Source organism: Aristolochia californica, unplaced genomic scaffold (genome assembly GCF_029961685.1).
Source record: "Aristolochia californica isolate CCGP_79_NKW_82.1479 unplaced genomic scaffold, dmAriCali1.0.hap1 SCAF_9, whole genome shotgun sequence".
NCBI lineage: Eukaryota > Viridiplantae > Streptophyta > Magnoliopsida > Piperales > Aristolochiaceae > Aristolochia > Aristolochia californica.
In genome coordinates, this window is record NW_027182290.1 from 26606234 (window position 1) to 26678322 (window position 72089).

The 72089-nt window shown below is 40.1% G+C and overlaps 2 pseudogenes; both read right to left on the minus strand.

Moving 5' to 3' along the window:
* Window positions 1–5259: 5259 nt before the first annotated feature.
* On the minus strand, window positions 5260–6738 carry LOC137940698 (beta-galactosidase 15-like; annotated as a pseudogene).
* Window positions 6739–9029: 2291 nt separating this feature from the next.
* LOC137940699 (beta-galactosidase 15-like) lies at window positions 9030–10508 on the minus strand (annotated as a pseudogene).
* Between the last annotated feature and the right edge of the window lie 61581 nt (window positions 10509–72089).

Sequence of the window (72089 nt, forward strand, 5' to 3'; positions counted from 1 at the left end):
CTCTTCTATGAGACCTCCTTCCATAATAATTGTGGTTCTATAAGACTTCTTCTTGTGTGAGACTTCTTATTGTGTAAGACTTATAATGCCACCTCACGTGATCATGGTGGGTCCCACTAACTTGTGTGATCATGGTCGATCCATATCTTATGGGCTTGGGCCCATCTTTCAACACTCTTTGATATGTGGGACTACCTTGGTCTTATGGGCTTGGACCCATCTACCAACACACTTGGATATGTGGGCCTTACTTGGTCGTATGGGCATGGGCCCATCTTTCAACAAATAATTTTTGTTATCACTGTTCCCTTAATGGTATGCACTGCCCAAGAAGCCTTGGAAAATTTCACTCTTTTAAAACTCTAATAGCTAAAATTTACATAGAGATTTTGGCTCTCTTTAAGTCACATGTAGCTCAATACATGCTTTTACAAACAATAATCTCCCCAAGAGATTGATGCTAGATTCTAGCTCTAGCTGGCCCATTCTATCTTGTTACAATGTGGGACCCACCATGGTTGCACTAGCTAGTGGGACCTACCATGAGGATGTCAACCAAGAGGAGTCATCACGTGAGATGGAATGAGCTGGAATACACTGGAAGATTTGAGGATCAAGTGGGACCCACAAATATAACACGAGCTAGTATCTTTCCCAACATGAATTGGAAAGATTTCAAGATCTTTCTTGATTTATATGATTGATTTATCTTTCATAGATTTATGTATTATAAGGGAAAGTAGGAATTCTAATTGATTAAGGAGTTTCTCTAATTATGTATTGGAAATAGTATAAATAGGGGGTCTTGGTTGAAGCATTCAATCAAGCTCTCCTCTTCTCTTATTCTCATGTAAATCTCTCCCTCTTGAAGTCTTTTTATTTTTTTTTCTTCTTTCCTTCTCTCTATCCGAGAACTCTTTTTTTTTTCTTTCTCTCTCCCCTTGCTGAAGATATTATTAATGGGGTCCTAAATTCAACATGGTATCAACAAGATTCACGAATAAAGAAGAATGGTATTGAGCCTTTTTTATGAGTGATTATTCATTAAATATGATTACTTAGCCTTTATGCTAAGCCTCTCCATTAACTGAGTTGGTTAAAGACCTCTACATGGTTTTAATTTTTGATTAATTGCCTATTATGGCTGAAGAAAGCATGAGTCACAAGAGTGACATACTTAGAATTACCACTATACCCTTACGGGGGGTATCAAATTTTATGAGCTGGTCCACATTCGTTCGTTGGTTTCTTATCACAAAAGACCTCCTTGGTCACCTCACCAACCGTGGACAACATATTTTTGAAGAGGATATTTTTTTATACTAAGTAGTTAAAGAATGATACATTGGTTATCAATTGGCTTATCAATAGTATGGAAGAACATGTCTCCAAAAATGTTACTCATCTTGATATGGCTAAAAAAATTTAGGAGACATGTGCTAAGCTGTATTCTAGCTCTGACAACTTACATAGGCCATATGATATTCTCTAAAGGATTCTTACTTCCAAACAAGGAGATAATATCCATGAATATTTGGCATGCTTTAGAGGTCTTCTTCAAGAATGGAAGATAGCCCAACCTACCTCCACGAATATCTCTGTCCAAGACAAACATAAAGAAGCCTTAGTCACTACCATATGCCTTGTGACATTAAACCGTATCTTGAAGTTGCTAAAATTCAACTTCTTAGCTCTTTTGCGGTTCCCACTTTTGATGATGTATATGTCATACTTCTCCATATTCCAGATGCTTCTTCCTCTAATACTGAAGTATCATAGGGGAACATCATCTGACCAAGGCAGAGGCCAAGGCATAAATTATAGAGGAGGACGAGGAAGAGGTGGAAGGAATGGGTTTGATAGAACAGATGGGAAAGAATGCACTTATTTTAAGGGATATGGCCACACTAGAGACACATGCTTCCATTTGAAAGAATGCTCTTGTTGTGGAAGATATGGCCACTCTAGAGAAAGATGTTATAAAGCCAATGCAGACCAGACGAAAATAAGGCTAACCTAGCCTTAGTGAGTGATATGAAAGAGGATCAGTCTACCACATCCACAATAAAGAAAAAACTTACTGATGAAGAATATGAGTTGTTATAGAAAATGAAAATCATGATGGGGTCCTCCCCAAGTACTTCCTCAACTACCACTGCTACCACCGCTTCAGGTTTGAGATCTACCTCCTCTTCCTCCTGGATAATTGACTCAGGAGTCTCCGAGTATCTTACAGGTAACAAAAATTTATTACACTTAGTTTCTTTGTGTCTTTCAGATAAATTTGTTACCATAGTTGACGGTTCACAAACTAAAGTTCGAGGAAAATGATCCACTTCTATTACAACCTCACTTCCGCTCACTGATATCCTTTTTGTTCATACCTTTCCTTTAAATATTTTATTGGTTAGTCAGATCACCAAATATTTTAATTTCTCTATCACCTTCTAACCCACTTCATGTGTGTTTTAGGATCTTACAGTGAAGCAGGTGATTGGTGGAGGCTGTGAACAAGGGGGGCTCTACTACTTGAATGTGCCAAAAATAAATGCTATTTCTACTAGTGAAACTGAAACTAGGTTATGGCACAACCGGTTGGGACATCCGTCTGCACAATCTCTTCATAATATTTTTCCTACTCTTAGAGCAAGGTCAGAGTTTCATTGTGAAGTTTTTTAAAAGAGTAAACATCGGAGGTCTTCATACTCACCGCGTCTAGAAGTTAAAAGTGTCACTCCTTTTTCATTAATTCATACTAATGTATGGGGACCCTTGAGTGTCTCGAACATTTCTCAAGTCAAATATTTTATCACATTTATTGATAACTTCACTCGTACCACTTGGTTATTTTTGTTTAAAGAGAGTTCTGAAATACCATTGATTTTTAAATCTTTTCATGCTATGTTACTCAGTTTGGTAAAAAAAATTAAAATACTCCGGTCTAATAATGCCAAAGAATACACCTCCAAAGACCTTGACTCCTTTTGTCAAGAAAATGACAATATTCATCAAACATCATGTGCCTACACCCCTCAACAAAATGGTGTAGCTGAACGAAAAAACCATCATATTCTTGAGGTAGCTTGCGGTTTACTATATGCCATGAAAATTCCATACTTTTATTAGCCGCATACAATCCTTACCACATGTTTTCTTATAAATCAATCACCCACTTTCGTTCTTGGTAATAAATCCTCTTACTCTCTATGATTACCCAATGATGATCCTTTTTCACTGCCCTTGAAAGTCTTCGGGTGTCAATGTTTTGTCCATATTTCCTCCCCAAAACACAGTAAATTTGATCCCAAATCTATCAAGTGTATCTTTTTAGGATACTCTTGCACACAAAAAGGTTATGTTTGCTATAATCTCACTCTTCAGTGTTGACTTGTGTCTAGGAATGTCACATTTTTTGAAGACTCTCTATATTTTTCTGACAATCCTCCAGGTTTATCTTCTATACCAGGTTCTCCTTGACCAGTTATGCCCCATGCTACAGAAACTACTCATCCCCCAGAAACACTGGCTGACACCACACCTGTTGAGTTTACGGATCCCACCGAGGTAAGTCCATCTTTTCCAATTATTTTTGGCCCACGATATGAGACTTGTCCTACTGCCATTAGAAAAGAGCCTAGATCATGCACCGTGCCCTTTACTTCTCATCCCATAACAAATTTTGTGTCTCATCATCATCTATCCCCTGTATGTTGTCAATTTCTCTCTTCTATTTCCTCCATATATGTACCATTGTCCTATTAGGAGGTTCTCAAACATCCAGGGTGGAAGGCGGCAATGGATGAAGAAATGTAGGCACTTTATGAAAATAAGATATGGGCTCTAGTCCCATTTCCTTCAGATAAGAAACCCGTTGGTTTCAAATGGGTGTTTACTGTGAAACACAATCCGGATGGGTCCGTGGCTTGGCTGAAGGGCCGCCTTGTTACTAAAGGCTATACACAATGTTATGACATTGATTATGAGGAAAACTTCTCTCCAGTGGAAAAAAATGAACTTGGTACGTGTGTAATTATCTTTGGCAACTAACTCTTCTTGGCAGGTAAATTAACTTGATGTCAAAAATGCTTTTCTAGAAGGGGATATCAAAGAGGAAATTTATATGCAACAACCACCTACGTATGTGGTTGAGGGGTGTTTGTTACAGTCCCGAATCTGACACAAGGATTCTTTGGGAGGATCTGGGGTCTGCCATGGGTTACGATCTTCCAGGCATTACTGTAGGAATAGTAGGAAGACATGGGGGAGACAAAGATTGAAAGATCAAGCCTAAGGGAAGCTTGAAAACCCTAGAGCTCGTTTAGGAGAACTCTAAGCCTCTTTACGCTAGATTTAACCTAATTTTTAATACTTCAATCCTCTTTTTCTTTTTACTCTTACCCCTTAAATAGGGTTCACCCTTTTAGGGTTTAATAAAATATTACAAAAATATCCCTATGAATAAAATATTCCAAAAATATCCCTATGAATAAATAATTCCAAAAATACCCCTGTGACCTAAAACTGAAATAAAATAAAGTAAATTCAAGAAAAAAACTAAAATAATAATGTTATTGCATGCATAACATTACACCCCCCTGGAAGAACGAGCTTGGTCTCAAGATCAGAAGAAGGGTCTAAATGCCAAAGTCTCCACTTGTGCCCAAGTAGCATCCGCGATCGCTATGATTGCCCTCTGGATGGCAAAAAAACTTGAGCATCCACCTAGAGAAAGATTTTTTTTTAATTGTAGGAAAGCGTGCCAAATGTCGCTACATCTCGCCCAACAGCAACGCTGCTCTCCCTCAGTCCTAGACTAGTGTGAAAGAGCCCCTCACGGTGGCCTCCGCCCCCATTGGCAAAGTTGCACTTCCTACCCATTGCCAGCATTGTAGCAACAACATCATGACCAGCCCCCTAGGAAGGAGTAGACTCAGCAGCACTGACCCCCTTCAGTTGCTGCACCAGGCAACAGTAACAGACCCGGTAGACTTAGCTGCTGGCTTACTAATCTTAGATGCAGGACTTCATCATCACCAGAATCACTCTCAGATTCAGAGCTGCTAACTGGTTTTGTGTTCTTCAAGTTTCCAGCAGATCCATTTTTGAAAGAACAACAACTTTAGCAACAACCTCCTCTTCTTCTGATTCAGACGAACTATCCTCTAATCTACTTGTCTCTTGCTTCGTTTTAGGCACAACTTCAAAAACAGGTTTTCCTTTCTGGCTACCCTTCTGCACCTGAATTGCAGCCTCTACTTCTCATTTATGCTTTTTGGCAGTAACCTGTTTCTCAAGTGCTGCCTCTGCTTCCCTCTTACTCTTCTTTGCAGATATTGTTGGAGAAACTTCCATGGGAGTTGCAACAACATTTTCAAACGAACCCTTTAGACATTTCTCCTTACTTGCCCGTGCAGAAATTCTTCCAAGCTCACCTCCCGACATGCCATTCCCAGCACTAACATTTGGGGCCTTGAAAACAAAGTCGTATTTGCCATACGCAAGTCCATACTGAGAACCAACAATTTTTCCATTGAAGAATGCATGCAAGACATGTCCACTGGAGGTCACCCTCAGTGTCACTTCGTTGTTGAAGATTGGATTGCTCTTATCAATCCGCACAGGAGTCATGTACCACAAATAGTCACTGACATCTTCGGTGACTGTGATTTGGTCAATGAGACGAGAGGTCTTGAAAGAATCATGGCCAGCCCAGCCTTTAAGAACCTTAGCTAGACGTTCAGGTCTCCACACCCACCTCAATTGCTCAGGCTGATCCGTTGCCATGTTAGGCTGCTTGACCTTTACTGAAGTTGGAGTGCTTACCTTTGCTGTGTTGTATACTTCTACGGAGCAATCGGGCAAAATGCTAACAGACCATGCAGGTACCAAGTATTGGTTTCCATGGAAAGTGATGGTGGCATCAGTTGTGGTGTTCACCTTGCACAAGAAAGCCACAAAAGAACCTTCTTCAATGGACACAATGGCAGCAACTCCATTGCCCATGTCAGTGGTTACATTATCACCGTGAGTGAGAACTCTCTCCCTGGACGGAATGACTGCATGAAGTTGCTTCAAGTGACCCCATATAGGCTGATTCAAGTGACCGTATTCATCAAGGGGTGCACCATAGTCATAGGATGTGGAGATATATGGACCTCCTGCTGTTCGCCCAAAGTTTGTGCCACCATGGTACATGTAATAGTTTTGGAAGACCCCACCAGTCTAGAAGAACCTTACCACAACGAAGGCCACATCTGCCGCCCTCCTGTGTGGGTCATGCTCTCCCCAAGCCTTGAACCAGCCAGTCAACTTCTCAGTCCACATCTTCAGAGTGAAGTTGTCACAATTCCATCCATTGCAAGTGTTGATCATTGGAACACCAGCATCTGCTTGCTGGCACATAATCCATGGGATGCCTATATCGAAGGAGTTAGCCCTGGATGCACACCACTGAAGATACTTCTTCCCAGTTTCTCCGTAGTATGTCTGAACATTTCTGTATTCATTCTCAATCTGAGCGAGAATGATGGGACCTCCTTGTGAAACGAACAACTGTTCCTACTTCACCATGTTCACTATCAAAGTGGTGAAGTTTTGCATGTTGTTCTTGAACATCTCATTGTCTGTTCTAAGCACCATACCAGGCATTTGATGCATCCAAGAATTAAGCCCAACATTGTCAAGGAGATCAAGAACAAACTCACTACTGCTGGTCCCATCAATAGAAAAACAATTCATTCACAGAATTATCTCAACCCTGCTCTGGATACCCAACAAAAGTTTATCACCAACAGGCACTGGTTGAATAATTTTGACTAACAGTGGACGAGCATCATACAATTCATCCAAAAAAATTAACACAATATTTTTAAAGGGTCTGTTACTGTTGGAACAATGACCAAAAATTGCCACTTTGATGTGGTGTATATCCACAACTAAATAATTCGTCCCAGCAAAATGGATATAATTCCTCCACAAACAAAATGCCAGCACCCCGTTGTCAAATTGACTACCCAAAAGAATTCTATCTCCCTTCAACAAAGAATATGAAATAGGTCTTGCATCCCTACTTGCAACAGAAATTGAAAAAAGGCGCATGGCTGCTGGTCTCAGCCATATAGAAAGAAAACAACCTCCAACAAAAATTTCATGGTCGAACAGCATACACGGGATCCAAAAATTTAAACCCCACAACGTCAATTGGACAACTCACATTCGCACAAGTACTGTGCTCATCCACAGAAAAGCAAAGCCCCTCAAAATTTTTTTTTCGAGACACTTACCCCCCTAAATTTGGAACTTGGGTATGCTTTGGTCTGCCGAGAAGTCGATTGCTAGTGGGAGGTTGTGGCTGGAAGTCACATCCCACCGGACATGTTTCCGAAGACGCCTCTTCCTCTGTTTCCGGTGATAAGTAGCAGCGCTTTGTGGCTTCGCTGCTTGTATATTTTCTGAGATAGTGGAGGGATGAATGAACTGATTCGGTGAGACAGAGTCAGAGTGGGATTTTTTCGTCTGCTGTTTTGGAAGACATTCTGCTGGCTGGGAGGAGCGATTTTTTGAGGTCGAACCCAAATCAACACTTACCGATGGGATTTTGGCAGCATTCCCCTCTGTCGTCGATTTCCCCAAATTTTCCTCAGGGACTTCGACCGGTAAACATAACAAAATTTTTAATTTTTCTGATGAGACAACTTCTGCTGCTTTCCCTTGTGTGCGTACACCTTGCTCGGAGATTTCAGGTCGTATGACCTTTTCTGCGGGAGCACGTGGTCCCTTGCCTAACGTTCAATGGAATATTCATACCATGCTCGAATTTCTCCCAGTTCTTTGCATAATTTTTCCATTGTATCGCGTACCTCGTCCAGAATAATAATTTCTTTTTGGGATAAAGAATAACCCATTGTGTTCCCGCTCTGATACCAGTTGTTACGGTCTTGGATCTGACACAAGGATTCTTTGGGAGGATCTGGGGTCTGCCATGGGTTACGATCTTCCAGGCATTACTGTAGGAATAGTAGGAAGACATGGGGGAGACAAAGATTGAAAGATCAAGCCTAAGGGAAGCTTGAAAACCCTAGAGCTCGTTTAGGAGAACTCTAAGCCTCTTTACGCTAGATTTAACCTAATTTTTAATACTTCAATCCTCTTTTTCTTTTTACTCTTACCCCTTAAATAGGGTTCACCCTTTTAGGGTTTAATAAAATATTACAAAAATATCCCTATGAATAAAATATTCCAAAAATATCCCTATGAATAAATAATTCCAAAAATACCCCTGTGACCTAAAACTGAAATAAAATAAAGTAAATTCAAGAAAAAAACTAAAATAATAATGTTATTGCATGCATAACATTACACCCCCCTGGAAGAACGAGCTTGGTCTCAAGATCAGAAGAAGGGTCTAAATGCCAAAGTCTCCACTTGTGCCCAAGTAGCATCCGCGATCGCTATGATTGCCCTCTGGATGGCAAAAAAACTTGAGCATCCACCTAGAGAAAGATTTTTTTTTAATTGTAGGAAAGCGTGCCAAATGTCGCTACATCTCGCCCAACAGCAACGCTGCTCTCCCTCAGTCCTAGACTAGTGTGAAAGAGCCCCTCACGGTGGCCTCCGCCCCCATTGGCAAAGTTGCACTTCCTACCCATTGCCAGCATTGTAGCAACAACATCATGACCAGCCCCCTAGGAAGGAGTAGACTCAGCAGCACTGACCCCCTTCAGTTGCTGCACCAGGCAACAGTAACAGACCCGGTAGACTTAGCTGCTGGCTTACTAATCTTAGATGCAGGACTTCATCATCACCAGAATCACTCTCAGATTCAGAGCTGCTAACTGGTTTTGTGTTCTTCAAGTTTCCAGCAGATCCATTTTTGAAAGAACAACAACTTTAGCAACAACCTCCTCTTCTTCTGATTCAGACGAACTATCCTCTAATCTACTTGTCTCTTGCTTCGTTTTAGGCACAACTTCAAAAACAGGTTTTCCTTTCTGGCTACCCTTCTGCACCTGAATTGCAGCCTCTACTTCTCATTTATGCTTTTTGGCAGTAACCTGTTTCTCAAGTGCTGCCTCTGCTTCCCTCTTACTCTTCTTTGCAGATATTGTTGGAGAAACTTCCATGGGAGTTGCAACAACATTTTCAAACGAACCCTTTAGACATTTCTCCTTACTTGCCCGTGCAGAAATTCTTCCAAGCTCACCTCCCGACATGCCATTCCCAGCACTAACATTTGGGGCCTTGAAAACAAAGTCGTATTTGCCATACGCAAGTCCATACTGAGAACCAACAATTTTTCCATTGAAGAATGCATGCAAGACATGTCCACTGGAGGTCACCCTCAGTGTCACTTCGTTGTTGAAGATTGGATTGCTCTTATCAATCCGCACAGGAGTCATGTACCACAAATAGTCACTGACATCTTCGGTGACTGTGATTTGGTCAATGAGACGAGAGGTCTTGAAAGAATCATGGCCAGCCCAGCCTTTAAGAACCTTAGCTAGACGTTCAGGTCTCCACACCCACCTCAATTGCTCAGGCTGATCCGTTGCCATGTTAGGCTGCTTGACCTTTACTGAAGTTGGAGTGCTTACCTTTGCTGTGTTGTATACTTCTACGGAGCAATCGGGCAAAATGCTAACAGACCATGCAGGTACCAAGTATTGGTTTCCATGGAAAGTGATGGTGGCATCAGTTGTGGTGTTCACCTTGCACAAGAAAGCCACAAAAGAACCTTCTTCAATGGACACAATGGCAGCAACTCCATTGCCCATGTCAGTGGTTACATTATCACCGTGAGTGAGAACTCTCTCCCTGGACGGAATGACTGCATGAAGTTGCTTCAAGTGACCCCATATAGGCTGATTCAAGTGACCGTATTCATCAAGGGGTGCACCATAGTCATAGGATGTGGAGATATATGGACCTCCTGCTGTTCGCCCAAAGTTTGTGCCACCATGGTACATGTAATAGTTTTGGAAGACCCCACCAGTCTAGAAGAACCTTACCACAACGAAGGCCACATCTGCCGCCCTCCTGTGTGGGTCATGCTCTCCCCAAGCCTTGAACCAGCCAGTCAACTTCTCAGTCCACATCTTCAGAGTGAAGTTGTCACAATTCCATCCATTGCAAGTGTTGATCATTGGAACACCAGCATCTGCTTGCTGGCACATAATCCATGGGATGCCTATATCGAAGGAGTTAGCCCTGGATGCACACCACTGAAGATACTTCTTCCCAGTTTCTCCGTAGTATGTCTGAACATTTCTGTATTCATTCTCAATCTGAGCGAGAATGATGGGACCTCCTTGTGAAACGAACAACTGTTCCTACTTCACCATGTTCACTATCAAAGTGGTGAAGTTTTGCATGTTGTTCTTGAACATCTCATTGTCTGTTCTAAGCACCATACCAGGCATTTGATGCATCCAAGAATTAAGCCCAACATTGTCAAGGAGATCAAGAACAAACTCACTACTGCTGGTCCCATCAATAGAAAAACAATTCATTCACAGAATTATCTCAACCCTGCTCTGGATACCCAACAAAAGTTTATCACCAACAGGCACTGGTTGAATAATTTTGACTAACAGTGGACGAGCATCATACAATTCATCCAAAAAAATTAACACAATATTTTTAAAGGGTCTGTTACTGTTGGAACAATGACCAAAAATTGCCACTTTGATGTGGTGTATATCCACAACTAAATAATTCGTCCCAGCAAAATGGATATAATTCCTCCACAAACAAAATGCCAGCACCCCGTTGTCAAATTGACTACCCAAAAGAATTCTATCTCCCTTCAACAAAGAATATGAAATAGGTCTTGCATCCCTACTTGCAACAGAAATTGAAAAAAGGCGCATGGCTGCTGGTCTCAGCCATATAGAAAGAAAACAACCTCCAACAAAAATTTCATGGTCGAACAGCATACACGGGATCCAAAAATTTAAACCCCACAACGTCAATTGGACAACTCACATTCGCACAAGTACTGTGCTCATCCACAGAAAAGCAAAGCCCCTCAAAATTTTTTTTTCGAGACACTTACCCCCCTAAATTTGGAACTTGGGTATGCTTTGGTCTGCCGAGAAGTCGATTGCTAGTGGGAGGTTGTGGCTGGAAGTCACATCCCACCGGACATGTTTCCGAAGACGCCTCTTCCTCTGTTTCCGGTGATAAGTAGCAGCGCTTTGTGGCTTCGCTGCTTGTATATTTTCTGAGATAGTGGAGGGATGAATGAACTGATTCGGTGAGACAGAGTCAGAGTGGGATTTTTTCGTCTGCTGTTTTGGAAGACATTCTGCTGGCTGGGAGGAGCGATTTTTTGAGGTCGAACCCAAATCAACACTTACCGATGGGATTTTGGCAGCATTCCCCTCTGTCGTCGATTTCCCCAAATTTTCCTCAGGGACTTCGACCGGTAAACATAACAAAATTTTTAATTTTTCTGATGAGACAACTTCTGCTGCTTTCCCTTGTGTGCGTACACCTTGCTCGGAGATTTCAGGTCGTATGACCTTTTCTGCGGGAGCACGTGGTCCCTTGCCTAACGTTCAATGGAATATTCATACCATGCTCGAATTTCTCCCAGTTCTTTGCATAATTTTTCCATTGTATCGCGTACCTCGTCCAGAATAATAATTTCTTTTTGGGATAAAGAATAACCCATTGTGTTCCCGCTCTGATACCAGTTGTTACGGTCTTGGATCTGACACAAGGATTCTTTGGGAGGATCTGGGGTCTGCCACGGGTTACGGGTCTTCCAGGCATTACTGTAGGGATAGTAGGAAGACATGGGGGAGACGAAGATCGAAAGATCAAGCCTAAGGGAAGCTTGAAAACCCTAGAGCTCGTTGAGGAGAACTCTAAGCCTCTTTATGCTAGATTTAACCTAATTTTTAATACTTCAATCCTCTTTTTCTCATTACTCTTACCCCTTGAATAGGGTTCACCCTTTTAGGTTTTAATAAAATATTACAAAAATATCCCTATGAATAAAATATTCCAAAAATATCCTATGAATAAATAATTCCAAAAATACCCCTGTGACCTAAAACTGAAATAAAATAAAGTAAATTCAAGAAAAACAACTAAAATAATAATTTTATTGCGTGCATAATAGTGTTACTATCCCAAATCTCACACGGTGATTCATAGGGAAGAAGAAGAGAAGGGAAGAATCAAGCCGAAGTGAAGCTTGAAAACCCTAGGTTCATTAAGGAGAACACACACCCTCGAGCTCATTTAGGAGAAATAAAAACCCTTGTTTACTAAATCAAGACTTACCCTTTCTCATTTCTTTCACCAATTAAGTAGGGTTCACGCTAACAAGGTTCAAGATAAAATATTACAATAATGCCCTTGTGGCATATTAACTCTTCAAGTGAAATAAAAATAAAGTAAAAATAAATTGAAAGAAAAACAATAACTTAATACTAAATGATTCAGCCACTGCGCCTTTGCATGACTCGGCATGTTATTGAGTTCATAACATTGCACCCCTCCTGGAGAAAGAGCTTGTCCTAAGCTCGAAGGTAGGGATGCATGCCGAAATGTCGCCACATCTCCCCAAGTAGCATCTGTGGCATCCGCATCAACTCCCTAGACGATCCAAGCCGTGTAATCATTGCTAGGTAACACTCCGGACGGAGAGATTGTGGTATCCGAAAACCTCCATTGGTTTCCCCCGTTTGCAGAATGTTCCACCATTTTTTTTGTACTATGGTAGTAGCACCAATAGTATTCAACATATATTCTCCACCTTGGAGTCTATTTGCTGCTTCTGTCCTGTCGTTGTCAACCTCCTTTTCACGCGCTTTCCAACTTTTATATGCATGGTCATATGTTTGTAGTGCATGCTTTCAGATCGTGCACGAATTATGCTCATCCAGCCATGGCTTGAGGCAATTTGGGTGAAATAAATGCTTGCAAGTCAACTCCCTCATCTTGTCATCTATAACCAAGTGCTCTCTGCAAACTACACATTTTGTCTCTCTCTCTAGCTTCACTAAGATGTCATGTGTGACTATGATGATTGAAAGCCTGGCAACCACCTTTTTTGAGGCTGCATGTGGCTTCTTAGGGCCAACACCATTTTCCTGTAGTGAAGTTTCAATGACAGAATCAAGGTCCTGCAATCTATTGATATCTTGCATAGGATTTACCAACTCGGCCAGCATTGTAGAAGCAGCATCAGGACCAAAATTGTGTGTTCTATTACTCTCCCCAAGGGATTGAGAAGACTCAGCAGCACTAACTCTCTCAATTTTCAGCACTGGTTTGTAGACAACAGTCAAAAGGACAATATCGTACAACTCCAAAATATTCAATTGTTCCTCAAATCCAGAAATTGCATCACTATGAAAATTAGAAGTAATTCGAGCACTCAACCTCACCACTCTCTCTATGACAACAACACTAGAAGAAATTTGTTCAATCCTCTCTACCAATTTGTCATACCCATGAGCAGAATTAATGGTACCAGTAACTCTCCAAATTATAGCTCTATCGTCCATCTCAATTTTCAGGATTCCTATCATATAGCCTGGTGGCTTCTCTAACCCATATTCTCTCAGGAATTTCCTAACCAGTGAGCTATTATCCCATGAATACCTTGATGCATATAGATTAGAGAAGATGGCATGATAAATCAACTTTACAATCTTCCATTGCATAACCAACTCAAAATTGGCAATTGGCTGGTTATGAATAATGCAAAACAGGAAATTAGCTGCTATGGCCTTCTTGATAACAGCCTGGAACTTACCGTGTCTCCTCTCCACATCTATTGAAAGATAGGGTCCAAACCCACACGAACAAGAAAAGCCCACATATCTAAGAGTATTATAAGATGAGCCACACGACCAAAGAATGCCACAATATTGGCCCAAACCCATAAGAAGTAGGACCCACCATGATTACCACGAGTTGGCATGCTTATCACATAAGTTGGAAGATCAAGAAGGACTCACAAAAGCATCTTTATCTTATAGTCACGTCCTAGAAGAGTTCTAGTTTGAGGTATATTTGTCTTTTATCTATATTGAGTTATTTAATTATGATAGGACTTATCTTTAAGTGTTAGAGTTTGGGTGTAATTGGCACAAAGGTAGTTTTATTGTAATTGGATTCTACTACCTTCCTCTATTATAAATAGAGGTTCATGTACTTTGATTATAAATGTTTATGAAGTCAATGAAGTATTTTTTTCTTTTTCATAAATTCAACATGGTACAGAGCGGGTTTTGTGAGTTGACTAGGTCAACCCATAGAGATAATAAGATCCTTTTCTCTAAACCCTAAACACTAAGTCTAGGTTCGTAGTTTTTTTTTTGTGCCTGCACCCATAGTTTGCTTTACTTTTTTTACCACTATAATTAGATTTTAATATTTCAAATTATATATTTACGGAAATATATTTGAGTCTAATTTCAAATTATTTTTTCCAATTGAAGTTATCTACAGAGATATCAATATTTGAATGAGCAAAAGTTAGTTTGCAAAAAGGTTCGAGCAACAACAACAAGCTTCTGATTCCAAGGTATTTTATGCTATCAAGAACTAGAATTTATATGAATAAATATATATCCAAAGAAATATCTTTAATTCTATTCTTTTACCTAGTCAACCAATTTTTTATCTAAGTTATTTACAAAGAGAAATCTATATTTGAATCAGCAAAGGTTAGATTGCAAAAGAGGTTCGAGCAACAGCAAAAAACTTCAACTTCTGAGGTATTTTATACTATAAAAAAAGAGGATTTATATGGAGAATTATATATCAAAAGAAATATATGTAAGTCTATTTTATTACCTATTCAACCAATTCTCGGTATGATTTTTTTATAAGGAGACATTGGTCTTGGAAGAGTCAATGGTCATTTTGGAAAAAAGGGAGAAACAATACTTAGTTCGGCAATATGATAGAGACATAAATATATCAAATTATTTATCTTCTAAAAATTATATTTTATGAAGAGAATTTATACTTGGAGGAAATCTATTTAATTATAGTTTCAGATGAAGAAAATTTTATGTCAATTTGATCTATATTTAAAGATATATTCGCATTGGAAGAATCAAAGGTCATGTTGGTATGCAGTTGTATTGAAAAATTCAAATTTAAGCCCATTGTTTTGCATTACTTTTTGAGTTGATATATCAGGAAAATATCTCACTTCTCCCTGGTTTGAGGGCTTATCTATGTATCTCTATTTTTTGGGCTTATGACTACATCTATGATATTTGGTTCAAGCTGGGATCACTGCTTTTACCTCCCAGCTTGAGGGGGAGAAGTAGAAGAAGTACAACGAAGAAGTATTTTATTCCATATGTTGTGGATAAGTTTTATGTGACCAAAATATTCAAGAAAGGGGGAGCACAAAAGATGAAGCTTATGAATCTAAGAAAAAATATTTATATCGGATTATGATTATTTCATGGGTCCTTCAACAAGGATTATTATTTTGGTTCATGTTATATGTGTTGGAAGATGGTCGTGTTACATTACAGTTGTTGCTATTATGTCCCTTTGGACGAGACATTATTATTGAAGAAAAGGTGGTCTCAGTATCTTTCCTCATACCATTATTTATTTGTCCCCATCAAAAATATAAAAAATGTCAATGGTTGGGATTCCATGATGGAGGAACTAAATACCTCGTAAAAAATATCAAGTGTCAATGGTTGGGATTCCATCATAGAGGAACTTAATATCCTGTCAAAAATATCAAGTGTCAATGGTTGGAATTCCATTACGGAGGAACTTAATACCCTGTAAAAAATATCAAATGTCAATGGTTGGGACACCATGACGGAGGAACTTATTATTACATGTATGTTATACCCCTTTGAATTGTTCAGCCGGGTCTCATGGAAGAGAGCACCAACATGAGGGGGAGTGTTGGAAGGTTGGAGGACTGCCATTTTATACAAAAAGATTCTATACATCATTTGCAACAAATTGGGAGTTATTGATGTTCTCTAACCCCCAGCTTGAGGGGGAGTGTTGAAAGATAGGGCCCAAGCCCACACGACCAAGGAATGCCAACATATCTAAGAGTATTATAAGATGGGCCACACGACTAAAGAGGGCCACAAGATGGGCCCAAGCCAATAAGAAGTAGGACCCACCATGATTAGCATGAGCTGACATCCTAATCACATAAGTTGGAATATCAAGGACTCACAAAGGCATATTTAGAAGAGTTCTAGTTTGATTTATATTTGTCTTTTATCTATATTGAGTTATTTAATTATGCTAGGACTTATCTTTAAGTGTTAGGGTTTGGGTGTAATTTAGACAAAGATAGTTTTATTGTAATTGGACTCTTCTACCTTCCTCTATTATAAATAGATGTTCATGTACTCTGATTATAATAAGTTTATGAAGTCAATGAAGTATTTTTTTCTTTTCCATAAATTCAATAACATCCATAAGTGAAGTCAATGCAGTGTCACCAACATGCCATTGTTCAACTAGAGAACCCAAGTTGGTATTATTAGTAATTGAATTGTCAGTGGAGGGGGATGAAGGCATTCTAGCAGCTGCTGCCAAGTTCATCCCAAGATGAGTCTCGGTACTACTCAAACTCCTCTATGCCAATTTTTCTATTCTAGGTATAATTCCCTTGTTATTGTTGTCAACAACAAAAATCATTGTATCACAGAATGGAGGACTGAAATGTGTTGTCTCTTCCAGCTCCTTCCAGTCCCTACTTCCTTGAGGCACATATCCAGCCACTATAGTAAATTGATCCGGCTGTAAACCCAGTGCCTATTCCCCCAAGTTGCAGTGACGCTCAAGGAGAGCATTCCATGCTTGTAGGACTTTCCAGTTCATGCTATAAAATACTTGGTTGACCTCTCCTGCCCAACCCAACTTAGCCATCTCCCTAAACAGGTTCATCCAATGGCCTGGGTGTATTTTGTGTAAATTTTGAAAAATTATCACATTCCCTTTTTCAACATAACTTCTTATTATAGAATTCCAGGACTCGACCTCTTTTGTAGGCATTTCATTAAGTATAAAATTAGCCCACTGCAAGAGATTGGTTAACTGAACATTGGGCAGATTGACCTTCAATACTACTGGAACAGAGTGACCCTTAATACTGCTAGAATAGTGTGTAGTGCTGAAAAAAAAAATTGACTGTAGGCTCTAATGTTCCACTGGCAGTACCCAAATTATTTATTTTGACAACAGACAACATTTCAATTGCACCTCCCATATCAATTGGCACCATTTCAAACCTGCACCCAACACTTGTCTGAATCCTTCTGAGCATTTCAACATATATCTGGCAGGCTACATCACCCCCAACACTAGGTGGATCTCTGCATAACCCATGTGCTGCAAAACCAGCAGGCTCCTCCTTGGATTCACTCATGTCTTGTCAAAATATTCAAAAGCAGTATACAAGTGATCTTCTTTTTCCACTCTATTCAGGTGCATCATTGATGTTATGAATTCAATATAATCAACTGTACCATTACCATCCACATCAGCTACTTCTATCAGTTGCCTAACTTCAGATTTTGAAAGCTTAGTCACCAATTTTGGCAGACCACTTTTCAATTCTTCAAAAGAGATTGTTCCATTGTTATCTGTATCCATAGATTTGAACATCTCTTTCAAGATCATGATTTCTTCCTCAGAAAGATTCTCAGCAATTACCTTTAAGGCAACTTTTTGAAGCTTATTCATTGCCCTAAATTGCTTCATTCCATTTGAAACTGCACTATCAATTGGTTTGTCAGGTGCATCACCACCCTCACGAACCCATGGATGATTTAGAACTTCAATTGTAGAGTATCATTCTCTAGGATCTGCTCTCATCATCTTTTTTACTAGTTCTTTTGCTCCACTGGAAATTGATGGCCATGGATCAGACATAAATCAATATGCCCACGTAAAACTACATCAAATATAACCTATTCAGTCTCCGCCCAGAAATTGATTATGTTTTCATCAATAACAATATAATAATACATCACCCATAGCAATTTCTCTACATTCCCAGAATACCCAAACTCCTAAGCTTAGAATTAAAAATAGGAATTGTCAAAACAAAATCCTCATCTCGAATTTCAGACACTAAAGCCTAAACTTCATCAAAATTCAAGTAATCTTTCTGCTTCTCTGTCCAAATGAACACCCCCAACACCATTGTTGAGGGTTTTCGTAAAACATAGAGGGACTTGAAAAAGGACAAGAGAAAATTTGGAGAAATTCGTCTCAGAAACTTACCCCAAAAATCATTCAAGTTGGTTTCTCTCTGGGATGCCTAGACTGAGAGTGAGAGTCCTAAAGTCTCTTCTTCCGCCAAAGCCAACCTGACCTTTTTTCGACAGTGAACAGCAGCACATCGTGGCCTCACATTTTTATGATGGCGAACAACTGCAAGTCGTAGCTGAAATTTATGTTGAGTTTAGGACCCTATGAATAATAAATCAAGCAAGGGGAGAGAGAAGAGAAAAGAGAAGAGGGAAAAAGAGCTCTCAGGTAGAGAGAGGAGAAGAAGAAAAAACTAAAGAGAAGAGAAGAGAAGAGAAGAGAAAATAAGAGAAGAGAAGAGAGGATCTGCACGTGAATGAGAAAAAGAGGAGAGAACTTCTTACTTTTGGATTCATTTTTCTTGAATACAAGCTCCTCTATTTATAGTGGAGGAGTGATATAATTTATGTACACTTTCCAACTAATTCAACTCAATTTAGAACTTACTCAATTTCTAACTTACCCAAATTCTAACTTATCCAAAAACTAACTTTCCCAATTCCTTCTTCACGAGTTGGCTAGGTTGAGGATGCCAGCTCATGCTATATTCCTGTGGGTCCTATTAGATCTTCTAGCTCATGGGACAAAGATACCAGCTCGTGGTATTTTTATGGGTCCCACTAAATCTTCAATTCTACCAACTTATTCCATCTCGTCATACAACTCATGCCAGCTTGGGTGTTGACTCATTTTGGCTTCTCACCTCCTCATGGTGGGTCCCACCAGCTCATGCAACCATGGTAGATACCACATTGTAACTCTCCCCCTCAAGTTGAGGGTGAGAAAACATCATAAATGCCTAGCTTGCTGTAGATGGTGGGCAAAATTTTCTGAGTGACAAGTTTGATGAGAATGTCTGCAACTTGGCTCTGTGTAGATATATACTTGAGAGATAATATGCTAGATTGGAAATTTTCTTGTATGAAGTGGCAGTCTACTTCAATATGCTTTCTCCTCTCATGAAAGACTGGATTGGATGTGATATGTATGGTTGTAAGAGCTTCGTTGTAGAATCCCAGTTCAGTAAGAAGAGATTTGATCCATAGAAGTTCACTGACCGTGTGTGCCATGGCTCTGTATTCTGCTTCTGCATTGGACCGTGCAACTAAATTTTGTTTCTTGCTTCTTCATGTAACCAAGTTCCCTCCAACCATTGTACAATATCTTGAAGTAGATTTTCTATCATTCGGGGATCCGGCCCAGTCCGCATATGAGAAGCCTTTGATGTGGAAGTGGCCATGATTTTTATAGAGGAGCCCTCTTCCTAGTGCTCCATTCAGATATCGCAATATCCTTTCTAGAGCTTGCTAATGACTGAGTTGTGTGGTGTGCATATATTTACTTACCACATTGATTGCACAAGAAATATCTGGCTTCGTTCCGCAAAGGTAAATAAGTTTTCCCACCAATCTTTGATATTTCTAACATCTACATCTTCTCCAGTACTAGCACATAATTTTGTATTTGCATCCATAGGAGTTTCTACTGGTCTGCATCCCATCATTCTGGTCTCCTCCAATAGGTCAAGGGCATACTTCCTTTGAGATAATATAATTCCATGCCTGGATTATAGTACTTCAATGCCCAGAAAATATTTGAGTAGTCCGAGATCCTTTGTATTGAATTCAGCACATATCCTTTCTTTTATTGTCTGGATGCCCTCGGGATCACTAGCGGTTATAATGACATCATCAACATATACTACCAAAATCACCTTGCCCTTCGGTGTGTCTTTAATAAATATTGAGTGATCTCCAGAGCATCTGTGAAATCTGGCGCGTATGAGTGCTTGGCTAAAATTTTCAAACGATGAACGAGGAGACTGTTTCAGACCATAAAAAGATTTTTTGAGTTGACATATGGACTCCCCCTCAACCACATACCCAGGTGGTTGCTGCATATAAATTTCCTCTATGATATCCCCATTCAGAAAGGCATTCTTGACATCAAGTTGATATACCTTCCAGGAAGAGTTAGTTGCCAAAGATAATAACACACGTACTGAGTTCATTTTTTCCATTGGAGAGAAGGTTTCCTCATAATCAATGCCATAACATTGTGTATAACCTTTATCAACGAGGCGATCATTCAGCCAAGCCACGGACCCATCTAGATTGTGTTTCACAGTATACACCCATTTGCAACCGATGAATTTCTTCTCTTATGGAAGTGGGACTAGAGCCCATGTCTAATTTTCATAAAGTGTCTGCATTTCTTCATCCATTTCCGCCTTCCACCCTAGATGTTTGAGAGCCTCCTAATAAGACTGTGGTACAGACATGAAGGAAATAGCTGAGAGAAATTGACATAATACTGGGGAGAGACAGTGATGAGACACAAAATTTGTAATGGGATGAGAAGTAGAGGGCATGGTGCACGATTGGGGTTCTTTTCAGAGGGCAATAGGACGAGTATCATATTGTGGGCCAAAAATAACTAGAGAAGATGGACTTACCTCAGGGGGATCTGTAAACTCAGTAGGTGAGGTGTCAGCCAATGTTTCTAGGGTTGAGTTATTTCTGTAGCATGGTACTACCAGCCGAGATAAACCTGGTACTGAAGATAGACCTGGAGGAGCATTGTCAGAATAATATGGAGATTTTTAAAAAAAATGTGACATCCCGGGACACAAGTAAATGCTGAAGAGTGGGATTATAGCAAACATAACCGTTTAGGGTGCGAGAGTATTCGAGAAAGATACACTTGATAGCTTTTGGATCAAGTTTACTATGTGTTGGGGAGGAAACATGAACAAAACATTGACACCCAAATACTTTCAATGGCAGTGAAAAAGGATCATCATGAGGTAATAATAGAGAGTAAGGGAATTTGTTACCAAGAACGAAAGATGGTAATCGGTTTATAAGAAAGCATGCGGCCAATAAAAGTATGAAACTTTCATGGCATATAGTAAACCGCGAGCTACCTCAAGAATATGATGATTTTTCCGTTCAGCTACACCATTTTTTTGAGGGGTGTAGGCAGATGATGTTTGATGAATAATGCCATTTTCTTGACAAAAAGAGTCTAGGTCTTTGGAGATGTATTCCTTGGCATTATCCGACCTAAGTATTTGAATTTTTTTACCAAACTGAGTGAGTACCATAGCATGAAACAATTTAAAAATAAATGGTATTTCAGAATGTTCTTTAAATACAAATAACCAAGTGGTACGAGTAAAATTATTAATAAATGTTATAAAATACTTGACTTGAGAAATATTTGGGACACTCAAGGGTCCCCATACATCAGTATGAATTAAGGAAAATAGAGTGGCACTTTTAACCTCTAAACGAGGTGAGTATGTGGACCTTTGATGTTTACTCATTTGACAGACTTCACATTGAAACTTTGACCTTGCTTTAAGGGTAGGAAAGATATGATGAAGAGATTGTGCAGACGGATGTCCCAACCGATTGTGCCATAAACTAGTGTCAGTTTCACTTGTGGAAATGGTATTTATTTTTGGCACATCTAGGTAGTAGAGTCCCCCTTGTTAACGGCCTCCACCAATCACTTGCTTGGTTATGAGGTCCTCAAAAACACATGAAGTGGGTGAGAAGGTGATAGAGAAATTAAAATGTTTAGTGAGCTGACTAACCGATACAAGATTTAAAGGGAAGGTAGGAATAAAAATAATATCAGTGAGTGGAAGTGGTGGTGTAATCGAAGTGAAACTTTTCCCTAGAACTTTAGTTTGTGAACCGTCAGCTATGGTAACAAATTTTTGTGACAAACAAGGAGACAATGAGTGTAGTAAATTTTTGTTACCTATGAGATGCTCGGAGGCCCCTGAGTCAATTATCTAGGATGAAGAGGAGGTAGATAGATAGCATACCAGAAGAGGTGGTAGTAGCAGCAGTGGAGGATGAGCTTGGAATAGAACCCAATAGTGTTTTCATTTTTTGAAATAGCTCATTCTCATCACTATTAAGGGTTTTCTGTTCTATTGATGTGGTAGTCAGTTCCTCCTTTGTAGCACTTAATAAGGCTTGATTAGCCTTCTTATTGCATATCTTTGCAATGTGGCCATATCTTTCGCAGAAGTTGCATTTCTTGTCTGAGAAGCACGGATCAATAGTGTGGCCAGGTTTCCCACACTTAATGCATTCTTTGTTTGAATAGCACATTTCCATAGTGTGGCCAGATTTCCCACACAGTGCATTCTTTCCAATCTGCTCTCCCATACCCATTCCTTCCACCTCTTCCTAGTCCTCCAAAATAGCACCACGACCTCGGCCATGGTCAAATGATGGTCCCCTATGCTCGGAGTACATAGCGGATGGTATTGTAGGAGTAGATGAAGAAGTGTCTAGAAGGAAAAGTAATGTGGCACATACATCATTAATTGTGGGGATTGCGGAAGAGCTAAGAAGTTGACTCTTAGCAACTTCAAGATACGGTTTGGTGTTGGCAAGACATATGGCTGTGACTAAGGCTTCTTTTTGTTTGTTTTGGACAGAGATATCCGTGGATGTAGGCTGGGAAATTTTCCATTCTTGAAGAAGCCCTCTAAATTGAGCCAAATATTCATGGATATTATCTCCTTGCTTAGTGGTAAACATTCTTTGGAGAATATCATATGCCTGTGTAAATTATTGAAACTAGAATACAACATAGTACATGTCTCCGAAATTTGTTTAGCCGTATCAAGATAAATAACATTATTGGAGACATGTTCTTCCATACTGCTTATTAGCCAACTAATCACCAAAGTATCATTCTTCAACCACTTTTAAAAAATATCATCTTCATCAATAGGTGGTCCACGGGTGGTGAGATAACCATGGAGGTTTTTTGTTATAAGAAATTGGCGAACCGATGTGGACCAACTCATAAAATTCGATACCCCTCGTAAGGGTACAATGGTAATCTTGAGTATATCACTCTTGTGACCTATGTATTCTTCAGCCATAATAGGAAAAAAAAAAAAATCTTCAATCAACTAGTTAAAAACCAAGTACAGTCTTTAACCAAAACAACTAATGGAGGAACTTTAGCATAAAGGCTCAATAATCATATTTCTGAATTTTTCTTCCAAATAATCACTCAAAAAAGGCTCAATATCATTCTTCTTTATCTAGGATTCTCGTTCCCACAGAGTTATAAAAACTTTCAAACTAAACTGGTCTCAATCAACAAAATTTTCAAATCGACAAAAAACTGTCTTGATGACTTCTTCTATTCCGAGATGAAAAATATTTCCACCACTTCATGAGATTAAGACATGAATAAAAATATCTCTAAACCATCCTTTTAATATCCAAAAACTAGTAACATAAGTAAAAAATATCATAAACAAAAAGACTTATCTCAGGAGCTTCAATCTTGCTTCATTAAGAGCCTTCTATGACCATATCTTCTTACAGCATTCCTTTGACATGGGGATCCTAAATTGGTTGCTCTGATACCAAGTTGAGTTTAGGACCCCATGAATAATAAAACAAGCAAGGGGAGAGAGAAGAGAAAAATAGAAGAGGGAAAAAGAGCTCTCGGGTAGAGAGAGGAAAAGAAGAAAAAACTAAAAAGAAGAAAAGAGAAGAGAGGAGAAGAGAGGAGCTGCACGTGAATGAGAAAAGAGAAGTGAAATCCTTGCTTTTGGATTGATTTTTATTGAATACAAGCTCCTCTATTTATAGTGGAGGAGTGATATAATATATGTACACTTTCCAACTATAATTCAACTCAATTTAGAACTTACTCAATTTCTAACTTACCCAAATTCTAACTTACCCAAAAACTAACTTTCCCAATTCTTTCTTCCCGAGTTGGCTAGGCTGACAAGGCTAGCTCATGCTATATTCCTGTGGGTCCCATTAGATATTCCAGCTCATGGACAAAGATGCCAGCTTGTGGTATCTTTGTGGGTCCCACTAAATCTTCAATTCTTCCAACTTATTCTAGCTCGTCATCCAACTCATGCTAGCTTGTGTGTTGACTCATCTTGGCTTCTCACGTCCTCATGGTGGGTTAGCTCATGAAACCATGGTGGGTCCCACATTATAACAAATTAGAATAGGGTTGGCGCTCGTCGATGACCGAAGAACCAGAATGGGGCTGTTTTGAAGAACCTTGAGGTTGAACGACAAACAGTCCTCCTAGTTCCTCTTGGTTTGACAATACAATAGACTCCAAGTTCGGATTTCCAAGGTCCTCGATTTCGGATTTCCATGCTCGAGACTTTTGCTCTAGATTTCTCTCTACCGTCTTGGGAAAATACATCTTGATTGCGGCCCCTTCCTCAGACATTTTAATGGAAGACGGACGTATATCATCATGCATTTTTCCCTTTTGAGTCTGTCGAGTTGCTGGTTAAGAGTTGGGATTTGATCCAACTGTTGCATGATTTGAACAAAACTTTACTCATTTTTTGCTTGTGCCTCTGCGTGCGCATTCTGCCCTCTGATCAATAACTCTCTTAACTCACCCTTGCTGGTATCCCGCATATTACCCTGATCTAATACCAGTAGTTACGACCCTAGATCTCACACGGTGATTAGTAGGGAAGAAGAAGAGAAGAGAATAATCAAGCCGAAGGGAAGCTTGAAAACCCTAGGTTCATTAAGGAGAATGCACACCCCTGAGCTCGTTTAGGAGAACTCAAAACCCTTGTTTACTCTAAATCAAAACTTACCCTTTCTCATTTATTTCACCCTTAAGTACGGTTCACGCTAAGAAGGTTCAAGATAAAATATTACAATAATTCCCCTATGACATATTAACTCTTCAAGTGAAATAAAAATAAAGTAAAAATAAATTGAAAGAAAAAAACTTAACTTAATACTAAATGACTAACCACTATGCCTCTGCATGACTCGACATGTTATTGAGTTCATAACAAGGGGTAGTCCGTATGTCGACTAAAAAAGTCTCTTTATGGTCTAAAACAGTCTCTTCGTGCATGGTATGAAAACTTTAGCCAAACACTCACACAGGCCGGATTTCACAGATGCTCTGAAGATCACTCCGTATTATTAAAAACACACCGAAGGGTAAGGTGATTCTGGAAGTATATGTTGATGATATTATTATAACCAGTAGTGATCCCGAGGGCATTCAGAAAACAAAAGAAAGGATATGTACTGAATTCAAGACAAAGAATCTCGGGCTGCTAAATATTTTCTGGGTATTGAAGTACTACAATCCAGACATGAAGTTATATTATCTCAAAGGAAGTATGTCCTTGACCTATTGGAGGAGACCGGAATGATGGGATGCAGCCCAACAAAAAATCCTATGGACTCAAATGCAAAATTATGTGTAGGTACTAGTGAAGAGGTAGATATCGAAAAATATCAAAGATTGGTGGAAAATCTTATTTGCCTCTACATAACGGGGCTAGATATTTCATATGCTGTCAGTGTGGCAAGTCAATAAATGCACAACCCACAACTCAGTCATTTCCAAGCTCTAGAAAGGATATTAGGATACCTGATAGGAACACCGAGAAGAGGGTTTTTCTATAAAAATCATGGTTACTTCAACATCGAAGGATTCTCAGATGCAGATTGGGCCGGATCCACGGATGATAGAAAATCTACTTTGGGATATTGTACGATGGTTGAAGGGAACTTGGTTACATGGAGAAGAAAAAAATAAAATGTCGTTGCACGGTCTAGTGCAGAAGTAGAATACAGAGCCATGACACACACGGTCAGTAAATTCCTATGGATCATATCTCTTCTTACTAAACAGGGATTCTACAAAGAAGCTCCTACGGACCTAAATTGCGATAATTAGGCCGCAATACACATCACATCGAATCTAGTCTTCCATGAGATAACAAAGTTTATTGAAGTAGACTACCACTTCATACGAGAAAAATTCACTACGGCCATCTTATCTTTCAAGCATATATCTTCACAGAACCAGGTTGCAGACATTCTCACCAAACCAGTCACTCATTAAATTTTGTCCACCTTCTATAGCAAGCTGGGCATCTCCGATGTTTTCTCACCCCCAGCTTGAGGGGGAGTGTTACAATATGGAACCCACCATGGTTGCACGAGCTGGTGGGACCCACCATGAGGACGTCAGCCAAGAGGAGTCATCACTTGAGATGGAATGAGCTGGAATTTATTGGAAGATTTGAGGATCAAGTGGGACCCAAAAAAATACCACAAGTTGTATCTTTCCCAACATGAGTTGGAAGGATTTGAAGATCTTCCTTGATTTATATGATTGATTTATCTTCCTTAGATTGATGTATTATAAGGGAAAGTAGGAATCCTAATTGATTAAGGAGTTTCCCTAATTATGTATTGGAAATAGTATAAATAGGGGGCCTTGGTTGAAGCATTCAATCAAGCTCTCCTCTTCTCTTATTCTTGTGTAAAGCTCGCCCTCTTGAAGTCTCTTTATTTTTCTCCTTCTTTCCTTCTCTCTACCCAAGAGCTCTTCTTTCTTTCTCTTTTTTTTTTTTCTCTCTCCCCTTTTTTTCCTCCTTCCCTTCTCTCTACCCAAGAGCTCTTCTTTCTTTCTCTCTTTTTTTTTCTCTCCCCTTGCTTGAGATATTATTAATGGGGTCCTAAATTCAACATATCTAGATTGAATAGGTTCTAGAGGAACCTTTCACAAATTTAAAACAAAAAATTACAACCTTTACTTGGAGAGTACCTTCTCCTTGAGAGATCCAAGAATCCATCTTTTTATAGCACAATGAGAATGTTTAGGAGCTTGATTATATGAAATGCAAGGAATAGGTAGATGAAAGAGTGAAGGATACGCAAGCTTGTGGCTCACTGTTATGGTCCCTAGCCATGGATCTAGTAACTCGGTGAGGTACTGATGAATCCAACACTATATGATGATTTTTTATCACGCAATTGTGAAAAGAACTCCCTTCTCCCTCTCTTTCCTCGTTATGCTTGACAAGGAGTTTCCTTTTCTTAATTATAGATGAAACCACAGAATCAATGGACTGTTTGAGACCCCACGTATGAAACCCCTCTTTTATGATTCACGTCAAGAGGTAGGGTTTCTCTACCATGACTGATCATATACGTAAAAGAAGACAAACTCTAACCCTTCTATATTCGGAAAGGGGTTTAGAACTACCTCTTGAAGTGCACACCAATCCAGCAATCTGAAAGCCTCCTCCTTGTTGCAAGGATTCACGCAAAACCCTCCTCCTCTTCCTATTGTTCCGTGAAAGAGGTAGGGTTCTTCTTCTCTCAAGATCCCTCTAGATACCGAATTCACCATGAGAACAATGCACGTCAAGGGCCAAAGCTAGGATCTCGTCAAGGGAACCTCCTTACTCTAAATTAACCTAACTCCAAACTTACTTTATTTCCCTTTCTTTAACCCTTAAATAGGGTATTTCACGTCATGATAGTTTAGGGCTATAAATCCCAACTATACCCCTATGTCCAAGCTTATGACATAATCAATGAAAATTTAACTAAAAGCAACATAAAGAATGAAATTTAAATTAGATGACTCGGTGAGTCATTGTCTCCTCCTCTGAGTGACTTGGTGTGCTATTAAGTCTATAACATCTGCCTCCCCTTGGAGAAAAATCTTGTCCTGAAGCTCGTAAGCTGGATAGACCTGTTTGAAGGTTTCTAACCGCTCCCATGTAGCTGCTTCTGGGTTTGTAGTGGTCCCCTACACGAGACTGTCCCACTGATCATCGGTCAAACGCACTCGTAACACCGCGTAGGGTGTCAGAATGACGTGGCCCTTGTCGACTGGAGGGGAAGTAGGTGGCGACCCCTTGTGTGGTTTCAAGAGTGAGACATGAAACACATCATGCAGCTTTGCCGTGTCAGGTAGTTGTAGTTGATAGGCCATGTGCCCTACGCGCCAAATAGTCGCGAAAGGCCCAAAGTACCTAGGGGAGATCTTTTGGCGGGATGGCCCCGCATTGGACTGCTACCGGTACTATTGTAGGTGTAACCAAACATAATCCCCTACCTCATAAGAGACATCCTGGTGTCCCTTGTTGTATGCACTTATCATCCGGTCCTGAGCCCGCTGTAGACAGTCTGTAATAGTCTTTAACACCTGATCTTGATCCATGAGCGTCTCATCAATGGTGTCCACGCAGGTGGAGCCCCTGGTATAAGAGAGAAGTCGTGGGGGATCCCTCCCATAAAGAACCCGGAAAGGAGATGACGCAAGGACGATTGGAATGAAGTATTGTAACAGTATTCGGCCCATTGTAGCCACTGAACCCATTGTTTCGGTCAATCTCCAACAAAGCACCTGAGATACATTTCGATGGTTTGATTAACCACCTCGGTTTGGCCATCCGTCTGAGGATGATATGTTGACAAAAAATTCAATTTTGTGCCACTCAGACGAAAAAGTTTCCTCCAGAAAGTGCTCGTGAATACCGCATCCCTATCATTGACAATAGATTCTGGGATGCCATGTAATCGGACAATATGCTCCAGGAAAGTATGGGCCACTTGAGCTGCTGTGTAGGGATGAGCCATTGGAATAAAATGACCATACTTAGAGAATCGATCCACCACCACGAACAAAACTGATTTCCTAGCTGAAAGGCGAAGACCTTCCACAAGGTCCATTGAAATATCAGCCCATACCAAAGTAGGGAGGGCGAGAGGTTGTAGAAGACCCACGAGACTCAAATGCTTGATTTTGTTTCATTGATATACCTGACATGTGGAGACATATGTGGCAATGGAGATCTTCATAGCCTACCAATAGAAATCTGCCCGAATACGCAGCAACGTTTTCTATAACCCCTCATGGGTTGAATTATGATTAGCCGAGAGAACGGCTGGAATCAACTTGGACGTGGGAGGAAGGTAAATTCGTTGTTTATAACAAATGAGTGAATCTTGTATTGACCACTTAGAATCCATCTTCCCCTCTATAATCTGTCTGTGCAGCTCCTGTAGTTCTGGAAGTGTGACATGTGCATCCTGCACCATGTCGAGGATGAGGAAACGAGGTTGGCTGACTGCATAAATGACCTGCTGGTATTCAAAATGGCTAGACAAGGCATCCACTACCATGTTTAATCTCCTCACACAATACTCCATCGAGAAATCGAAGCCTATCAACTTACTGATCCAATGTTGCTGTGGTGAAGTAGTGAGACGCTGCTCAAGTAAGAACTTGAGACTATAATGATCAGTACGAATAAGAAAAGTACGACCCCATAAGTAAGGCCTCCAGTGTTGGACCGCCTTGGCCAACCTCATTAACTCTCGTTCATATGCAACCAATTTCTAATAACGAGCTACCAACTGTCGACTGAAATAAGAAATGGGGAGTGAGTGCTGCTGTAACATGGCCCCAATGCCCCCATCAAAAGCGTCACATTCCCCCACAAATAAGTATTCAAAATTCGGAAGCTGTAAAATAGGTGTAGATGCAAGAGCACCTTTAAGTACCTCAAAGGCCTGTGTGGCCTCCCCAGTCCACTGAAAGGAATTCTTTTTGAGGAGGTTTGTTAAAGGTGCTGCCAATTGACCGTAATTCCGAATAAATTTTTGGTAATAGCCTACTAGACCCAAGAACCCGTGTAATGCTAATCAAGACTAAGGCTGAGGCCACTCACGAATGACCTGAATCTTCTCGGGATCCACTGTTACCCCCTCATGTGAGATAATGTGGCCAAGGTAAGCAACATAAGATGCCCCAAAGGAGCATTTGGATTTCTTCAAATACAACTGATGTGCTCGTAATAATTCACACACAATCCTCAAATGTGCTACATGATCTTCTCGAGACTTGCTATATATGAGTATATCATAAAAAACACAAGTACAAATTTTCGAAGGTAAGAGCTAAATACCTCTTTCATTAGCACCTGGAAAGTGGAGAGAGCATTTGACAACCTGAATGGCATGACCACAAATTCAAAGTGGGCGTGATGTGTGCAGAATGCTATTTTTTTAATGTCTGAGGGATGCATGCGAACCTGGTGATATCCAGACCGTAAGTCCAATTTGGTAAAGACCCACGATCCATGTAACTCATCGATGAGCTCTTCCACGACCGGAATTGAAAACTTATCTTTCACTGTCTGTGCGTTTAATTCCCAATAATCAACACAAAAGTGCCATGTCTCATCATGTTTCTTCATGAGCAAGATGGGTGAAGAGAATGGGGACCTGCTGCTGCGAATAAGGCCCTATTGTAGCACCGCTTGGCACTATCTCTCGATCTCATCTTTCTGGAGGTGAGGATACCGATACAGTCGAACAACTACCACATCAGACCCTAGTTTCAAAAATATCCGGTGATCACAGTGTCTCAAGGGAGGGAGCCCTGTAGGGTCATAGAAAAGGTCGGAGAACTCATCAATAAGAGTATCAATAGTGTTATCTAAATTATCCTGGGCAGTCAGAGAATGTATGTGTTGTTGTTTGTCCACTTGACTTTCTTGTAGAAGTACTTGGCTACTGCGCAAGACAAAACTCATTGTTAACGCAAAGAAGTCCCACAGAGTGGGTCCTAAGGTTTGTAACCATTTAATTCCCAACACCATATCAAAACCAGCCAAAAGAATGACAAAAAATTCAGCATGAAATAAAGTAGTGCCAATAGAAAAATTTACCACCTTGTTGATTCTGTAGCTAGGAACCTTCTCCCCATTGGCCATTGAGACTGTGGCTGTCGGATGTGGAAGAATTTGTAACTACAGGTGTTGAGCCACAGTTAAGCTGAGAAATTGTGGGTACTCCCTGAATCCACTTGTCCCACGAGTTCTTGATTGAAGACCTGAGCTCTCACTTCTATGGTTTTGGGCGATTTCTGCCTAGTAATGGCATGCAAGGATATTTTCGGTGGCTCTTCCTCTATCATCTCTTCTGTATCCTCTAGATCATCAACTTCATCCACTTAAAGCCAAAACAACCCTTTGCACTGATGACCAGCCCGATACTATTCATCACAGTTGTAACATGGATTTTTAGACCGCCTTTCCTCCATTTCAGCTCTTGTCAATTTTTTTATGTACTGAGGTGGTTGACTGCTCAATCATGTATCCCCTGACAAAGTATTACTCGGAGTGTATCTTGGAGGAGGTGTTGTTGATTGAAACCTCAGAGGATAATTGGGCCATCCCTGCCAGGTGGAAGAAGTGCTCCTTTACCCTGACCATGGGGTTCGTCTGTGCTGGACTTTCTGTCAAAGATCTAAACCACGGGCGATATTCATAGCGCTAGATAGGTTAATAGGTGCATAGAGCTCCACCTCAAGCCGTAACGACTCAGTAAGGCCTGCTATAAATAACGTTACTTGTTGATCCCCATGTACCATACTGCTTGCTCTTACTAATTTTTCCTAGAATAGCTTTTGATACTGCTCCGCTGAGCCAGTCTGGCATAACAAAACCAAATCTCCCAAAGGGTTTCTGTAAGCAGGAGGGCCAAAATGGAGAGAGCATCAATTCTTAAACACATCCCATTCGACCACCTCTCTATCACCCTCAACTTGCTGAAACCAGACTTGTGCTTCCCCCAGTAAGTGGAAGGCAACCAACAATACTTTATCATAAGCTGCTATTCTTTGATGGTGAATTTTTTTTTTTTGCACTGATACGGCCAGTTCAAATGATCTTCTAACCCATTATAAGTAGGGAAATCAAGTTTACTATACCTGAGTATAGTGCCTCCCCGCTGGTTGAAGTGTCCCCTGGGTTGAAGTGTCCATGCTGGCCAGAGAAACTAGTGCGCCCGCAAACTCATCTCCCCCCTATTATACGAATGGTCCCCTCCTCTTTGCTATGGAATCGTGTTCCTTCCAGTTGTTAGACAAGTCTCCATGTTATCCATCCTTCCATTCAATGTCTTCATATTGAGATCAATTTTAGAGAACCTCGCCATGAATGCAGAAAATTTTCTTTCATTCTCTGCCTGTCCTCTGAGCATAATCTCTTTTAATTCATTGATGTTGTTCTCTACCGTGTTGCCCTTCTCTGATACCAAGTTTTTATGGTCCCTAGCCATGGATCTAGTAACTCGGCGAGGTACTGATGAATCCAGCACTGTATGATGATTTTTTATCATGCAATTGTGAAAAGAACTCCCTTCTCTCTCTCCTTCCTCGTTATGCTTGAAAAGGAGTTTCTTTTTATTAATTATAGATGCAACCATAGAATCAATGGGCTGTTGGAGATCCCACGTATGAAACACCTCTTTTATGATTCACGTCAAGAGGTAGGGTTTCTCTACCATGCAACTACTGATCATATATGTAAAAGAAAACAAACTCTAACCCTTCTATACTCAGAAAGGGATTTAGAATTACCTCTTCAAGTGCACACCAATCCAGCAATCTGAAAGCCTCCACCTTGCTGCAAGGATTCATGCAAAACCCTCCTCCTCTTCCTGTTGTTCCTTGAAAGAGGTAGGGTTCTTCTTCTTTCACGATCCCTCTAAATACCAACCGAATTCACCATGAGAACAATGCATGTCAAGGGCCAAAGCTAGGATCTCATCAAGGGAACCTCTTTACTCTAAATTAACCTAATTCCAGACTTACTTTATTTCTCTTTCTTTAACCCTTAAATAGGGTATTTCACGTCATGATAGTTTAGGGCTATAAATCCCAACTACACCCCTATGTCCAAGCTTATTACATAATCAATGAAAATTTAACTAAAAGAACCATAAAGAATGAAAGTTAAATTAGATGACTCGGTGAGTCATTGTCTCCTCCTTTGAGTGACTCGGTGTGCTATTGAGTCCATAACACTCACTTTCATTCAAAAGGTACTTCAGAGAATATTTTCAAGTTTGAGAGTAAACGCTCAAAGTATTTTCCAATAAATGTTCATTAACTTCTCTATATTTGGTTTGCTAGGGTATTTATAACGTCCCAAGCCAAACTAGTCATTTTTTGCCCGCTTGCCAATCGATCATGACGACTCTTTTTTCCTTGTCAGAAAGTCACTTATTGATTGATGGACTGTGTTGGAAGATAAGATCAAGCCCAAAAGACCAAGGAAGGCCCACATATGTAAGATTATTATAAGATGGGCCCAAGACCATAAGATGGGCCCAAGCCCATAAGAAGTAGGACCCACAATGATTACCAAGAGCTGACATCCTTATCACATCAGTTCGAAGATCAAGAAGGACTTATGGTCACGAAAAAAGTATCTTTATCTTAGGGTCACGACCAAGAAGAGTTTTAGTTTAAGTTATATTTGTCTTTTATCAATATTGAATTACCTAATTATGTTAGGACTTACCTTAAGTGTTAGAGTTTGGGTGTAATTGGGACAAGGGTAGTTTTATTGTAATTGGACTCTACTACCTTCCTCTATTATATATAGAGGTTCATGTACTCTAATAACAACAAGTTATTGATGTCAATGAAGTATTTCACTTTTCCATAAATTCAACATGGTATCAGAGCAGGTTCTGTGAGTTGACTTGGTCAACTCACGTGTTATGAAAAACCGGATCAATGACAACAAGACAAGGTAATCACGCATGACACAATATTTACGTGGTTCGACAAATTGCCTATGTCCATGAGAGCTGCATAGGATTTCATTTCAAATTAGAGGAATCAGCATACAATAGAGAGGCTTATCTGTTATAGTAGCAGTGTCATCACACTGTCACTCACAGCAATGACACTGTCTCTCATTGCAACAACTCCCTACTGCCTCTACCAACAACACCTGAAACGGCTCCCTACTACCTCTGCCAGCAGCACTTGAGACGGCTCCATGCTACCTCTACCAGCAGCACCTGGAACGCCTCCATGCTGCCTCTACCAGCAGCACCTAAGATGTCTCCTTGTTGCCTGTACTAGCAGCACCTGAGATGACTCCCTGTTGCATCTACCAACAACACCTAGAACGGCTCCCTGCTACCTCTGCCAACAGCACCTGAGATGGCTCCCTGCTGCCTCTACCAGCAGCACCTGAAATGCCTCCCTGCTGCCTCTACCTACAGCACCTTAGACGGCTCCTTGCTGCCTCTACCAGCAACACCTGAGACGGCTCCTTGCTGCCTCTACCAGCAACACCTGAGACGGCTCCCTACTGCCTCTACCAACAACACCTGAAATGGCTCCTTGCTGCCTCTTCCAGCAGCACCTGAACGCCTCCCTGCTCCGGCGACAACGCCAAGCCCCAAGCCAGTCTCTTCCAGTGTTAGTGCCAAAACCTGAGCCAGTCTCTTCTGGTTACAACGCCGAACCCGAGCCAGTCTCTTCCAGTGACAACGCTAAACCCAAGCCAATCTCTTCCGACGAAAACGAGCTTCCATGACTCTCCCCTCTCTGGCAATGGCGAGCATCCGCGGCTCTCTCCTCTATGGAAATGACAGGCCTCCAGGACTCTCTCCTCTCTGACAGCGAGCCTCCACGGCTCTCTCCACTCTGACAGCGAGCCTCCAAGGCTCTCTCCTTTGGCAACAGCGAGCCTCTACCCCTCTCCTTTGGCAACAACTAGCCTCTACCCCTCTCTTCTAGCAGCAACTGCGATGGCGATGACACCGACGTCGTCTATGGGAATTTGAACCCCCTCTCTGCTCCGACAACACCGTCAAAGCTTCACGGGTCTGCGCATCCTCTCTGGGCTCTCTCCCTTCCTACAACAGCGCCAAGATCCAAGCCTACACTGCTCTCTCTTCTCCGGCAACGGCATCGACTTCGCTCGAGACTTCTCGAGCCTACACACTGCTTCTCACCGAAGTGTGTCTGATGGACCTAAGCTTCTCCCTCGCTTTGTCTTCTTGGTGCACACACAGGCACCGATATGAAGCGGGGGAGAGAGTTCCGAGTTTCTCTTTGTTTCTCTCCCGGCGTCGAGAGTCCCGAGCTCCCACTATTTTTCGGCTGCTTCTGAGAAGCTACTCAGTTTCTCTTCCGCTACGGTCTCTGTAAGTCCCGATAGAACCCTATTTTTTCGCTGCGTTGATCAGTATTGAAGAGGGGGAAAATATCAATGAAAAAGGGAAGGTTGATCTTTTTCTTGAGTGTAGCACACACTATCATAAATGAACTCGAGTGGTGTGGGCCATGCTCCACCACTCAACAATTCTCCCACTTGGAGACTAGTACACCCACTGCATCGCCCTCTTCCTCAAACATGATCTCCTCCACTTCTACAACTCACTGCCCCTGTCTTCATGCTAGAAGACCAACTGAAGTTAAGCACAACTTTGGTTTCTCAAGTGTAACACACTTCATAGCCAACTCCCACTTGCTAGAATTTTCATCTTGCAAGGTTTCTTTGTAACTCTACGAACTACAACTGCAGTAGTGGACGACTCTGGATCTAAATGCGGAATAATAGAGCACCCACTCTCCCCGTCACTCACATCTCTGCACTACATGGTAGCCTCTGGTAGGTCATCTAGTGTCACGAACTCGGACTCCTGAGGAGCTGCTTCAACAACTGTACTAAACTTATTCTTGTACACAATCTTCTCATCTCTCTCTAGCCATCATTTTCCCTTAGACCCAAACCTCAGTTCTGATACCAGTTGTTATGAAAGACCTGATCGATGACAACAAGACAAGGTAATCACGCACGACACAATATTTATGTGGTTCAAAAATTGCCTACGTCCACGGGAGCTGCATAGGATTTCATTTCAAATCAGAGGAATCACAATACAATAGAGAGGCTTATCCGTTATAGTAGCAGCGTCGTCACACTGTCTCTCACAACAAAGACACTTTCTCTCACACCAATGACACTGCCTCTCACTACAACGACTCCCTACTGCCTCTACCAACAACACCTGGAACGGCTCCCTGCTGCCTCTGCCAGCAGCATCTAAGATGGCTCCCTACTGCCTCTACCAGTAGCACCTGGAACGCCTCCCTGCTACCTCTACCAGCAACACCGGAGACGGCTGCTTGCTGCCTGTACCAGCAGCACCTAAGATGGCTCCCTGCTACCTCTACCAGTAGCACCCGGAACGGCTCCCTGCTGCCTTTGCCAGTAGCACCTGAGACGGCTCCCTGTTGCCTCTACCAGTAGCACCTAGAACACCTCCCTGCTGCCTCTACCAGCAACACCTGAGACGGCTCCCTGTTGCTGTTATGGACTCCATAGCATCATGAGTTATCCATAGGCATAGGAATTAAATTATGTCAATTTACTTTTCATGTAACTTCAATTCGGTTTGGTTTACTTTATTTGGTTTGGTTTACTTTGGGTTGGTTCAGTATAATGTGGTGTGAACCACTTGACCTAATGGGTCATCTTTGTATTTTCGTCCTCAACCCTATTTAGGGGGACGTGAAGGAAAAGAGAGGCAAGTATTGAGAAAATTATATTTTACAGGTCTGATTCTCCCTCAGAGTCAAGGTCGGATTATCCCTTTGAGGTCCAAGGTTGAGCTTCCTCCAAAGCTCCTTCATTCTAATTGAGTTCCACCATTACTCGTTCAAGAAACAAGGGTTCTCTTCCAACGTCAAGATCATCCATGGAGGGAAGAGAGGAAAGAAGGGTGACTCGATCCATGGCAAGGGAAGAACCTAACATCTTGGTATTAGACAGGTCCACACTTGGGGATTCCTCTTCCCCTGACGATTTGAGACAGTTAGTGGAAGATAATAGGCAAAGGACAGATAACCAGGCTCATGCCTTGGAAGAGGTGCGTCAAACAACCTCTGATTTGCGTGAGGCAATAAAATCAATGGATGTTGCCATCCAAGCTCTCCTCCGGCGACAAAAGGACCATGATACATGAGCCCACCCTCCAGCTGCCTACTCTCCACCGGCCGAACACCATCCATTCCACCCACCACCTCCCCCACAACCACCAATGCGTCAACACCATTCCCATCTGGGGCCTGCCGTTCAAGGACCAAACACTGTGCCAAGGTATTTAAAACTTGACTTTCCTACGTATGATGGGTCTAAGAACCCTTTGATTTGGTTAGCCAAGTGTGATCAGTTCTTTTACCATCAAAAAACACCTGCAGATGAGAAAGTGTATTTGGCTGCCTACCACATGCTCGATGAAGCGCTTCTATGGTACCACCAATTCTGAAATGACCAAGTGGTTCAGGATTGGGCAAATTTTAGACAGTCTTGCATGATGAGATTTGGTCCTCCTGCTAGTAGCAATCCATTGGGCGAATTAATCAATTACAAACAAACTGGAACACTAGAGGTGTACCAAAAGACCTTCCAGGAAAGGTTAGCCAGTGCAAACCAGTTTGCTAGCCACACACAGTATGTTCATATTTTTACTGCTGGTTTGACAGAAGCTCTACGTTTAGAAGTTGAATTACATGGTCCTACAGATTTAGACCACGCTATGAATTTAGCCAGGGCAATTGAGCACAAGCAGCGTGTTCTAAAGGAGTCACTGGTCAGAAAACCAGCTTGGCCAGGGAGACTCAATGCCTCTGCGCCAAACCTATCCTATGGACCAACAAGATTTAGAGACAGTGCAGCCCCACGCCCAGACATCTCTAATTCGGCTCCACCTGCTCCTTCAAAAAACTTACTAGACAGGAAATGTTCCAGAGAAAGGCCAAAGGCCTCTGTTTTAACTGTGATGAACAGTATGTCTTTGGGCACCACTGCAAACGATTATTTAGTATATGTCTGTGGGAGGATGGAGAAGAGATACCACCAGAGGAAGAAATTGTGGAAACTGACCAAGAAGGTCCAGAGATTTCCCTTCATGCTATGACAGGTCTACGCAGTGCAAGCACAATGCAGGTTAAAGCCCAATTCCATCATTTACAGTTACTGGATTTAGTTGACTCAGGTAGTACACATAATTTCATCAGTCAGTAGGCGGCAGAACAACTTGGGTTAGTAGTACAGCAAGAGAATGGTCTTTCTGTATCAGTAGCAAATGGGGCTAAAATTACTAGTGTAGGCATATCACCAGCCACACACTTTGATATTGAGGGATATGAATTTGTTGCAGATTTTCTGGTGATTCCACTATCAGGATTCGATTTGGTGCTAGGAATTAAATGGCTACAATTGTTGGGACCAATACTATGGGATTTCCAAGCTCTGACCATGTCTTTTATAGAGGACCAACATCAGATTATATTGCATGGCACACAAGCACCACTCACCTGCGCACTACAGGTTGCCCAGGTCCAGTCCACAAACACATGTCAGTTATCTCACTTACTTACAGAATTTGAGGATATCTTTCAAGACCCTACTGCCTTACCGCCACTGAGGCACTGTGATCACCGTATACGTTTGAAAATGGGTACCGAGTTGGTAGTGGTACATCCATATAGTTACCCTCACTTATAGAAGGATGAGATTGAAAGGCTGTGCCAGCAGATGTTAGCACATGGTATTATTCAGCCCAGCAGGTCTCCTTTTTCTTCACCGGTATTACTAGTCTACAAGCATGATAAGTCCTGGAGGTTCTGTGTGGATTACCGACATCTCAATGCCCATACAATTAAAGATAAATTTCCTATTCTAGTGGTGGACGAGCTGTTAGACGAGCTACATGGAGCTACAATTTTTACTAAACTCGATTTGAAATCTGGCTATCATCAAATCCAAGTTCATCCATCAGATGTGGAGAAAACAGGGTTCCGCACGCATCACGACCATTTTGAATTCCTCGTAATGCCATTTGGTCTGTCAAATGTGCCTTCCACCTTCCGGGCCCTCATGAATGAGGTATTTTCTCCTCTCTTGAGAAAATATGTATTGGTCTTTTTCGACGATATTTTGGTCTATAGCAACAGCTGGGAAGAACATCTTCAGCACCTCCACCAGGTATTTTCTCTTATACGTTCACATCATTTGGTTTTAAATCGATCAAAATGTTCTATGGGCACATCAGAAGTGGCATATTTGGGCCACGTTATTTCAGCATCAGGGGTGAAGGTAGACCAGAGTAAGATACAAGCGGTCACAGATTGGCCTATTCCTACATCTATTACATCCTTAAGAGGATTTTTGGGCCTAGCTGGATATTATAGAAAATTTATTCGTAGCTATGGCCAGCTTGCAGCTCCACTCAACAATCTCCTCAAGAAAAATGCTTTTACCTGGTCAGAGACAGCAGCTCATTCCTTTCAGCAATTGAAAGATGCCTTATCAGCAACCCCAGTTTTGCAGCTCCCCGACTTTGAGGAGTCCTTTGTAGTGGAATGTGATGCTTCGGGGGGCGGTATTGGCGCAGTGTTGCACCAACAGGGCCACCCGATTGCTTATTTTAGCCGTCAACTGGGCCAACACCACCACAAGTTGGCAGCTTATGAGAGGGAATTGATTGGATTGGCGAAAACTATATAGCATTGGCGCCCTTATCTTTGGGGACGTTCTTTTTTTATTCGCACTGATCATTGCAGCCTCAAGTATCTTCTTGAGCAACGTCTCACTACTTCACCACTACAACATTGGTTAAGTAAGCTTATGGGGTTTGACTTTTCTGTCGAGTATAAACCGGGAAGTTTGAATGTAGGGGCTGATGCCTTATCTCGTCGGGATGTTCCAGAGCTGCAATTAAACGCCATTAGTCAGCCCAAAGCTCTCTTGTTGGATTCTATACAGGAAGAGGCACAACAGTACCCGGATATTATCTCCTTATGCCAGGATATCCAGCAGGGCACAGTGACACCACATTGGACGATTCTGGACAATCTCATCCTCTACAAAAACAGAATTTTTCTACAGCACACATCCCCTCTGATTAACAGCATTTTAGCCTCCTTCCATGACAGTACACATGAGGGCCGACAGAAAACATATTTTCGGATCAGTAGGGAATTTTATTGGAGGGGCATGAAGCGCAATATAGCTGATTATGTGGCGGCTTGTCAGACTTGTCAATGGAATAAAGCTGAAACATTAAGTCCAACGGGGTTGCTCCAACCACTTCAGCTTCCGTCACAGGTCTGGTCTGATATTTCTATGGACTTCATAGATGGACTTCCCTCTTCGTCGAGTAAATCTGTTATCTTTGTAGTGGTGGATTGTTTCTCTAAATATGGGCATTTCATTCCTCTGGCACATCCTTACACTGCAACTCAAGTAGCTCAACTTTTTATGGATAACATTGTATGATTACATGGGATGCCTAATTCAATTATCAGTGATAGGGATGCAATCTTTACAAGTACCTTCTGGAAAGAACTCTTCAAGTTACAAGGCACAACGTTAGCCTTTTCTTCAGCCTACCATCCACAGACTGATGGTCAGACAGAGGTCATCAACAGAACCATTGAAATGTATCTCCGCTATTTCGTGGGGGACTCACCTAAGAGGTGGGTTAAGTGGCTCGCCTAGGCTGAGTTCTATTACAACACCTCCTACCATAGTGCACTCGGCACAACCCCATTCAAGGTGGTATATGGCAGAGAACCTCCCCATCTTTTAGCCTATGAACCAGGGGCCTCTCAAGTCGCCACTTTGGACCAAGCATTAGCTGAAAGAGACACATTCATCACTGAGGTGCGCACTCATCTACAGAAGGCACAAAATTCTATGAAACAATATTATGACAAGAAGCACCGGGAAGTCTTCTTTTCTCCTGGAGATTATGTTTGGTTGCGTCTCCAACACTACAGGCAGCTGTCGTTGACAACCTCCAAATGTCACAAGCTCTCTCCAAAATATTATGGTCCCTTTCAGGTGATGGACCGCATTGGGATAGTGGCCTACAGATTACAGCTTCCGCCAGAGGCCAGAATTCACAACGTCTTTCATGTCTCACAATTGAAGGCCTTCCAGGGAGATTCGCCTTTGCTGCACACCCCACTGCCACCACTCCATGAGGGATGTGTACTTTCTACCTCGGCACAGGTATTACAAACTCGCCGTATTAAGGGTGATTGGGAGATCTTAGTGCAATGGGCAGATGCTGACCCCAGTGACACGACATGGGAGCCATTAGCGGCGTTTCGCACCCTCTACCCATACTTTGAGCTTGAGGACAAGCTCTTTCTCCAAGGGGGGGGGGTGATGTTATGGCCTCCATAGCATCATGAGTTATCCATAGGCATAGGAATTAAATTATGACAATTTACTTTTCATGTAATTTCAATTCGGTTTGGTTTACTTTATTTGGTTTGATTTACTTTGGGTTGGTTCAGTGTAATGTAGCGTGAACCACTTGACCTAATGGGTTATCTTTGTATTTTCATCCTCAACCAACCCTATTTAGGGGGACGTGAAGGAAAAGAGAGGCAAGTATTGAGAAAATTATATTTTACAGGTCTGATTCTCCCTCAGAGGTCAAGGTCGGATTCTCCCTTTGAGGTCCAAGGTTGAGCTTCCTCCAAAGCTCCTTCATTCTAATTGAGTTCCACCATTACTCGTTCAAGAAACAAGGGTTCTCTTCCAACGTCAAGATCATCCATGGAGGGAAGAGAGGAAAGAAGGGTGACTCGATCCATGGCAAGGGAAGAACCTAACAGTTGCCTCTACCAGCAGCACCTGAGATGGCTCCCTGCTGTCTCTACCAACAACACCTGAGATGGCTCACTGCTGCCTCTACCAGTAGCAGCGGAACACCTCCCTGCTCAACGACAGCGCCAAGACCCAAGCCAGTCTCTTCTCGCGTCAGCGCCGAAACCCGAGCAAGTCTCTTCCGGCTACAACACCGAACCCTAGCCAGTCTCTTCTGGTGACAACGCCGAACCCGAGCCAATCTCTTCCAGAGACAACGAGCCTCCACATCTCTCTCCTCTCCGATAGCGAGCCTCCACGGCTCTCTCCTCTCCGACAGCGAGCCTCCACGACTCTCTCCTCTGGCAATGGCGAGCCTATGCCCCTCTCTTCATGCAGCAACTACGACGGCGATGGCACATGCGTCATCTTTGGGAATCCGAACCCTGTCTCTGCTCTGATAGCACTGTCAAAGCTTCACGGGTCCGCGCGTCGTCTTTGGGCCCTCTTCCTTCCCGTGACAATGCCAAGATCTGAGCCTACACGACTCTCTCTTCTCCGGCAATGGCGTCGACTACGCTCGTGCCTTCTCGAGCCAACACACTACTTCTCACAAAAGCGTCTCTGGCGGACCTAAGCTTCTCCCCCACTTCATCTTCTTGGTGCACACACAGGCACCGATACGAAGCGGAGGAGAGAGTTCCGAGTTTCTATTTGTTTCTCTCCCGGCACTGAGAGTCCCTTGCTTCCACTATTTTTTGGCTGCTTCTGAGAAGCTACTCAGTTTCTTTTCAGCTACGGTCTATGTAAGTCCCGATAGAGCCCTATTTTTCCTCTGCGTCGATCAGTATCGAAGAGGGGGAAAATATCAACGAAAGAGGGAAGGTTGATCTTTTTCTTGAGTGTAGCACACACTATCATAAATGAACTCAAGTGGTGTGGGATAGGATCCACCACTCAACATCACGGAGGTAATGTGATCCTTTTCTCTAAACCCTAGATCTAGGTTCGTAGTTATTTTTTTTGAGTCCCTACTCCTATATATTTCATTATGGTTTTCACCTCTATACGCAGTTTTTAATATTTCAAGTTATATATTTACGGAAAGATATTTGAGTCTATTTTCCGACGAAGAATGATTTGTTCAAATCAGAGTTATTGACAGAGAGATATCAATATTTCAATGAGCAAAGTTCAGTTTGCAAAAAGGTTCGAGTAGTAGCAACAATCTTCAAATTCTGAGGTATTTTTTGCTATAAAAAACTAGAATTTTTATGAAGAAATATATATAAAAAGAAATATCTGTAAGTCTATTCTTTTACCTATTCAACCATTTTTTTATCTGAGTTATCTACAAAGAGAAATCGATATTTGAAGCAAGAAAGGTCTGATTTAAAAAGAGGTTCGAGCGGCAGCAAAAATCATCAATTTTTGAGGTATTTTATGCTATCAAGAAAGAGACTTTATATGGAGAATTATATATCAAATGAAAGATAATTAAGTCTATTTTATTACCTAGTCAACCAATTCTCGGTATGTGTTATGGACTTCATAGCATCACGACTTATCCACAAGCATAGGAATTAAATTATGTCAATTTACTTTTAATGTAATTTCATTTGGTTTGGTTTGGTTTAGATGTAATATGGCATGAACCACTTGACCCTGCGTCTAATTTGTATTTCCATCCTCAACCCTATTTATGGGGACATCAAGGTGAAGGAAATCAAGTATTGAGAAAATTAGAGTTAAACAGGTCAGATTCTCCCTCAGAGGTCTAGGTCAGATTCTCCCTCTGAGGTCCAGGTCAAGCTTCCTTCAAAACTCAATCATTCTATTTCAATTTTCATCATTTCCACGTTCAAGAAACAAGAATCCTCTTCCAACGTCAAGATTCAATATGGAGGGAAGAGAGGAAAGAAGGGTGACTTGATCCATGGCTCGGGAAGAACCTAACATCTTGGTATCAGACAAGTCCACCCTTGGGGATTCCTCTTCCCTTGAGGATTTGAGGCAATTAGTTCAAGATAATCGCTAGAGGACAGACGTTCAGGCTTAATCCTTGGAAGAAGTGCATCAGACCACCTCTAACCTATGCCATCAAATCAATGGACGCCACCATCCAAGCCCTCCTCTGACGACAAGATGACAGTGGTCTACGAGCACCGCCGTCGGCAGCCTACTCTCCACCGGTCGACCACCATCACTACTACCCACCATCTCCTCCACCACCTCCTCCTCCACCACCACCAATGCGCCATAACAATCCACATCTGGGGCCTTTCGCACAGGGACCAAATACGATTCCCAAGTATTTCAAACTCGATTTTCCTACATATGATGGGTCTAAGGACCCTTGATTTGGTTAACCAAGTGTGATCAATTCTTTTATCATAAAAAAACACTTGCGGATGAGAAGGTTTATTTGGCCGTATACCAAATGCTTGATGAAGCGCTCCTAAGGTACCACCAATTCCGAAATGACCAATTGGTTCAGGATTGGACAACCTTTAAACAATCATGCAGGATGAGGTTTGGTCCTCCAGCTAGTAGAAATCCATTGGGCTAATTAATCAATTATAACCAGAATGGATCACTTGAGGTGTATCAAAAGACCTTCCAGGAACGTTTGGCCCACGCTACTGAGTTTGTCAGTCACACCCAGTATGTTCAAATCTTTACTGATAGTTTGACAGAAGCTCTGTGACTGGAAGTTGAATTACATGGTCCTACAGATTTGGACCACGCTATGAATTTAGCCAGGTCAATTGAGCATAAGCAACGAGTTCTGAAGGATTCACTGGTCAGAAAACCAGCTTGGCCTGGAAGGCACAATGCCACTGCGCCAGCACCATATTCTGGTCCTCCACGTTCTAGAGCTAGTGCAACACCACGCCCAGACAGTTCTAACTCTATTCCACTAGCTCCTTACTTGAAAAAACTGAACAAACAAGAAATGGATCAGAGAAAGGCCAAGGGCCTTTGTATTAACTTTGATGAACAGTATGTCCAGGGTCACCTATGCAAAAGATTATTCAGTATATGTCTATGGGAGGATTGTGAGGACATACTACCAGAGGAGGAGATTGTGGAGACAGACCAAGAGGGTCCAGAGATTTCACTTCATGCAATGACTGGTCTGCGCGGTTCTAATTTTATGCGAATTAAAGCCCAGTTACATCACCTACAATTACTTGCTTTAGTAGACTATGACAGCACACATAATTTCATCAGTCAGCCAGGGGCTGAACAACTTGGGTTAGTCGTCCAGCAACAGATAGGCCTTTCTGTCTCAGTAGCCAATGGGGCTAAAATTACCAGTGTGGCATCTCTCCACCCACACACTTTGATATTGAGGGACACACATTTATTGCAGATTTCCTCGTGATTCCACTGTCCGGATTTGATTTGGTACTTGGAATTAAATGGCTACAACTTTTGGGGCCTATTTTATGGGATTTTCAGGCTCTGACCATGACCTTCACAGAGGACCACCGTCAAGTTACATTGCATGGCACCCAGGCACCAGTGCCCTATGCCCTTCAGGCTATTCAGGTCCATAACATTGACAACTATAAGTTATCTCAATTACTTATAGACTTTGAGGATATCTTTCAGGAACCTCCTGCTCTACCGCCTATTTGGCACTGTGATCACCGCATCCATTTGAAAATGGGCATTGAACCTGTAGTGGTGTGTCCTTATCATTACCCCACTTACAAAAGGATGAGATTGAAAGGTAGTGCCAAAATATCTGGCCCAGGGTAATATTCAACCCAGCAGGTCTCCTTTTTCCTCCCCAGTATTACTGGTCCGCAAGCATGATAAGTTGTGGAGGTTTTGTGTGGATTATAGGCAACTTAATGCGCACACCATTAAAGACAAATTTCCCATACCAGTGGTGGACGAGTTGCTAGATGAGTTACATCATACTACTATATTTACCAATCTAGATTTGAAGTCTGGCTATCATCAAATCCGCATTCATTCTAAAGATGTGGAGAAAACTACGTTCCATACGCACCACGGGCATTTCGAGTTCCTCGTAATGCCATTTGGTCTCTCAAATGCGCCTTCCACATTCCAGGCCCTCATGAATGAGGTATTTTCCTCTCTCTTGAGGAAATACATTTTGGTATTTTTTTATGATATTTTGGTATATATCAACAGTTGGAAAAAACATTTTTAGCACCTTCACCAGGTATTTACTCTTCTCCGCTCACATCATTTGGTTTTATATCAGTCCAAATGTTCTATGGGTACCTTAGAAGTGGCATACTTAGGCCACGTTATTTCAGCAGTTGGGATGAAGGTAGACCAAAGTAAGATTCAGGCCGTCACAGATTGGCCTCCTCCCACCTCCATTACAGCCTTAAGAGGATTTTTGGGCTTAGCTGGGTATTACAGGAAATTTATTCATAGCTATGGCCAGATTGCAGCACCGCTCAACAACCTACTCAAGAAAAATGCCTTTACCTGGTCCGAGACAATGGCTCATTCCTTTCAGCAGTTGAAAGAGGCCTTATCATCCGCACCGGTTTTGTAGCTACCGGACTTTGATGAGTCATTTGTGGTGGAATGTGATGCTTCAAGGGGGGGGGGGGGGGGGGGGGGGGGGGGGGGTATTGGTGCAGTGTTACACCAACAAGGACACCCGATCGCTTATTTTAGCCGCCAACTTGGCCAACACCACCACAAGTTAGCAGCTTATGAGAGGGAACCGATCGGGTTAGCTAAAACAATACAACATTGGTAGCCTTATCTCTGGGGGCGCCCATTTCTGATTTACACCGATCATTGGAGCCTCAAGTATCTGCTTGAGCAGCGCATCACTACCTCACTATAGCAGCACTGGTTAAGTAAACTTATGGGGTTTGACTTTACCATGGAGTATAAACCTGGGAGTTTGAATGTGGTGGCTGATGCTTTATCTCACTGGGACATTCCAGGGCCGCAATTACTTGCCATCAGTCAACCCAGAGCTCTCTTGTTGGATTCTATTAGGGAGGAGACACAACAGTACCTGGAAATTATGGCTTTATATCATGAGATCCAGCAAGGGAGATCGAAAAAACATTGGACGGTTCAGGATAGTCTGTTCCTCTTCAAAAACCGGATCTTTCTACACCACACGTCCCCACTTATTCACAACATTTTAGCCTCCTTCCATGACAGTACACATGAGGACCGACAAAAAACATATTTTCGGATAAGTCAGGAATTTTATTGGAGGGGTATGAACTGCAGTATAGCCAATTATGTGGCAGCTTGTCAGATTTGTCAACGAAATAAAGCTGAATCATTAAGTCCAGCAGGGTTTCTCCAACCACTTCAGTTGCCGTCACAAGTCTGGTCAGATATTTCCATGAACTTCATAGATGGCCTTCCCTCATCGTCCGGCAAATCCGTTATCTTTGTAGAGGTTGATTGTTTCTCCAAATATGGCCATTTCATACCTCTGGCGCATCCATACACTGCAACTCACGTAGCTCAGCTCTTTATGGACAATATTGTCCGGTTACATGGAATGCCTACTTCCATTACCAGTGATAGAGATGCCCTTTTTACCAGTACATTTTGGAAAGAACTATTCAAGCTGCAGGGCACCACATTAGCATTCTCTTCCGCCTACCATCTGCAGACTGATGGTCAGACAGAGGTCATCAACCGGACAATTGAGATGTATCTTAGTTGTTTCGTGGGGGACTCACCTAAACGGTGGGTTAAGTGGCTTGCCTGGGCTGAATTCTGTTACAACACCTCCTACCACAGCATACTTGGAACTACCCCATTCAAGGTAGTATATGGTAGAGAACCGCCCAACCTTTTATCATATGAACCAGGTGCTTCCAAGGTTGCCACTTTGGACCAAGCGTTAGTAGAAAGAGACACCTTGTTCACAGAGGTGTGCACTCATCTCCAGGAAGCCAAGCATACTATGAAGTTTTATTATGACAAGAAGCACCAGGAAGTCTTCTTTTCTCCAGGAGATTATGTATGGCTGTGTCTCCAACACTACAGGCAACTGTCACTATCAGCCTCCAAATGCCACAAGCTCACTCCAAAGTATTATGGTCCCTTTCAGGTAATGGACCGCATTGGGACAGTTGCCTACCGCTTGCAGCTTCCGCCAGAGGCCAGGATTCACAATGTGTTTCACGGTTGAAGGCCCTTCAAGGTGACTCTCCCTTGTTGCACACACCTCTGCCCCCACTACATGAGGGATGTGTCCTTTCTACTCCAGCACAGGTGTTATAGGCATTCAGGGTGATTGGGAGATCCTTGTACAATGGGCTAATGTTGATCCCAATGACATGACATGGGAGCCATTAGCCACATTTTGAACCCTCTACCCCGACTTCGAGCTTGAGGACAAGCTCATTCTCCAGGAGGGGGTGATGTTATGGACTCCATAGCATCACGACTTATCCACAGGCATAGGAATTAAATTATGTCAATTTACTTTTAATGTAATTCCATTTGGTTTGGTTTGGTTTAGTTTGGTTTGGTTTGGTTTAGATGTAATATGGCATGAACCAAGTGACCCATGGGTCTAATTTGTATTTCCGTCCTCAACCCTATTTATGGGGACGTCAAGGTGAAGGAAATCAAGTATTGATAAAATTAGAGTTAAACAGGTCAGATTCTCCCTCAGAGGTCTAAGTCTGATTCTCCCTCTGAGGTCCAGGTCGAGCTTTCTTCAAATCTCAATCATTCTATTTTGATTTCCATCATTCCACGTTCAAGAAGCAAGAATCCTCTTCTAGCGTCAAGATTCAATATGGAGGGAAGAGAGGAAAGAAGGGTGACTCGATCCATGGCTCGGGAAGAACCTAATAGTATGATTTTTTTTATAAGGAGATATTGATCTTGGAAGAGTCAATGGTCATTCTGGAAAAACAGGAGAAACAATATTTAGTTCGGCCAGATGACAGAGACCGAAACCTATCAGATTATTTATCTTCTAAAAATTATATTTTATGAAGATTTGTTATACTTGGATGAAAGGTATTTAAGTCTAGTTTTAGACTAAGAAAATTTCATGTCAATCTGATCTATATTTAAAGATATATTCGCATTGGAGGAATCAAAGGTCATGCTAGTATTCTGCTGAATTGAAAAATCCGAATTTATGCCAATTGTTTTGAGTCACTTTTTGGGTAATATATCAGGAAAATATCTCACTTCTCTCTGGTTTGAGGGCTTATTTATATATCTCTGTTATTTGGGCCTATTGTTACATCTATGATATTTGGTTCAAGCTAGGATCACTGCCATTACATCCCAACTTGAGGAGAAAAGTACAAGAAATAGGTATTTTATTGAATAAGAGGTGGCCTCATGTCATCATTTATTTTACCCCATCAAAAAGTTCAAGATTGTTTGTGGTTAGGAGTCCACGACGGAGGAACTTCATCCCCGTCAAAAAGATGAAAATTATTTTTGGTCGGGAGTCCATGACGGAGGAACTTCATCCCCGTCAAAAAGATGAAAATTATTTTTGGTTGGAAGTCCATGATGGAGGAACTTCATCCCTGTCAAAAATATGAAAATTATTTGTGGTTAGGAGTCCACGACGGAGGAACTTCATCCCCATAAAAAAGATGAAAATTATTTGTGGTTGGAAGTCCATGATTGTCCTGTGGTGAGACACGGTGGTGGACACTTCAGAGCAATGCCGATAGACACACTACCCATAGTAGTGGAGTGTGACCTACATCCAGCATTAAGATTGGAGTATGAAGCAATGACTTACCGGCTAGGAGTAATTTTTACTCTCACTTATAATGCCATAGGGCCTCATGGAAGGACGCAACAACGTGAGGGAAATGTTGAAAGATGAAGGCATATTGGAAGATGTGCCATTTTATACAAAAATATTTTATACATCATTTGCAACAAGCTAGGAGTTCATGTTGTTCTCTCACCCCCAGCTTGAAGGGGAGTGTTGGAAGATAATATCAAGCCCAAACGACCAAGGAAGACCCACATATGTAAGATTATTATAAGATGGGCCACATGACCAAGGAAGGCCCACAAGATGGGCCCAAGCCCATAAAAAGTAGGACCCACAATGATTACCAAGAGCTGATATCCTTATCACATCAGTTGGAAGATCAAGGACTCACAAAAGTATCTTTATCTTAGGATCACGACCAAGAAGAGTTTTAGTTTAAGTTATATTTGTTTTTTTATCAATATTGAGTTACCTAATTATGTTAAGACTTACCTTAAGTGTTAGAGTTTGGGTGTAATTGGAACAAGTGTAGTTTTATTGTAATTGGACTCTACTACCTTCCTCTATTATAAATAGAGGTTCATGTACTTTGATTACAACAAGTTATTGATGTCAATGAAGTATTTCACTTTTCCATAAATTCAATAGACTTATCGATCTTTGACAGGGGATGATTGATCAATCAGAAACTAGTTGTTCAATGCAACTATGATCGATTAGTGAACTTCCTATGATCGATCATGCTTTATATTTTTGGCATGCACACTTCTAGATGATCGATCATTCAAGTGCCTGATCAACTAAGTTGACTTTAAAAATGAAGGGAATTATTTTTTTAAGTAGTCTAACATGTTCTAAGAAATGTTTAGGATGTTTCTAAACATGTCTATGTGCAATTTACAACCTAAAGCTCACTATTGTACTTAAAGAAGGGTGTTTAGGAATACAATCTTACATTGTGACTGATTTTAGACATGACTTTTATATTGAACTCTAGTCTTCTCATTGTATTCTTCCTTGTGAGTGGATCTTCAAGAGACTTCCTTCAATGATGATTGTGGTCTTGAGTTGGCTTTGTCAATTTGACGCTTTAGACCTTGAGATGCATTGATTCTTGAAGGTAAAGTATATGAAATACTCGATTTTTCAAATTGCAAGATCTATTAAGTTTGTTATCATAAAAATAAATAAGGGATTCAACCTATGGTAAGAAATTCCTCTATCTCTTGAGGTTCCATCTCATGCGCTAGGAGAATCCTCAGAAGCTCTTCCAAGCTCATAGTTATAAAGTTAGCATTCTCACAAATGGTGGTCTTCCTCATGTCCCAATACTTTGGAAGTTCCTTGTGAAGCTTGTCATGTTGTGTAAAAAGACACCCACGTGTGTAAGGGTGGCATGGCTAGTAAATAAGGATAACTTCTATAGAGATGGCATATAATTGTAATTTTGAAAGTTGGTGAATGTTCTCTTATGTCTTTTTCCTTTGAAGCATGTAGCCACCCTAAGGGTATTGTAGTTATTTTAAACACCTTCACACAACTATAAATATAGACTCAAGACATGGGTTGAACATTCAAGCCACTTCCTCTTGGCTCAAATTCTCTCCCTTGGTTTCTTCTCTCCTCTCTCCCAAGGCCTAGAGTTCCTCTCTTCTCTCCTTCCCTTGAGATCTCTTGTGTTAATGTATTGGCCCAAGAAATAAACACGGTATCAGAGCTGGAAAATAACTGAGATGGAAAAGGAGAAGAATATGGAGAAGAAAGGGAGGAAGAAGACGAAAAAAAAAGAAAAAAAGGGAGTCTCTCATTTTTGCCTTTAGTCTTCTTTCCCAATTCCTATTATTGGTTGTTTTCTCACTCCTTGACCCCATGTGATTTATATAGAATATTATACACCGTTGTAAAGATATTTGAGTCTAGTTTCCAAATCAAAAATAATTTTTTCAATCAGAGTTTTCTAGGGAGATAAATTGATGTCTAAGTCATAAAAGGTTCGAGTAGCAACTGAAAGCCTCAACTTTCTAAACGGTTTGTACAAATTTATATTGAAAATTATATCTTTGAAAGGAATCTATGTGAGTCTACTTTATATCCTAATAAACCATTTCTCAATCTGATATTTATATATAGAGAGATATCTACATTGGAAGAAGCAAATGTCGTGCTGGTATCCCGTTGGATGCGACAATCAGAATTTAAGCCAAATTTTTTTCTTCACTTTTTTAGTTGCTAATGTTGCCTAAGTTTTTTTTTCAAACTCTAGTCAAGATTTTGTCAAATTAAGTATCAAGATTTGACCAACTTAAGTATCTTTCCTTCCTTCCTTCAATGTTTCTTTTGTTTGATCTCACATTACATTAGTTTCCATTAGGGAAGTCTTTCCCTATATGAGTTTAGTTTCCTTTTTAACGAAGTCTAAAAATTTTGAATTAGAAAGTCTTGTTTATTTATTCTAAATTCAAAATATTAGTATCCTAAGTATCCCTTACTCTAGAATTTATCTCTTGAATTTTATCTTTCCAAATTGGTCAAAGTGTGTTAAAAAGTAAATGCTTTAGAAAGTTTTCATTATTATGTTCCATCTCAAAAATTTATTAATGGTGATTTTTTTAAAGTTTTCTCAGTCATCATGTTCATAACTCCATGAATTTTGTATCTCCCTCTTTGGTCATACTTGGTCAAAGTTGTTAAGTTATTTTAGTATTACTGTTACAACCTTTTTGTTAGGAATTAGATGCCCTAATTCCAAACTAACGAGAGCAATAATAATAAATGTGGAAGAAGGGAAAAGCAAACATGAAAAGCACAACAAGATTTATACAGGTTCACCTCAAGGTGAGACTACGTTCTATCTTCTGCCGCTGCAGTAATCCACTATGAAGATGAAAAAGTTTACAAGAGAAATCGCAAAACAAGTGTTTCTCTCTAACCTCTCAGGCTGCAACTCGAGATGGTCCTCGGATTAAGATCATAAAACCCTAATAGCGGCGCCCCCCAATTTAAAGAGAAAGCTAGGGTAACTGCATTACAAGAGTGAAATTCCCAAAGTGCCCTTAATGAAACAACAATCAATATATCTGTGAAAAACTCAGCTAAGGCATTAATTAGGCTTCACAACTTAACACTTCTTATTACGATAGTGTTTATTTTCTCTTCCTTTTATTCTCTAACACCATTTTACTTGGTTGCTTTTCTCTTACCATCCTTTTTTTACTCTCGTTTACTCTCTTAGGCCAACCCCTTGGTGTGTTGCTTTGGTTGGTCCTCTTTTTTTAATATATGGGTGTTTTAAGTCCTTTGAGACTTTTTATTACTACCCTTTTGGTTTTTATTGCTGTCTTTTGAGTGATAAGCATTACCCTCTTTAGTTATTATTATCGCTATTTTTTTTGAAATCCTTTGAGGTTGGTTTCAACTCTTGCTTTATCACCCACATTTTTTACTTTTTGAGAGTATGTGTTCCATTGAGTACTTATCCTTGGGACACCCTAATGGAGGAAATAATAGTTAAGTTGTGGAGCCTGATTAATGCCTTATGTTGAGATGATACACGATATATTGATTGTTGTTTCATTAAGAGTAGTTTTGGAATTTCACTCTTGTAAAACGGTTGCCCAAATCTTTATAATTGAGAGGGGGGAGGGAGGAGGGGGAGAAGGGGGGATGCTATTAGAGTTTTATCTTTGATCATCCGAGGAGCATCATAAGTTGAAGCCCGAGAGGTTAGAGAAATACAACTGTAATTGGGTGCTATTTCGCTTATAAAATATTTCTTCTTCATAGTGGATTACTACAGCGGCAGAAGGCAGGACATAGTCCCACCTTGAGGTGAACCTATATAAATCTTGTTGTATTATTCTTCGTGCTTGTTTTTTCCTTCTTACGTGATTATTATTATTATTACTTTTATTAGTTTGGAATTATGGCGTCTTATTCCTAACAAGTGGTATCGGGGCATTGGTTCATGATTGAGGGCAATGGTTGGCAGAGAAGGATCAGCACTAAGAATCAACAAGTTTGATGGTATGGATTTTGCATTATGGAGGATGCAAATTGAAGATTATATGTATAGTAAAAAGCTGCACTCACCACTTATGGATATGAAACCAGAAGGTATGAAAGATGATGAGTGAAATCTCCTTGATAGATAGGTGTTGAGAGTAGTCCAGTTAACACTGTCGAAGAATGTCACTCAACCACAACATGGATGATGAGTCTTCCGCAAATAATAAGGTACATCTCATGAAAAAACTCTTCAATTTAAAGATGATAAAAAAATACATCAATGGCATCTTATTTGAATGAGTTTATCATGATTGCCAATCAATTGATCTCCTTTCATATTAAATTGGATGATGAGGTTCATGCTTTAATTCTTTTGGCATCTCTGCCAAATTGTTAGGGAGCCTATCAGGGTTGCGGTAAGTAATTCTTTAGGCAATGAGAAGTTGATCTTTAATGATGTTCGGGATACCATTCTTGCAGAAGAAGTTTGTAGAAAGGACTCCAAAAAATTGTTAACATCTAATTCTGCCCTAAAGGTCGATACTAGGGGTAGTAACTTTGAGATGAAATCCAACAAGAGCAACGGTAGAGGGAAGTCAAGAAATGGAAGAAGTAAGTCCAAATTCGGAAAGAATGTGGAGTGCTGATTGGGGCAAGTCTGGTCACATAAAGAAAAATTGCATAGCACCGAAGAAGGATGAAAAAAATTGATGTTGCAAATACGGTGATTGAAGAAGTATAAGATGTTTTACTCTTGTCGATTGATATCCCTATTGACTCTTGGGTGTTACATTCAGGAGCTTTTCACACCACTACGCATTGTGAGATCATGGAGAATTATGTTTCTTGATATCACGGGAAGGTGTATCTTATTGATGGAGAACCTTTGGATATTGTCGGTATTGGTAATGTCAGTTTGAGGATGTCAAACGGGTCAGTGGGGAAAATTCACAAGGTGAGACATGTACCAAAACTGATGAGTAATCTGATCTCAATAGGGCAACTTGATGATGAAGATCATAATGTGACTTTTAATGGTGCTACAAAAAAAGTCACAAAGAGAGCCATGGTTGTTGCAAGAGGAGTTAAAATTGGAACTTTGTACATCACTTCTAGTTGTAGAGACATGGTTGCAGTTGCTGATGCTATTATTGATTCTGATTTGTGGCATTATAAGCTTGGTCACTTGAGTGAGAAGGGAATTAAAGTGCCTCAATTAGAAGGGAAGCTACCAGGGTTGAAAACCGTAAACAACAAATTGTGTGAAGGCTGTATTTTTGGCAAGCAGAAAAGGGTTAACTCTTTTCTAAGGCTGGAAAGGAGCAAAAGACAACAAAATGGACATACTTATGGGGGCCTTCAACTGTTACTTCCCTTAGTGGTTCTAATTAATATGTGACATTTATTGATGATGCAAGCAAAAATGTATGGGTTTATTTCTTGAAAAAGAAATATGATGTCTTTGATACCTTCAAGAGTTGGAGTGCAATGGTTGAGAATGAGACAGATTTGAAGGTGAAGTACCTATAGTCAAATAATGAGGGAGACATAGATGATGATTTCAAGCGCTACTGTGTTGAAAATGGAATCAAGATGAAGAAGATCATTCCTAGAAAACCTCAACAGAATGGTGTGGCTAAAAGGATGAATGTTGAATTTATGGAAAAGGAAAATACTTCATTGACTTGTTATAAGCAGAGTACATGAACCTCTATTTATAATAGAGAAAGGTAGTAGAGTCCAATTACAATAAAACTACCTTTGTCCCAATTACACCCAAACTCTAACACTTAAAGATAAGTCCTAGCATAATTAAATAACTGAATATAGATAAAAAACAAACATAACTCAAAATAAAACTCTTCTAGGACGTGACCATTAGATAAAGATACTTTCTTGAGTCCTTGATCTTCCAACTGATGTGATTAGGATGCCAGCTCATGGTAATCATTGTGGGTCCTACTTCTTATTGGCTTGGGCCCATCTTGTGGGCCTTCTTTGGTCGTTTGCCCATCTTATAATACTCTTATATATGTGGGTCTTCCTTGGTCGTGTGGGCTTGGGCCCTATCTTCCAACACTTCCCCTCAAGCTGGGGGTTAGAGAACATCAAGAATTCCCAGCTTGCAGCAAATGATGTAAAGATTTTTTTTTTTTTTTTTGTATAAAATGGCAATCCTCCAATCTTCCAACACTCCCCCTCACGATAGTGCTATCTTCCTTGAGACCCAGTTGGCCAATTCAGGGGGGTATAATATAGATGCAATAATAAGTTCCTCCGTCATGGTTTCCCAACCATGATATTTTTTTACAAGGCCCATCATAGTTTCCCAACCGTGATATTTTCTGACAGAGTATTAAGTTCCTCCGTCATGGTTTCCCAACCACGATCTTTTTTTGATGGGGTAAAATAAATGATGATATGAGGCCACCTCTTCTTCAATAATAATGTCTCCAAAGACTACAACTGAATATAACACGACCATCTTCCAACACATATAACATGAACCAAATAATAAACTTTGTAAAAGAACCAATGAAATAATCCGATATAAATTTTTTTCTTAGATGCACAAACTTCATCTTTTGTGCACCCCCTTTCTTGAATATTTTTGTCACATAAACTTATCCACAACATAAGGAATAAGATACCTCTTTCTTATACTTCTTCTACTTCTCCCCCTCAAGCTGGGAAGTAATGGCAGTGATCCCAGCATGAACCAAATATCATAGATATAGTAATAAGCCAAAATAATAGAGATGTATATATAAGCCCTCAAACTATGGAGAATTGAGATATTTTCCTGATATATCAACTCAAAAATTTATGCAAAATAATTGACATAAATTCAGAATTTTCAATACAACAGAATACTAGAAGGACCTTTGATTATTCCAATGTAAATATTTATTTAAATATAGATCAGATTGACATAAAATTTTCTCCTTCTGAAAGTAGACTTGAATAAATTTCATCCAATTATAACTTAACTTCATAAATTATAATTATCAGAAGATAAATAATCTGATATATTTCGGTCTCTGTCATCTGACCGAACTAAGTACTGTTTCTCTTGCTTTACCAGAATGACCATTGACTTTTCTAATATCAATATATCCTCATAAAAATGTCATACTAAGAATTGGTTGAGTATTTAAGAAAATAGACTTACGTATCTTTCTTTTGATATATAATTCTCCATATAAAGTATCTTTCTTGATAGCATAAAATACCTCAGAAGTTGAGGCTTTCTGCTACCGCTTGAACCTCTTTTTCAATCTGACCTTTGCTACTTCAAATATCGATTTCTATTTGTAGATAACTCAGATAAAAAACATTTGTTGAATAGGTAAAAGAATATACTTACAGATATTTCTTTTTATATATATTTCTCCATATAAAGTATAGTTCTTGATAGCAAAAAATACCTCAAAATCTGAAGATTGTTGTTGCTGCTCAAACCTTTTTTCAATCTGACTTTCGTACATTTAAATATCGATATCTTTCTGTAGATAACTCTAATTGGAACAAATCATTTTCCTTTGGAAATTAGACTCAAATATATTTCCAGAAATATATAATTTTCAATATGAAAAACTACTTAGAGAGGTAAAAAACGCAAAGAAACCTACAGGTGTCGGGACTGGAAAAAAAATAATAACTACGAACCTAGACTTGGGGTTTTGGGTTTAGAGAAAAGGATCTCATCTTCTCAGTGGTTTTGACCAAGTCAAATCACAGAACCTACTCTGATACCATGTTGAATTTATGAAAAAGGAAAATACTTCTTTGACTTGTTATAATCAAAGTACATGAATCTCTATTTATAATAGAGGGAGGTAGTAGAGTCCAATAACCATAAACTACCTTCGTCCCAATTACACCCAAAATCTAACACTTAAAGATAAGTCCTAGCATAATTAAATGACTAAATATAGATAAAAGACAAACATAACTCAAACTAAAACTCTTCTAGGACGTGACCATTAGATAAAGATACTTTCTTGAGTCCTTCATGATCTTCCAACTGATGTGATAAGCATGCCAACTCATGGTAATCATTGTGGGTCCTATTTCTTATGGGTTTGGGCCTATCTTGTGGGTCTTCTTTGGTCATTTGGCCCATCTTATAATATTCTTTGATATGTGGGCCATCCTTGGTCGTGTGGGCTTGGGCCCTATCTTCCAACAATAAATATGACTTTGAACAAGCGTGCTAGGAGCATAGGATTACACGTGGGATTGCCAAAGATGTTCTGGTGTGAGGCCATCTGCACCGCTGCCTATTTGATCAACAGAGGTCCTTCAACACCATTGGATTGCAAAATATCAAAAGAGGTCTGACGTGGCAAAGAGGTAAACCTTTCTTTCTTTTAAGTTTTTGGTTGTGTTTCTTTTATTCATATTGATTTTACTATTAGAAGCAAACTTGATGCTAAATCTTAGATATGTTTATTTATTGGCTATGCTGGTACCGTGTTAGGTTATCACTTCTGGGATGGACAAAGTCGTAAGATGATCAGGAGCAGGGACGTGATCTTCAATGAAGGCGCCATGTATAAAGACAGGTTGAGAATAGAGTCTGAGAGCACAAGTAATGAAGCCAAGAAGTCTAAAGTGATTCAGTTGAGAGATCTTCCAGTTATTGAGATAGAGAATATTGGTCAAGAAGACTAGGAAAACATACCGCCAGAAGTAAATTATAAAATTCCTGTGACTGAACTCAGCAGATTTGCCAGAACTAGCAAACCGCCATTGAGGCACTCCCCTGCATTGAATTATACTCTATTGACTAATAAAGGATAACCAGAGAGTTATGATGAAGCAAATAAATGCAGGACCTCCTGCTTGAAACCTTGAGCAAGATTAGAGAGGGAGAACAGAAGGGAAAGAGAAGAGAAAAAGAGCAAAGAGAGAGAGAGAGAGAGAGAGAGAGAGAGCTAGGGTAGAGAGGAGACAAGAGATAAAAGAGAAAAGAGACTTTAGGCTAGAGAGAGATCTTCTACGAGTTGAGAAGAGGAGAGCTTGATTGAATCCTTCAACCAAGACCCCTATTTATACTATTTCCATTACATATTTATGGAAATTCATCAATCAATTAGGATCCCTAATATACCTAATTACATCAATCATGATTAACTAAATTACATCAATCAAGGGAAGATAAATTAATTAAATTAATCAAGGAAGATTTCCTAATCTTCCAACTCATGTGATGAGGATTTCAGCTTTTGTGATGACTCATCATGCCACCTCATGTGGTGACACAATTTTCCAGCTCGTGTGGTCATGGTGGGTTTGGTCCCACCTTGTAACACTCCCCCTCAAGCTAGGGTGAGAAAAAATCCTAAAGGCCCAGCTTGCTGTAGATGGTGGACATGATCTTATGAGTGACTGGTTTGGTGAGAATGTCTGTAACTTGCCCTTTTGAGGAGATATGTTTGAGAGATAATATGCCGGCTTGGAATTTCTCTCACATAAAATGGCAGTCTACCTCAATGTGCTTTGTTCTCTCATGGAAGACCAAATTTGAGGTGATATGTATTGCAGCTTGATTATTGCAATGTAGATCCATAGAAGCTTCTTTATAGAATCCCAATTCAGTGAGAAGTGATTTGATCCATAGAAGCTCACTAACTGTGTGTGCCATGGCCCTATATTCTACTTCTGCACTTGACCTTGCAACTACATTCTGCTTCTTGCTTCTCTGTGTAACCAAGTTCCCTCCAACTATTGTACAATATCCCAAAGTAGATTTTTTGTCATCCGGGAATCCGACCCAGTCTACTTCTGAAAAACCCTTCTATGTTGAACTGACCATGGTTCTTATAGAAAATCCTTCTTCCTGGAGCTTGTTTCAAATATCACAATATTCTTTCTAGTGCTAGCCAATGAGTAAGTTGTGGTTTGTGTTTGTATTGACTAACCACAATTACTATATATGATATATCTAACCTTGTTACATTGAGATAAATGAGTTTCCCCACAAGTCTTTGATATTTTATGATATCCAAATCTTCTTTAGTGCCTACAGATAATTTTGTATTTGAATCCATAGAGGTTTCTGATGTCTAAACCCCAAACCCCATCATTCATGTCTCCTCTGATAGATCAAGGATATTCTTCCTTGGAGATAGTATAATCTCATGTTTGGACTGTAGTAGTTCAATACCTAGAAAGTATTTAAGTAGTCCAAGATATTTTGTCTTGAATTCTTCACATATCTTTTCCTTGGTTTCTTGAATGCCCTTGAGATCACTGCCGATTATGACAATATCATCAACATATACGGCCAAAATCACTTTTCCTTTAGGTATGTCCTTAAGAAACACTGAGTGATCTATTGAACATATGTGAAATCCGGCCTGTATTAGTACTTGGCAAAATTTATCAAATCATGCACGAGAAAACTACTTTAGGCCATAAAGGGATTTCTTCAATTGACATACCAACTCCCCCTCAATCACAAATCTAGGTGGTTGTTGCATATAATTTTCTTCCTTTATATCCCCATTGAGGAAAACAAATTTCACATCAAGCTGATAGATCGGCCAGGAACAATTACCAGCAAGAGATAATAAAATACATATTGAGTTCATTTTGGCCACCAGAGAGAATGTTTCCTCATAATCGATCCCTTAACAATGTGTATAGCCTTTGGCAAAGAGGCAGGCCTTAAAGGCGAGCAAATGACCCATCCGAATTGTGTTTAACTGAATAGACCCACTTACAACCAACATATTTTTTTCCTGATGGAAGAGGAACTCATAGAGTGCCTTTATTTATTTGTTCATTACTACCTTCCATCCTAGATGTTTCAGAGCCTCCTAATAGGATTGTGGCACAAAGATAGAGGTGATAGACACAAGAAATTGATAACCTGAAGAGGATAAACGATCGTGTAACACAAAATTGGATATGGGGTAAGAAGTAGAGGTCCTAGTGCAAGTTCTAGGTTCTTTTCTTAAGGCAATGGGTCAAGTATCATATTGTGGTCCAAAAAGAACAGGAGAAGATGGACTTACCTTGCTGGGATCCGCAAACTCCGAAAGTGTGGTGTCAGCAAGTGGTTCAGGGGGTTGAACAGTTTCCATAGTACAGAGCACTACCGGTCGAGGGGAAGCTGGTGTAGAAGAGAGACCTGGAGGGGCATTGTTACAGTAGTATGAAGAGTCTTCAAAAAAAGTTACATCCCTGGACACCAGTGACCTTGGGAGAGTGGGATTGTAGCAAATATAACCCTTGTGAGAGTATCCTAAGAAGATAGACTTGACAGATTTTGGATAAAATTTACTATGTTATGGGGAGGTAATATTAACAAAGCATGTACAACCGAAGACTTTCAAGGGAAGTGAAAAAGGATCACCATGTGGAAACAATAAGGAATATGAGGATTTATGACCGAGAACGGAAGAGAGAAGCCTATTTATAAGAATGCATGCAGCCAATAAAAGTATGAGATTTTCATGGTATACAATAAGCTACGAGCTACCTCAAGAAGGTGACGGTTCTTCACGGGGGTGTAGGCACAAGATGTTTAATGGATAATGTCATTCTCTTGATAAAAATAGTCAAGATCTCAGGAAGTATATTCTTTGGCAATATCTGACCTAAGTACTTTGATTTTTTTACCAAATTGAGTGATATCCATAGCATGAAAGGATTTAAATATGGGTGGTGTTGGAGGATATGATGTAATTAGGGTGACACTGATGTAATTAGTTTATATTTTGTCTCTTATTCACTCTTATTAGGGTGAAGGGTATACATATAATATTAATACTTTTGATACCTATAAATATACCTTATGGTGCAGGGTTTGGATAAGTCCATAACCTCTCTTTCTCCTATTTTCTCCTGATGAGTGTCTCCTCTTTTTCTCCATGTGCTAAATCCATGGAGTCCTGAAAATCAACACGGTATCAAAGCATTGATTTTTAGGACTCATAGTATGGTTTTCATAATTCTAGAAACCCATAATTTTTCTTTTCTCATATTGATGGTTCATTATTTATTGTTGCAGGAACCTAGTTTTTTTTTATTATTTTATTTCATTGCTCATTTTCTCCTACAACAACATCAGCATTTTTTTTTCTTCTTCTATTGATCATTATTTTTTGGAGAAGAAACGCTTCATCGTTGACCCATCTAGGATTATCTATTCGCAGAAAGCCTATCTTCCATCGTGTCTTCTACCGTCTCCTATGGAAGTATGAGTACCAACAAAAGAAGCTTTTTCTACACAAACACTCTTGGCAGGGGTGACCGGCATGCCCCTAGTTCATGCTTCGGTGACGACAAATTAGCACACTTTGTTGGAAGCTTGCACCAGATTGGTTGTTGTTTTTGGATGACGACGAAGGAGCAGATAAGCATCTCCTTGACAACAAATTTTATGTTTTTCATTACTATTTGGATGTCTCTACTGCTGCTTGTTTTTATTTTTGGAAGCCTTCCAATGTCTTGCCTAGATTATTGCCTTCAATCTTTGTTGATTATACATGATCGCTGCAAATTGATTCATGGCTGATCTTCTATTTCTAAAAGTTCTATCTGCTCAGCTAATTCTTGTTGTCCATTGCTTTGTACCGAAAGTTGCTGATAAATCGTATTCTGCTGGAAGTTGTTTGGAACTTGTATCTAGATCGTATCTAGCCTGGCCTTCAGATTCTTTCGCATTGTGCTAACTCTGGACAGCTTCATTTGAAAAGTTGTTGTTTTCATTAGCTGTCTGCTGATATCTTCTCGTTTCTTGCTGCTGCCACAACTGCTTTTCATCTTGAGCTTTTTAGAAATCAACATTTGCCATCTATCTTATTTCTGAAAGATTTTTGGATGCCAATCAGAGAGTATTTCTCTTAGCAGAGGATTTTCCCTGTTGTTTTGTCGGACGTCTCCAGTTGGTTTCAGTGTAGATTATTTGCTGCTAGCTTACTATTTTGACAGGATTTTATGCTATCTTGCTTGTCCATGATTGTTGAATTTTTGGAAAAGTGCAATACTTCATTGACATCAATAACTTTGTTGTAATCAGAGTAGATAAACCTCTATTTATAATAGAGGAAGGTAGTAGAGTCCAATTACAATAAAACTACCCTTGTCCCAATTACACCAAACTCTAACACTTAAAGATAAGTCCTAACATAATTAAATAACTCAATATAGATAAAAGACAAACATAACTCAAACTAAAACTCTTCTTTGTCGTGACCATAAGATAAGATACTTTTGTGAGTCCTTATTGATCTTCCAACTGACGTGATAAGGATGACAACTCATGGTAATCATTGTCGGTCCTACTTCGTATGGGCTTGGACCCATCTTGTGGGCCTTCCTTGGTCGTATGGCCCATCTTATAATAATCTTAGATATGTGGGTCTTCCTTGGTCGTGTGGGCTCGAGCTTATCTTCCAACACTCCCCCTCAAGCTGGGGTTGAGAGAACAACATGAACTCTAGATTGCTACAAATGTTGTATAGAATATTTTTGTATCAAATGGCACATCTTCCAATATGCCTTCATCTTCCAACATTCCCCCTCATGCTGTTGCATCCTTCCATGAGGCCCTGCGGTATAAGTGAGTAAAAATCACTCCTAGCCGGTAAGTCATTGCTTCATACTCCTGTCCTAATGCTGGATGTAGGGCACACTCCGTCTTCTATAGGTAGTGTGTCTATCGGCATTGCTCTGAAGTGTCCACCACCATGTCCATCCACAGGACAATGACTCTCAAGTAGTAGGAGTCATAAAAGCCATTACAGGAGGGGGGGGGGGAGGGGAGGAGGATAACATAGATGTAATAATAAGTTCCTCCGTCATGGACTTCCAAGTACAAATAATATTGATCTTTTTGACGGGGATGAAGTTCCTCTGTCATGGACTTCCAACCACATATAATTTTGATCTTTTTGACGAGGATGAAGTTCCTCCGTCATGGACTCCCAACCACAAATAATTTTGATATTTTTGATGGGGTAAAATAAATGATGACATGAGGCCACCTCTTCTTCAATAATAATGTACCCAAAGAGACATAATAGCTACAACTATATATAACATGACCATCTTCCAACACATATAACACGATCCAAATAATAAACTTTGTAAAAGAACCCATGAAATAATCCGATATAAAAATTTCCTCTTAGATGCACAAGCTTCATCTTTTGTGCTCCCCCTTTCTTGAATATTTTGGTCACATAAACTTATTCACAACATATGAAATAAAATACCTCTATCTTGTACTTCTTCTACTTCTCCTCCTCAAGTTGGGAGGTAATGGCAGTGATCCCAGCTTGAACCAAATTTCATAGATGTAGCAATAGGCCCAAATAATATAGATGTATAACTAATCCCTTAAACTAGGGAGAAGCGAGATATTTTCCTGATATATCAACTCAAAAAGTGACACAAAAAAATTTGCTTAAATTCGGATTTTCAATGTAACAAAATACCAGCATGATATAGATCAGATTGACATGAAATTTTCTTCACCTAAAACTATACTTAATACCTTTCATCAAAGTATAACATCACTTCATAAAATATAATTATCATAAGATAAATAATCTGATAGGGTTCGGTCTCTGTCATCTGGCCGAACTACGTAAGGTTTCTCCTTTCTTTCCAGAATGACCATCGACTCTTCCAATAACAATATCTCCTTATAAAAACAATCATACCAAAAAAATTTTGAATAGGTAAGAAAATATACTTATGTATCTTTTGTTTGATATATAATTCTTCATATAAAGTCTCTTTCTTGATAGCATAAAATACCTTGCCTCAAAAGTTGAGGCTTTTTTCTACCGCTCAAACCTTTTTTACAATCTGACCTTTGCTGCTTAAAATATCGATTTCTCTTTGTAGATAAATCAGATAAAAAATTAGTTGAATAAGTAAAAAAATAGACTTACAGATTTTTATTTTGATATATATTTCTCCATATAAAGTCTAGTTTTTGATAGAAACAAATACCTCGGAATTTGAAGATTGTTGGTGCTACTCAAACCTTTTTGAAATCTGACCTTTGTTCATTCAAATATTAACATCTCTCTGTAGATAACTCCGATTAGAACAAATCATTTTTATTTGGAAATTAGACTCAAATATATTTCCATCAATATATATTTTTCAATATGAAAAACTATTTATAAAGGTAAAAACCACAAAGAAATCTATGAGTATAGGGACTAAAAACAATAACTATGAACCTAGAATTAGGGTTTAGGGTTTAGAGTTTAGAGAAAAGGATCACATTACCTCCGTGAGTTGACCAAGTCAACTCACACAACCTGCTCTGATACCATATTTAATTTATGGAAAAGTGAAATACTTCATTGACATCAATAACTTTGTTGTAACCAGAGTACATGAACCTCTATTTATAATAGAGGAAGGTGGTAGAGTTCAATTACAATAAAACTACCATTGTCCCAATTACCTAACATAATTAAATAACTCAATATAGATAAAAGACAAACATAACTCAAACTAAAACTCTTTTTTGATGTCACCATAAGATAAGATACTTTTGTGAGTCCTTCTTGATCTTCCAACTGATGTGATAAGGATGTCAACTCATGGTAATCGTTGTAGGTCCTACTTCTTATGGGCCTAGACCCATTTTGTGGGCTTTCCTTGACCGTGTGGCCCATCTTATAATAATCTTAGATATGTGGGCCTTCCTTGGTCGTGTGGGCTTGAGCTTATCTTCCAAAACTGATCTTTGCCGTGAATAATTGCTCCAATAATCAGCCAATCATTGTTATTGTCATCATGATTTTCTGCGTATGATCCTTTGCTTGCTATTGCCTCTTCAGGATACTATTGCTGGAAGAAATCTTCTCCTTCGTTCTCACTGGTTCATCACTGGCTATCCTCTCGTATTCTTTGCTCCTCAGATTGATATTTTGAGTATCTCTGCCGTGAATCCCAAACCTATTGCAGTTGTTGGAGAAGACAACTTTACTGAGATTCTATTTTGCAGAGTTTTTTTCCTACAAATTCTGCTATGTTTGGCGTCGTGGTAGGAAGGTGAAGACAACTGAATATGAAGTTTCTTAAGTTAGGAAACTTGATTTAATCGAGCACCGAGTCGATCGCCTGACTGCAACCCAGACCGGGCCGAGTTAACCCAGCGATGTTGCCGACCCAAGCTCAGCCTATGCTCTGCCGAGTTAACTTGGGTCAATCCGGTCCAAGTCAACTCGGGTCCGGGTCAACCTGACTTGGCCCACATATGTTTTGTCTCGATATACATGTCTGGGTCCCAAGTTTTATACATATTTCTTCCATGACTTGGCTATATTAGTCTACTATTTGACTCGGAGTATATGATGTAATTAGGGTGGCACTAATGTAATTAGTTTATTTTTTTCTCTTATTCACTCTTATTAGGGTGAAGGGTATACATGTAATATTGATACTTTTGATAGCTATAAATATACCTTATGGGGAAGGGTTTGGATAATTCCATAACCTCTTCTTCCTCCTGTTTTCTCCCAATGAGTATCTCCTCTTTTTCTCCATGAGCTAAATCCATGGAGTTTTGAAAATCAACATATGGTATTTCAGATCGTTCTTTAAAGAAAAATAGTCATGTGGTGCGAGCAAAATCATCAATAAAGTTAATAAAGTATTTGACTCGAGAAATGTTTGAGACGCTCAAGGGTCCCCATACATCTGTGTGAATCAACGAAAAGAAGTAACACTTTTAAGTTTGGGACGAGGTGAGTATGTGGTCCTCTAGTGTTAGCTCAGTTGACACACTTCACAATTTAAACTTGACCTGTCCTTATAGGTAGGAAAAATAAGATGAAGAGATTATGTGGATGGATATCCCAACTGATTGTGCCATAGACTTGTCTCAGTTTCCTAGGTTGAGACGTCATTTATTTGAGGCACGTTCAAGTAGTAGAGCCCCCCTTGTTTACGGCCTCCACCAATCACCTGCTTCGTTGTAAGATCCTGAAACGCACAGGAAGTGGGTGTTGAAATATTTGTTTGTATCGACCGGGCAAGTCCTTGTATAAGATCCGTACGGTTGATTTCCTAAAAGGTTCGAGCCTTTTAGCGCATAGGTTTCAACATGGTATCACAGCAGGTTGGTCCCGTGTTCGAGTCTTGCTCCCACCGACTTTGTCCCAGGTATTTCTGGTGAATTTGTCCCGGGTTTTTTTGGTGAATTTGTCCATAGGTTTTCCCCGTGCGGGGGAGTGTTGAAATATTTGTTTGTATCGACCGGGCCAGTCCTTGTATAAGATCCGTGTGGTTGCTTTCCTAAAAGGTTTGAGCCTTTTAGCGCATTGGTTTCAACAGTAGGTGAGAAGGTAATTGAGCAATTGAAATGTTGTGTTAGGTGACTAATAGATAAATGATTCAAGGGAAAGTTAGGAACAAAAATAATAACTGTGAGTAGAAGTGATGTTGTAACAGAGGTGGATCCTTTCCCGAAAACTTTAGTTTGGAAGCCATCAACTATAGTAACAAATTTATTCAAGAGACAAGGAGAAACTAAGTGGAGTAGATTTTTTTTACCTGTGAAATGCTCGGAAGCCTCTGAGTCAATTATCGAGGATGAAGAGGAGGAAGTGGTAGAGATCATACCTGAAGAGGTGGTGGCCGCAGCAGTTGAGGAGGAACTTGGAGGAGAAACCATCAAAGTTTTCATTTTCTGGAATATGTCATACTCATCATCGGTAAAGGTTTTCTTTTCTACTGGTGGGGTAGACTGGTGTTGAAGAGAAGATATGGAAGACTCTTACAGGAGTCTCACAAAATGAGGTCTCACATAAGAGTCTCAGTTTATAGGTGTTTTAGTTATGTTAGTCTTCTATTTATGTTGAGTTATTTAATTATGTTAGGACTTATCTTTAAGTGCTAGAGTTTGGGTGTAATTGGAACAAGGGTAGTTTAATTGTAATTGGACTCTACAACTTTTCTCTATTATAAATAGGGGTTCATGTAGTCTGATTACAACAAGTCAATGAAGTATTTCTCTTTTCCATAAATTCAACATGGTATCAGAGCAGGTTCTGTGAGTTGGCTTGGTCAACCCTCATAGATATTGTGATCCTTTTCTGATCTATTATCTCTAGCAATTTAGGTTCATATTTATCTTTCTCTCTTTTCGGTCCCTATAGCCGTTGTTTACTTTTGTTTTCACCCCTATACTGAGTTTTTCATATTGAATATTATGTATTGGCCGAAAGATAATTGAGTCTACATTCCAAAGAAACATGAACATTGGCAATCAAAGTTTTATAGAAAGAGAAATCAATATTTTAAGTAACAAAGATAAGATTGTAAGAGAGGTTCGAGCAACGGCAAAAGGCTTCAACTTTCGAGCTAGCTTATGCCATCAAGAACAAGACTTTATAGGGAGAATTATATATCTAAATAAATATCTATGAGTCTATTTTATTAATTATTCAAGAAATTCTCAATCTAAGTATTCTAGATGGAGATATTAAGTATTCAAGAAATTATTCAATCTTGGAAGAGTCAATGGTTGCTAGCCAAAGAAGAACGAGTACTTATTTAGGCCAGAGTATAGATTCCAACATCTATCAGATTATTTTTATAAAAAAAATATATTTTATGAATATATATTATACCTGGATGAAAGTTATTGAAGATTAGTTTCAGATGGAGAAATTTTCATGTCAATCTGATCTATATTTAAGGAGATATTCACATTGGAGTCTGTAAGGGTCTTGATACAGAATAAAGAGAACCAAGAGATCATAAAAGATTCAAGAACGAATATTTTTATGTCAAATTTGATATAAAATTAAATATATTTGAGTCTAGTTTCTTGATCAAGAAACCGTTTGTGATTCTGAGCTATATTTTTTGAGATATTAATATCAGAAGTATTAAAGTTCCTTACTCAAGGACGACGTGCACCAAATTATTTCACGTGTCATTATTAAGGACTTTCATTATTTTTTACATGTTATTTGAGCATTGGCCCATATGCGTTGTTGCTATTGTGTATCTTTGGCTAAGACATTATTATGGAAGAAGTACACCTTGGTTGCTAACTATTGTCAAGATTGGTTATCCTGATGAAGATTTGAATAAAGAACATTGTGGCCCCATCATTATCTTCCTTTGATTCCCATTATCGTGTTATTGTTATTTGATAGACTTACTCCTACCATCCTTTATTTGAATCTCCCTTATCCCTTTGGCCAAACCCTTTCAAAGCATTGCTTTGGTTGGTCCTTTTTATTTATATGGGTGTTTTAAGTCCATTGAGACTTTTTATTGGTACCTATGGGTCTTTTATTGTTGTCTTGTGAATGATAGACATTACCCACTTTAGTGATTATTATCACCATATTTGTTTGAAATATTTTTAGTTTGGTTTAGACTTATGTTTTGTCACCCATTTCTGCCTTTGAGAGTCGGTGCCCAGTGTTGGGACAGGATGAAGGATATTATTACTACCTCCCAGCTTGAGAGGGAGTGTTGAAGAGAAGACATGGAAAGCTCTTACAAGACTCTCACAGTAAGACGTCTCACATAGCCAGAACTTATATGATTAAGTTTTACAGGAGTCTCACAGAATGAGGTCTCACAGAAGAGTCTCAGTTTAAAAGTGTTTTAGTTATGTTAGTCTTCTATTTATGTTGAGTTATTTAATTATGCTAGGACTTATCTTTAAGTGTAAGAATTTAGGTGTAATTGGGACAAGGGTAGTTTAATTGTAATTGGAATCTACTACTTTCCCCTATTATAAATAGGGATTCATGTACTCTGATTACAACAAATCAATGAAGTATTTCCCTTTTCCATAAATTCAACAACTGGTCCTTTGTTGTACCACTTACTGAGGTTTGATTAGCCTTAACCCATTTCGGCATGCCATGGATTTTTCAACACTAATCTATAGTGTGGCCATATTTCCCACAATGGGTGCAGTCCCTGCCTTCTGTTATGAAGAAAGCATTTCTTCCACCTCTTCCTCGTCCTCCTCTATAATTTCTTCCACGGCCTCAACTGCGGTCGGTTGATGTTACCCTATGCCTGGAGTACATAGAGGATAACACTTCATTAGCAGAAGGGGAAGAAGAGTTTGGAATGCAGAGTAATGTGGCACATACATCGTTAAAGGTGGAAATAGTAGAGGTGCTAAGGAGTTGACTTTTAGAAACCTTAAGATCTGGCTTAATATTTACTAGGCAAATGGCAGTGGCTAAGGTTTCCTTTTGTTTGTCTTGGACAAAAACATCGGCGGAGGTAGGCTGATCTAGTTTCCATTCTTGAAAAGTGCCTCTAAAACTAGCCAAATATTCATGGATATTTTCTCATTTTTTAGTGTTGAACATTCTTTGGAGAATATCATATGGCATGTGTAAGTTGTCGAAGCAAGAGTACAATTTAGCACGTCTCCCTAATTTGCTTGGCAGTGTCGAGATGAACAACGTTGTTGGAGACAGGTTCTTCCATGCTATTCATGAGACAACTAATTATCGAAGTGTCATTTTTAACCACTTAGCATAAGCAATATCTTCATCATCAATGGGTGGCCCAAGTTTGATGAGGTGACCAAGTAGGCCCCTTATTATACGGAACCGTCGAACTGATGTGGACCAACTCAAGAAATTTGATATCCCTCACAAGGGTATGATAGTAATCTTGAGAATATCATTCTCGTTACCCATGTATTTTTCAGCTATAAGAGGCAATTCAAGGATAATAATGTACTCAAATTTAAAGTAGCCTAAGTAAGTGGCTTGGAGATTCAAGTGCAACAAGATGTTGATTTTCAAGACTCCATGATTTAGGTCATGGAGAAAAAGGATTTTCAGGACTATGATTTAGGTCATGGAGAAAAAGGAGAGAGACACCATTGGGAGAAAACTGGAGGTTATGGACTTGCGCCAAACCCTCCCCCATAAGGTATATTTATAGATATCAAAACTACCAATATTACAAGTATACCCTTCACCCTAATAGGAGTGAAGAAGAGACAGGAAACGTAAACTCCCCCCCCCCCCCTCAAGCTGGGAGGTAATGGCAGTGATCCCAACTTGAACGAAATAACATAAATGTAATAATAATCTCCTCCATCACGTTGTCCCAAGGATAAGTAAGAAACTGGACACAAACTCTCAAAAGGTAAAATGGGTGAGAAAACATAAGTCGAAACCAAACTCGAAGGATTTCGAATGAATATAGTGACAATAATCACTAGAGTGGGTAATACCTGTCATTCACAAGATAGTGATAAAAGACCCACGGGTACCAATAAAAAGTCTCAATAGACTTTAAATACCCATATGAATAAAAAGGACAACCAAAGCAATGCTTTAAAAAGGGTTCAATAAAGGTAAGTGAGAGTCAAATAAAGGATGGTAGGAGAAAGAATGCCAAAGGGTAATGGGTAATGGGTAAAGAGGAATATACAATGCTAGGGCCACCATGTAATTTATTTTTCTAAGAAATTCAAAATTTACATCAAACGAACCAATGCCAATGACAGTCAGCAAATAATGAATCCAAGGCAAGAAACCAAGGAGTTGTTCTTCATAAATAATATTTCAATCAAAGAGACACAATAACAGCAGTGGAAATGGGCTAATGTCGAGATAATCGGTAAATAATAGAGGTCCTTAAAAATAATAAGGACACATGAAATAGTCTGCAGTGAGACCATCAGTAAATAAGGAAGTTGCACCAAATCCGGGTAATAATCCAAGATAATAATAAGCCAGAGACAGAATCGAGTTGGATCGAGTTGAACTGAGTCAAATAATAGATCAATATAGCCGAGTTGTGGGAGGAATCGGCATAGAATTCGGGACCCAAACACATATACCGAGGCAAAAAAAATTTAGGAGCTGAGTCAGTTTGACCCGGCCTGGGTTGACTCAGTACGAGTTGACCCGAGTTAACTCAGCAGAACAAGAGCAAGTGCTGACCCGTCACTGGGTGAACTCGGCCCGGTCCAAGATGGCTTGACTTAAGCGCTGAACCGGCGCTTGATTAAGTCCGTTTCCTAAGTTAGGAAAATCAAAATTTCCAACTGTGTCTTCTTCTTCCCCGCGGCACTGGTTTTCAACCAGTGCGGTGATTAACCAGCCAGCTTCAATTCCTGCTGTCGACGCCTCGGAAGTGTTTCAAAACGCTGGAACAGTGTCGTTTCTCCGACAACGGCAACAAGACAGATTTTGGGCAGAGGGAGAAATATGGCAGTCATCGTCCCTGCTTCCGAACAGAGCGGGACAGCGATGAGCCACAACCGAACGTAAATAATCCAGCAAACAGATACTCGAAAATCAACCAGCCAGAAAATGTAGAGATCTCCGAACAGAGCGGAATACCAATGCAACCGAGAAATCAGCAGTTCGAGATTATCTTCCAGATTAATAGCTTTGGATGAGAGACTTACTAATAACATCAGTTCAAGATTATCTTCTGGATTAATAGCTTTGGATGAGAGACTTACCATTAAACAACAGATATTTACCAATAACGCTCAGAGATAATACTGGCAGAAACAGAGCTGAATTTTGTTGAGAGACTTGCTGGATATCTCTACAGATAAACTACCAGCACGATAATATAGATAATAGAAGATACCAGGCAGCATGACAATAACAGATGATACCATGGGAATGAAGATGGACTTTTGATCAATTATGATGATAATTACAGCAAATCCGACGAAAAAGATGATAGCAACCGAGAGATGAATAGCAGAGACAACAAAACAATGATCTTCGCTGAGAAGTGCAAAAACAGAGAATTGTCGCTGACAAGCCTAGA